The sequence below is a fragment of the Cherax quadricarinatus genome, chromosome 36, assembly GCF_038502225.1.
Source record: "Cherax quadricarinatus isolate ZL_2023a chromosome 36, ASM3850222v1, whole genome shotgun sequence".
Taxonomy (NCBI): domain Eukaryota; kingdom Metazoa; phylum Arthropoda; class Malacostraca; order Decapoda; family Parastacidae; genus Cherax; species Cherax quadricarinatus.
Window position 1 is genome coordinate 28,276,392 of NC_091327.1, and position 72,089 is coordinate 28,348,480.

Consider the following 72,089-nt stretch of genomic DNA (forward strand, 5'->3'; position numbering starts at 1 on the left):
TCATTTCGAAGCTTGGTCTTATCTGAAGTATACTACTATAGGATACTATTTAGGTATTCCCCCAAAAGTAATACATGAAATGATTGTGAGAATCATTTTCTTTCCTCCAAGGTCTCTGTGCGACAAATTAAGGACGCATTTTCTGACCGCTTTTATTCTTTCTTACTTATAAAGATGTTTACGTTGGTTTTGGTATTGGTATTCCTATACTAATGGCAATCAAACATCTTATTCTTGTGTACTTTAGTTTGAGGTAGGTTCAGATTGGTATTCTACCATATAAGTGCTAATTTGCTATTATTATAAAATCAATATTTAGGATTTTTTATCTAAGCTATAAATGAGATTGACTCTCCTGAAGGGCATCGAAATTTAAATGCTTTTTGAGGTTAAGCTACAAATGCTAGACTTCTTGAGTATTTTTGCTCGAAGCTTCTGGGACTCCTGGGGGAATAAATTAGACAAATGTGCAGTGTTTTCGAACGTTTAATACAATAGCTTCCGCTTATCAGGGGGTTACGAAAATACGAGTAAATAAAGCAGAAAAAGACTTCTATGGTTACTTCTAACACCTGTATCATGGCGGCCCCAAATCAATTCAGTTAAACCATTTGAAATGGTTCTGTACAACCATACTGCCCATACTGTTGACTGCTGCTCAAGGCAACGACGTTAATGCAGATTTTTCTTTGTAGACGAGTCTGCCCTTACTTTAACCCTGACCATTGATGTTTCATGGTTGTCTTGCTTTTAGTAAAGATGTTAGCCCACGTTTAGTAATTCTGGAGCGAAGTTCAATCTTGGATTTAATTTTCTTTTTGTATGTAATTGCAATTTTTTCGTTTTGCTAGCACTAGTAAAAGTCAACCCAGTAAGTTGTGCCTGATGCAAACACTGTTTCCTTGAGTTATAGTGAGGAGCGAAATGCGGCAATACTGACAAGATGATTGATCGTATGTGTTTCTGATAATCGTCTATGACGGAACAACAGGCGCTAGTCACGCAAACCTCACTTCGCTACACTAGTCGCAAAACTAATGTCATGCTCAAAATTTGTGATAAACTTACTATTTATGCTAAATTCTCAACGAATCTGCAATCTTGGAACTTTACGTTACTCATCAACTATGCTACATCACAACTTAATTTGCCTTTTTAACACTTGCTACACATGATTATCTTGAGATAAAATCAACTATAACAATAAATTTAAAAAAAAAATATACCCAAATACAGTAGTGTAATAAGCACTGGCCTGTGGAGGAGAGGAATGAACGTGGAAACAATGGATAAGGATGTATACTGTGTGTTTTATCCTTCCACTGAAGTAGTTCCTCCTCAGGAGACTGAAGAGGACCTCAGTGTGAGGACAAAGTACTGAGTATGCATCCTATTTTCTGCTTCATTGATAAGGTGTGTGTGTGTGTGTGTGTGTGTGTGTGTGTGTGTGTGTGTGTGTGTGTGTGTGTGTGTGTGTGTGTGTGTGTGTGTGTGTGTGTGTGTGTGTGTGTGTGTGTATGTGTGTGCGTGTGTGTGTGCGTGTGTGTGTGTGTGTGTGTGTGTGTGTGTGTGTGTATGTGTGTGTGTGTGTGTGTGCGTGTGTGTGTGTGTGTATGTGTGTGTGTGTGTGTGTGTGCGTGTGTGTGTGTGTGTGTATGTGTGTACTCACCTAGTTGTACTCACCTAGTTGAGGTTGCAGGGGTCGAGTCCAAGCTCCTGGCCCCGTCTCTTCACTGGTCGCTACTAGGTCACTCTCCCTGAACCATGAGCTTTATCGTACCTCTGCTTAAAGCTATGTATGGATCCTGCCTCCACTACATCACTTCCCAGACTCTTCCACTTCCTGACAACTCTGTGACTGAAGAAATATTTCCTCACACCCCTGTGATTCATCCGAGTCTTCAACTTCCAACTGTGATCCCTTCTTGCTGTGTCCTATCTCAAGCACATCCTGTCTCTGTTCACCATGTCAATTCCCCTCGGTATTGTGTATGTCGTTATCATATCCTCTCTATCTCTCCTGTTATTACGGAGTACTCTCCTCCAGTGTCGTCAGGTCGTGTGTGTGTGTGTGTGTGTGTGTGTGTGTGTGACAGACAGAGTGGTAGGTAGGGCGGTTAATGTAGCGATATATTCTAGCTAATAATGTATTACGAAGATCTCGTCGGCATAACATTTGTAGTTACAAAGTTAGAAATATTATATGTACTAGCTAAAATGTTACCTACAAACCTGAGATGATTTAACCATTATAACAGATTCTGTTAGTAAGTAGGTAAATCGTCAAATCTGAAGTTTTGGAACTAAATAAGAAGACATTGCGTAATAAACTGTAGGATTTTACTGGGATACGCTTCAGTTTTCAGGAAGTCTTGACTTGCTGTGGTTGCAGAGAGAGGAAGAAGATTGAGTCTTTGTTCCTATTCTCGTCTCTTCAATGTCTAAAATGAGCTTTTATTAATTCCCTGCCTCGTGTGACCTGTCGTGCCTAGTGTTAGAAGTATATACGAGACATTTTTCCTGCCTATATCTTCACTGTAACTTACAATGTGGCGGTTCTGGTGTCACCTACACTGTAACTCAGTGTGGCGGCTCTGGTGTCACCTACACTGTAACTCAGTGTGGCGGCTCTGGTGTCACCTACACTGTAACTCAGTGTGGCGGCTCTGGTGTCACCTACACTGTAACTCAGTGTGGCGGCTCTGGTGTCACCTACACTGTAACTCAGTGTGGCGGCTCTGGTGTCACATACACTGTAACTCAGTGTGGCGGCTCTGGTGTCACCTACACTGTAACTCAGTGTGGCGGCTCTGGTGTCACCTACACTGTAACTCAGTGTGGCGGCTCTGGTGTCACCTACACTGTAACTCAGTGTGGCGGCTCTGGTGTCAGCTTCTACACTGCATTACAATTTCTGACTAGCCTGCGATGAAATATTTTCTGGCATTTTTGTGATACGTGTGTTTCTACTTTCGTCTATGCTCTCAAGTACCTACATTTCCCACCTTTCAAGCACTCTTCACCTCCTGACACAGTAGTAGGTGGGATGATCACAGTTCTGACATTTAACAGGTGGGATGGTTACCATACTGACAGTAACAGGTGGGATAGTCACCGTTCTGACAACAGGCGGGATAGTTACTATGCTGACAGTTACAGGTGGGATGGTCACCGTGCTGACAATAACAGGTGGGATGGTCATCGTGCTGACAATAACAGGTGGGATTGTCACCGTGCTGACAATAACAGGTGGGATGGTCACCGTGCTGACAATAACAGGCGGGATGGTCACCGTGCTGACAATAACAGATGGGATGGTCACCGTGCTGACAATAACAGGTGTGATGGTCACCGTGCTGACAATAACAGGTGGGATGGTCACCGTGCTGACAATAACAGGCGGGATGGTCACCGTGCTGACAATAACAGGTGGAATGGTCACAGTGCTGACAATAACAGGTGGGATGGTCACCGTGCTGACAATAACAGGTGGGATGGTCACCGTGCTGACAATAACAGGTGTGATGGTCACCGTGCTGACAATAACAGTGGGATGGTCACCGTGCCGACAATAACAGGTGGGATGGTCACAGTGCTGACAATAACAGGTGGGATGGTCACCGTGCTGACAATAACAGGTGGGATGGTCACCGTGCTGACAATAACAGGTGGGATGGTCACCGTGCTGACAATAACAGTGGGATGGTCACCGTGCTGACAATAACAGTGGGATGGTCACCGTGCTGACAATAACAGGTGGGATGGTCACAGTGCTGACAATAACGGGTGGGATGGTCACCGTGCTGACAATAACAGTGGGATGGTCACCGTGCTGACAATAACAGGTGGGATGGTCACAGTGCTGACAATAACAGGTGGGATGGTCACCGTGCTGACAATAACAGGTGAGATGGTCACCGTGCTGACAATAACAGGTGGGATGGTCATCGTGCTGACAATAACAGTTTGATGGTCACCGTGCTGACAATAACAGTGGAATGGTCACCGTGCTGACAATAACAGGTGGGATGGTCACAGTGCTGACAATAACAGGTGGGATGGTCACCGTGCTGACAATAACAGGTGGGATGGTCACCGTGCTGACAATAACAGGTGGGATGGTCACCGTGCTGACAATAACAGTGGGATGGTCACCGTGCTGACAATAACAGTGGGATGGTCACCGTGCTGACAATAACAGGTGGGATGGTCACCGTGCTGACAATAACAGGCGGGATGGTCACCGTGCTGACAATAACAGGTGGAATGGTCACAGTGCTGACAATAACAGGTGGGATGGTCACCGTGCTGACAATAACAGGTGGGATGGTCACCGTGCTGACAATAACAGGTGTGATGGTCACCGTGCTGACAATAACAGTGGGATGGTCACCGTGCCGACAATAACAGGTGGGATGGTCACAGTGCTGACAATAACAGGTGGGATGGTCACCGTGCTGACAATAACAGGTGGGATGGTCACCGTGCTGACAATAACAGGTGGGATGGTCACCGTGCTGACAATAACAGTGGGATGGTCACCGTGCTGACAATAACAGGTGGGATGGTCACAGTGCTGACAATAACGGGTGGGATGGTCACCGTGCTGACAATAACAGTGGGATGGTCACCGTGCTGACAATAACAGGTGGGATGGTCACAGTGCTGACAATAACAGGTGGGATGGTCACCGTGCTGACAATAACAGGTGAGATGGTCACCGTGCTGACAATAACAGGTGGGATGGTCATCGTGCTGACAATAACAGTTTGATGGTCACCGTGCTGACAATAACAGTGGAATGGTCACCGTGCTGACAATAACAGGTGGGATGGTCACAGTGCTGACAATAACAGGTGGGATGGTCACCGTGCTGACAATAACAGGTGGGATGGTCACCGTGCTGACAATAACAGGTGGGATGGTCACCGTGCTGACAATAACAGTGGGATGGTCACCGTGCTGACAATAACAGTGGGATGGTCACCGTGCTGACAAAACAGCAGGTCTGGTGGTATCTTCCAAACTAACTATTTTAAGAATTTAAAGACAATAAGACATGATTGCGTCGTAATCATGTCTCATTATCCTTATATTCTTAAAATCGTCAGTTCAGCTCCATTAGTCGTTTCTAATAGATCATATTCATTAACTTTGGGACTGATCTCCCTGCGAACCTCTCAACATTCTCTAGATTCTGAACATATTTGATAAGGTGTGACTTCAAAATTGGTGATGCGTACTCTATGATGGGATTTTCTTCGTTTATCGAACCATGAATTGCTCTATTAAGTTAACGAAGGCGTATCTTAATTTCACCTGCCTGCAATATGTTCTGTGTTATGCTCACCCCTGATCTTTCCTGTTTGAGGTTCGTAGCCTCTTTTTCTTTAGTGTGCTCATTTTCTTAACTTTTTCCTTATGAAATTTTTGTAATATTGCAATCAATTACTGATCAATGTCTGATGTTTGCTGTGGTCTACTACGTTAGTATTCTCCTCATTAATTTCACTTCATAAATAAACAAGGGATATACAGAGCTTTCATCTGTGGGTCATATACATAGAGGAAAAGAGTTTATGTCCCACTTCTAGTCCTTGTGGTACATACATTCTCACACTGGTCAATCCTGAAAATGTCTCCCAAAATATCACTCTTTCTCCATTCCTATATGTATTACTAGATCCATTGCAATGACTTTCCTGTTATTCCTGCCTCTTGGTACAGTTTTTGGACCAGTCTCTTGCGCGAAAGTCTCGACTGCAGTTTTAAAATTCGTACTAGCCATCCTTCTCTTTCCCGCCGTTTTGTGTAACTCTGTCGTTGAACTCAAGTCTTAGGCAAGACATGATTTTCCATCTCTAATTCCATGATACATGAAATTTATGAAACCTCTTCTATCCAGCTTTTCATTATCTTACCCCAGATAGTTTGTATTTTAATGATACCAATGTATTTTTGAAAGCTTCCTGTTTATCCACTTGCTTCAATGTTGGGATATAAATGTGCGGAAATTCACCCGTGTATACTCATCTCAGTGCAGTTGGGAGTCTTCTAATCCACTACTGACAGGTTTATTTTCTTTATAGGTCATTCCTTTCAACCGCGGGACGAGTCTCTTGAAGAATATATAGGTTCTCTAATCTCTCAGTATGTTCTTTGTCAGTGGAGGTTCTATGTTGGGTCTGACATACAGTGTGTGTGTGTGTGTGTGTGTGTGTGTGTGTGTGTGTGTGTGTGTGTGTGTGTGTGTGCGTTGGCAGTTGGATGACTGTTTCATGAGTTAATGAAAATAAAGAATACTTAAGTAATAGTAAAATAACATGAAAAGTAACTTATAAATAATAAGTTGGAAGGAAGGAAAGAAGAGGATGAAACAGTGCGAAGATTACTCAAGTGATGAAAAACAAGGTTCACTGTCGCGCGAAAGTTAATTAAAATTGTCATGTTTGGTTTTGTGAGTTGTTTAATTTGTCAAGGCCTTGATCACCAGAAGCTGTGTGTGTGTGTGTGTGTGTGTGTGTGTGTGTGTGTGTGTGTGTGTGTGTGTGTGTGTGTGTGTGTGTGTGTGTGTGTGTGTGTGTGTGCGTATTCATACTCACCTATGTGTGGTTGCAGGGGTCGAATTATAGCTCCTGTGTTTGTGCGGTAGGTATGTCTACCCAAACACCTACTAGGGAACTGGTGGTGTAGTAGCAGTAGTAGTCGTACTAGATGTTGTTATTGATGTAGTTGTAGTAGGCCATTTGTTTAGTAGATCGTAAAGTTTACTTATATTTCAAAGTCAATTTGTCTTACTTAACATTGTTATCTTTAACTAAGTAAAAAATAGACTAAATTATCTGAGAAAATACTTTCTCTGCCAAAGTTATATTAAATTATTACGTCGAAGCGCTAAATACGTACAGGTCATATAGCCCTTTAAGAACGGGAGGTAATCAGGTTTGGTTCGACTAAGGAGTTTATGGCTCGTCTTGAAGATCAACAGCCTTCACCAGTATCAAGGGACGCACCTTGAAGGAAGTAATAGTTGTAGGCAGTGAAGGCTCATATATTATGTCTTCTCTGAATTTCAAGTGACATTTAAATCACTCCAGGAGTTTTATTTATTTCGTAAAAGCTGGACAATACATTTCTGAATTCTTCATAGATATTTTAATATACGGGTGGGAGGGCTCTAAGGGGCTTAGAGAGAGATAGAGAGAGAGAGAGAGAAGGTAAGGAGAGGAGGAGGGAGGAAGAGACGGGAAAGAGAGGAAGAATGAATGTTGGAGAAATGTGAGATAAAAGAAGGAAATCAAAAGAGAGAATTATTTTATATTTTAACTCACTATGAAAAGCGTGTCTTTTTCCTTTAGTAAAATAACCCTAAACGTACTGATGGATTCGTCACTCTGGCCACACGCAGAACGTGGTAGGCTGACAGGCTTCTCCATCATGGCAGACTGATAGACTCTACTACAGCATGTTGAGACAGATTTAGCTGCAACATGTTAAACAGCTAGGTGCTGGCAACATGCACTCAGTACTTCCATGTGTTCAGCACCAGGTGGGGCCTCACGCCATCCACTCTGTAATATTATTATGAAATCAACATTTTAATTAGCATACCATGAATGCTTAATTTTCCATTTGGATAATGAATTGAAATGGAGATCTTCTTTGCTTTGAGAATTTGCTTAAATATGTGTTTTGTGATATAAAAAAATATATAAAAAAGCATATATATATATATATATATATATATATATATATATATATATATATATATATATATATATATATATATATATATATATATATATATATATATAGCTTAAATATTAACTCTCTTCTTTTGCCGAATAAGGCAAGTGAAAATTTGTGTATGCAATAATTTCGCAAAAATCATTCTAAAAATAACCAAAATAAATATATTTCATTGAGTTTGTTTTTATTAAATTATTATAAACTTATCTACAATATATTTAGCTAGATTAGGCTAAATTAAATTGCGCTTGTTATAATAAGGTTAGGTAAGTTTTCTATGGTTTTTTTGGTACAAAATTATTAATTTTTACATTAATGTAAATGAAAATATATGTCTTTCAACCTGTAAGAGAAAATTTTAGACAGGACTTAATTTTAAACGAGTTCTTAATTTTAAACGAGTTTTATCTATTCGGTACGACATATAGATATATACATATATATATATTCAAAATTAACATTACAGTTATAAATTAACATTCTGATAAACTACTGAATTATATATAACTATATATAACTTCAGTTATTGTAGTGTAAATTTTCCCTGTGTTTTTCTGTATGTTAGCGGCCAGATTTTCCAAGAAATGGTTTCATGGAGAAGCCATTTATATTAATCAATGGTTACACATCTACCAGTTTTATCGGGTAAACGGATTTCAATTTATAGCTGTGAGAAAGGATTTCACTTTGCATGTTAATAAGTATTTTTTGTGATGGTAAAGAACAATTTATTTTAACTGGGTTAAATCAAGTTTCTTAACGGCACTATAGTAGCTAAGATTTGCTGCTTGTTGACCTCTTCGCATACAACATTTTGGATAGCCAAGTTTTCAGACTGTGTAGTAATAAGTATTTCTTAGAAATGTGGTATTTTCTCCGATTTGTCTTTCTGTCCTGGAATTGAAACCTGTCGTCTCTCTTCTACTGTGCGATAGATTTACGCAGAATACTAGAACGCTTAATTCCTTTCTCTTCTACAATACCTTCCCACAATATACTCAAACCCTCACCGACACACACAGCCTCATCAATATAGTCGCACCCTCACCAGTGCACTCACACCCTCACCAATACTTTTATTCTCTCACCAACACTCACATATACCCTCGTCAACATAGACACAACACACACACACACACACATACAGGAGCTATGATTCGGTCCCAGGAGCTGTGACTCAGCCCCTGCAACCACAATTAGGTGAGTACACACATACACCTATACTCTTCTCACTTCACACACACACACACACACACCCATCCTCACCAGCATACAGACACCGTCCACAACTCCCTCTCACATTCCCCACAACACTCACCCTCATCCAAACGCTCGTACCTTCCCCGACACACACTCAATATAACACACACACACACACACACACACACACACACACACACACACACACACACACACACACACACACACACACACACACACACGCACTCCAGTGTACGCAGTCACACAACGCACACGCCACTATAGCAGAGAAAACACACACCTACCACAGCATACAGTTACCACAGCATATTGTCACTGCAGCAGATACATCACCCACACACCCACCACAGCAGTCACCGCAGCATACACTCGCCACAGCACTTTCACACCCTCTACTGCCCTAATAACATGTTCGGCCTCCTTGAATTGAAACGACGCGCTACATTCTTCATATAATATTCATGGGCGGCGGCGAGGTTGGCTGAGTGCTCACTCTCCCCATCCTCTCTCTCTCTCTTTCTCTCTCTCTCATTCTCTCTCTCACTTTCTCTTTCTCTTCCATCATTTTTATATATATATATATATATATATATATATATATATATATATATATATATATATATATATATATATATATATATATATATATATATATATATATATATATATATATATATATATATATATATATATATATATATATATATATATATATATATATAACTTCAATATACTAAACAAATGGAATGAAACTACGAGGTACTATGAGCAACACTAATGTAGGTAAAGTTTTTTTAGGATCAATTACAGGTGAATGAAAAAGTCTGCTCGGTTAACAGTGCAAATTAAGAACTAGTTCGACAGGAACCTTTCATATGCTGTACAGTGACGGTTGTGGTCAACGAGATCATCAAGTTAGTTAATTAACTTCCACATGCCGTCCTTTACATAGTTGTAGTAGGATAGCTTTGGTGGTTGTGAAATTAGTAGTTGTAGTTTTAGCATAAAAAACAAAATAGCACTCAATTTCTCTCTCTCTCTCTCTCTCTCTCTCTCTCTCTCTCTCTCTCTCTCTCTCTCTCTCTCTCTCTCTCTCTCGCTCTCTCTCTCTCTCTCTCTCTCTCCCCTTCGTTCGTTCGCTCGCTCTCTAATCTTTTTCTCACCTCTCTTCTGCCCCCTTTATCACCTTCTGTGATTTATGCCCGCACTTTTAACTCAGCCCCTCTTGCCTTCCTTGTGCGTGCTTGTGTGTGTGTGTGTGTGTGTGTGTGTGTGTGTGTGTGTGTGTGTGTGTGTGTGTGTGTGTGTGTGTGTGTGTGTGTGTGTGTGTGTGTGCGTGCTTACCCACATGTAGTTACAAGGGTCTCATCTCATCTCATGGCGTGGCCTTTCACTTGCTGCTTGCCAGGTTCACCTCCTCCTAGCCTCGTGGGTTTTATTATGTCTGTTGTTAAAACTGTGTATGGAATCTGCCTCCACCACATCATCGAGGTCATTCCACTTCCCGACTACCTTGAGACTGAACAAGTACTTCCTGTGGCTCATCTGTGTCTTCAACTTCTAACTGCGTTCCAGAGTGTCTGTTTCTCTCCTCTGTGTCAGCCTGTCCCTGTCTTCCCTATCAGTTCGTCGGAGTATTTTTATGTTTTTATGCCTACTCCGATTCTTCTTCTGTCCTCCACTGTCGTTAGATTAATTTCTGTCATCCTCTCCTTGTAGCTCATACTGTTTAGTTCTGTAGCTAATTTCGTACGTCTGTGCAGTTTTCTCAGTTTCTTAACATGCTTTCTCCGGTGTGGATGCCAGGCCGTTGCAACATAATCGTAATATCCCAAGCTGTATGTGAGGAAGGAGGGGTGTATGGCTAGGTGTGTGTGTGTGTGTGTGGGTGCGTGTGGGTGTGTGTGTGTGTGTGTGTGTGTGTGTGTGTGTGTGTGTGTGTGTGTGTGTGTGTGTGTGTGTGTGTGTGTGTGTGTGCGTGCGGGTATGCCAAACCTAAAGTCTGGTCCCTGCTAACACTTTTTAAGAATTGCAGAAGCAAAGGCAGGTACATCTGGCTTTTTATGAATGGAAGTGGGCACAAAAATATTTGGTTTAATAGTGTAGCGTGCAGCACCATGAGGAAAAAAACAAAAAAGACACGAGAATAGTGGCAAAGGAGCGTCCAGAGTGCTATAAATACAAGAAGCTCATTTAATCACTGGTCTGTTGTTGCAGAAGTCGTGGGGATGGTTATGTCTGGTTTACTCTAAATGCAGGACAGGCACCCTGAAACAGTGCCGGTGGTACGGGGAATGAGAGAACAGTTTGTCAGGCACAGAACAGATGGAGCCACGACTGTGTACAGAGACCTCCGACACACGTCGCCAGGCGTATGTTTTTTTGTGCTGCGAGAGTTGTGTTTTTTCACCGTTGCCGATAGTGTGGCAGCGTTCACCCCAGGCGAGCGGGTGCACTGGCCCCCTGGGACACCGCTCACTCTCCTCTCCTCTCTACTACCGCATATTCTACCTCTATAAAACTGTTTGCTGTTTCATCTCAACACTTGTGCTTTATTCTCTCTCTCTTTCTTTCTCTATCTCTCAATAAGAGTTACTGATCTTTTACCTTCTTGTTTAGCCTCGCGTCAGAGAGCTCATCACTGAGTCAAGAATGCCTCTGAGTGGTATTTTGGATCAAATCGCTGACACATGGAGAGTCAAATGCCATTCCCATCACCTGTGTGATCAGCTTCCCACACAACTTGTTTTACCTTTGATCGATATGGCTTAATGCTGACTTCTAACCGTCCCTGGTCTCCCCACAGAGAATTGTCATTGTGCTGGATTAAGGACGGGAGTGTTTTCGTATTCAAGTTTTTCATGTAAGGGGCTGTAGCGTGTGGATCAGTATGCCAAGTGGTTGAAGTGGAAGGTCTGGAGTGGAGGCTAGATGCTACTTTCACTGCTCGTGACCCGTTCTTGGATCACTTACGCTGTTGGTGATTGCCGACACTGCATTGTAAGCCTAGCAATATATCTAAGATAGCTTGCTGTGCTCCAACGCTGGACTTGTAAAACACTATCCATCAGTTTTTTTCCTCATCCTCACCCATCCTTCCTTGTCTGACCTGTGGAAATTGCCTGGAAAGGGGACTGTGGGCCCTCGCCGAGCTGCTTTCTCATACTCTCGAAACTTTTGCAGATTTCCTGGTTCTTCTCCCCCAGACGGAAGAATGAAAGACAGAATAACGAGGACCGGCGGCGGTCATACATAGGGTAATAACATACGATGTAAAGTAGCTGGGATTCATACCATTCTGTAGCTTTTAGTCTGTAAATGTTTGTTCCAATCGTTCAGGTATGATTTAAATTTTGAAACAATTGCTTTATAGGAACGTACACACACACACACACTCACACACACACACACACACACACACACACACACACACACAAAACTATTCACAAAGGACCACAGAGTGTAACTAAATAGACAAGCCAGTTGAAGGTCGATGTATTTCGTTAGATTCAGGAAGAATGAAAGTTGAAACGAGCTGAACCAGGAGGTTATAGACGCTCCTTCCAATCACAGCTTCAGATGTATGTATACAAATAACCCGCACATAAAAGAGAGAAGCTTACGACGACGTATCGGTCCGACTTGGACCATTTACAAAGTCACATTTACAAAGTGTGACTTTGTAAATGGTCCAAGTCGACCGAAACGTCGTCGTAAGCTTCTCTCTTTTATGTGCGGGTTATTTGTGTATCGTTCCAGTCACGGTATTGTGCCTTTTTTTGTTATTCAGATGTATGTATAACAGTGACGGGACCCAAGACTCTGTATGATATCCGTCAGTACCGGTCCCAGTGCCAAAGACTGAACAATCGACTAATAATGAGTCATAGTAGCGTGACTGGAGCAATTCACAAATAATAAATGTCACAGTTTTGTGATTTGAACAGTTCTTAATAAGTAACAATAACGTGGCTTTAACAGTTCACAAATAATCACAATAACGTGGTTTGAATAATTCACCAAAATGAACATAAAACTAGACGACTTTTCGACTTGTCATGGGCATTTTGCTTTTAGATTAATAATCAAGGGCGAAACGAGACGTCTTTCTTTTCCTTCAGTTTCTATGAGATGGAGTCAGGAGCTGTCTCGACCCTCCCCTCCCCAGCAAGCATATCCAGGTGTTTATAACTTGGTAAACATATACTCAACTATTCAAACCTGAAACTAGATGCAACACCACAAAGGCTTGTTATACGAAGCACTAAATGGTACTCCCAGAGGCTCCGTTATTACTTTTCTTTTTAACCCGACACGTACGTCAGATCAGGTGTTTGCCATTTGAAAACACACACACACACACACACACACACACACACACACACACACACACACACCTGTCTGTTGGGTAGTCACTTAATGCACCCCTCATCTCTCACATCTGTTGACCTGCCTGTTTGTGTTTGCGTTACACACTGGTGGCAGGTCACACTGTAAAAATGTATTCACTACTACAGAACAAAATGTTTTTGCTGTTGCTGGCTGTTCAGGTCAGGTTATCAGCGTGATAGACGAATTTTGGATAGATTACTAGGGTGTTGCTGATACATAAATAGGTGAGGAGGGGAAAGAGGCAGACACAGATACACACACGTAGACAGTATATTGTGACCATCACTAACAAAACAAACACCCCCGACAAAAGACGCCAGTTGTAATCGGAAACAAGAGTGCTCGTTACAAGAGGACTCGACAGGTCCGCGTATCTCTGACTCAGTGATTGCTAAAAACACTATCTCCCTTTAACATTAATAGAGACGCGTTACTGAGGGAATCTGGTCTCACTCGACGATGTGCACAGGAGTGGTGAGGAGAGAATGGCCTCGGTCTCTTTACTTCTCCATTACATAAAAATATGAACACTATGTGTGTGTGTGTGTGTGTGTGTGTATGCGTGCATGCATGGGCGCTAACCAATATGTGCTCACCTACATGTGGTTGCAGAGGTCACTTTTCAGATCCTGGTTTCTCAATTCGCTGGCCGCTCGTGGACACATTCCTAGCTTAGAGAGCCTTATCATACATCTTAAAGCCATGTATTAATCCTGCCTGTACTACTCCACTATACAGGTCGTTCCACTTTCTGATTACCCTAAGATCGAAGAAATACTTTAAAATGTACCAGTAACTTACCTTTGTTTTCGACTTCCAGCTGTCCCCTCTTGTTCCTTTTTCCTGTCTCGCGAACAATCTGTCCCTGTCCAATCTATCAAATTCTCTCAGTATTTTTTACATTATCAGATCGCCCCTAAATCTTCTTTCCTCTGATGTCATCAGATTTAGTTCTCTTAACCTCTCCTCGCAACACATACCCCTTAGCTCCGAAACTAGTATTGTTGCAAGTATCTGCACTATCTCCAGTTTCTTGAAATGGCTGATCAGGTGTGGATTCCAAACTGGTATTGCATATTCATATTTGGGTCCTACAAATGCCGTATTAAGTTTCATAAATGACTCCTTGCTTAGGTTTCTCATTTGTCAGATGCACGTTTACTCCAGCAGAACTATGGTTTGTTGTAGTATACGCCAAGCGATTTACTTCTTGCAATGCTCTCCTCTGTGTCCTTGAGTGAGGTTTACAGCCTGAGAAATGGTGTGGTGATGCAGACAAGATGTGGAGAAAGATACTCCACCTTTTTTATAGGAAACGTTTCGCCACGTTTATTCAGTCCTAATATAGAGATAACTAAGAAATGTGTATATATAGTGGCAAGAGTCAGGTGGAAAGTTGCGATATAGCATAACGTCCGGACTTTTGATGGATAGTGTTACTGACAGCAATTAGGACAATCTATATAAACTTTCGCTGTCCTAATTGCTTTTAATAACACTATCCATCAAAAATCCGGAAGTTACACAATATTCAAATTGCTCATAAACAGGAGGCCGCTATAACGTGATGTTGACAGGTACTTCTCAAACGAAACTATCTCAGCACAACTGTATTACAACTACTGCACCACAACTACTGCTACTACCTCTGCTGCGTCTGCTGCTGCTGCTGCTGCTGCTGCTGCTGCTGCTGCTGCTGCTGCTGCTGCTGCTTCTGCTGCTGCTGCTGCTCCTGCTGCTCCTGCTCCTGCTCCTGCTCCTGCTCCTGCTCCTGCTCCTTCTCCTGCTCCTACTCCTGTTCCTCCTCCTCCTCCTCCTCCTCCTCTCCCGGCTTTCCACCTGGCTCCTGCCAATATATATACTCGTGCTTTAGTTATCTATATATTAGGACTTAGGAAGCCACTCGTCGCGAAACGTTTCCAAAAATAAATGTCCTGAACTGTACATAAATTTTTTTTACAGCCTTTGCCCCCTGAGCCTATCCCACATTTGCAGTCGTCTTTGCCCATTCACAATCTTCATAACTTTGCACTTGTTGTGGTTAAATTCTAGTAGCAACTTGTCAGTCAGCAGCTCTGTAGTCTTTCCTAGTTCTCACCAGTTTGTATTAGTTTAACATCATCTGCAACCAGGGATACCTCTGACTCGTTCCCTACATTTATGTCATTAACATAAACAATATGCAGGACTGGTTCCAGTACTGATCCTTCAGGAATTCCACTCGTCACACTTGTCATTTTCTTCCAGTTAAGTATTCTTTGATTCATTGTAGTGCCTTCCTGTTACTCCTACTTAATTCTCTAGCTTTAGTTCCAATCTTTTGTTGGTACTGTATCAAAAGCCTTCTTATAGTCCAAAAATATGCAATGTACACATCTTTCTCATGCTATATTTGTGTTACTGTATCATGGAATTCTAGTAAGTTTGAGAACTCTCTCCTTCATTAATGCTCCACCACTCTTTTAATAATCTCCATAACCTTACATACCATGCATATTATTGACACTGGCCTGTAATTTAACAGTACCTGACTGTCCTCTTTATGTAATACTGTGATTGCATTTGTTGTCTTCCACACTTCTGGTAACTGTCTTGTTTCTTTTGACTTGTTAAAGGTTGTGGTTAGTGGTTCAAACATTGCTTCCTGCCCCTCCTCTCTCTCTCTCTCTCTCTCTCTCTCTCTCTCTCTCTCTCTCTCTCTCTCTCTCTCTCTCTCTCTCTCTCTCTCTCTCCCTCTCTCTCTCTCTCTCTCGCTCTCTCTCTCTCTCTCTCTCTCTCTCTCTCTCTCTCTCTCTCTCTCTCTCTCTCTCTCTCTCTCTCCCTCTCTCTCGCTCTCACTCTCACACTCTCTCTCTCTCTCTCTCTCCTCTCTTCTCTCTACACAGGGTTTGTCAAGGTTAAGGATCCCTAGCTTTATTAACAAGCTATTTTCAGGTTAAGGATGCCTAACTTTATTGGCAAGCTAAGAGCTGTTACCTACATCAGCTCATTTGAAAGCATCTCTCTCTCTCTCTCTCTCTTTCTCTCAGGGCCCACCAAGAGTAATTACCTAGTCCCATTACCTTCGAAGTATCTAGATTGCACAATAGTTTAAGCAGCTCTTCTCCTGTCGTATGTAGTGTATCCTGCAGTCGCTGGTGCATCCTTCTTCTATGACCCTACGATATCGTCCTTATTTTCTCGATAATACCTCCTTTAATTAAATTTCTTGCTGAGCTCCTCACACACTTCCTGGTCTTTCTGTATAATCTCTCATCCTTCCATTGTCTTCCTGACTACAAAGTCCTTTGCTGTTGTCTTCCTTATGATGTGGCTGTGTAACAACTTTGGATCGGATTTGATTTACTCAAATTACAGCCCCATATTCGTTCCAGACCTTTCTGCTCACTTCCATGTTTTCCTCTGTGTAGTCACCTAGATGCACACTACTAATATGGTTGCAGGGGTCGATTCATTGCTCCTGGCCCCGCCTCTTCGCTGGTCGTCACTACGTCCACTCTCTGCCTGCTCCTTGAGCTTTATCATACCTCTTCTTAAAGCTATGTATGGATCCCGTCTTCAGTACATCAGTTTCCAGACTATCCCATTTCCTGACCACTCTGTGACTGAAAAAGTACTTCCTAACATTGCTGTGACTCATCTGAGTCTTAAACTTTCAATTGTAACCCCTTCTTGTTGTGTTCCATCCCTAACATTCTGTCTCTGTCCACTTTGTCCATTCTTCTTAGTGTTTTATACGTCGTTATCATATCCCCCTATCTCTCCTGTCCTTCACTGTGTGTGTGTGTGTGTGTGTGTGTGTGTGTGTGTGTGTGTGTGTGTGTGTGTGTGTGTGTGTGTGTGTGTGTGTGTGTGTGTGTGTGTGTGTGTGTGTGTGTGTGTGGTCAGAAGTTGGGCAGAGCATGGAAAACTTTGGGTATTTGCCTCTAATTTTTTTGGTGGTATGTACGAGGGAGACGGAAGTGGATCAGGCATGGAAGGAATAGCAGGGAGCAGAAGGGAAAACAGAAGAGCGCAAAAAAGGAAGAACACGAGCAAGTAAAGAGAGAGGAAAGAAGGCGAGTAGGCAAAGAGGAAGGAGAGAGAGAGAGGGAGAGAGAAGAAGAAGAAGAAAGAGAGAAGAAAGAAAATAAAAGAAAGAGCGCAGGAAGAACACGAGCAAGTAAAGAGAGAGGAAAGAAGGCGAGTAGGCAAAGAGGAAGGAGAGAGAGAGAGGGAGAGAGAGAGAGAGAGAGAGAGAGAGAGAGAGAGAGAGAGAGAGAGTAAAGAGAAGATAATGCCTATAATGATGATGATCCCAGACACTCTGACATAACTTCTGGGGTTGAAGTGAGTGGGAGAACCTTAGTACTCAGTGATGACAGTGATAACCTGGAGGTGGAACTTGATGCTGTAATAACTATAGAAACGTCTCTCTGAGCCTTGTAGGCAAGGCAGCCCAGAAAGTTACAATGTTATTAGGGTATATCTTGAAGTTAGGCAACAGCAATGTCAGTGTGACTTTGTCAATGGTCCAAGTCGGACCGAAACGTCGTCGTAAGCTTCTGTCTTTTATGTGCGGGTTATTTGTGTATCGTTCCAGTCACGGTATTGTGCCTTTTTGTTATTTATGTCAGTGTTACACTGTATAAGACAGTCTCGCTTCCACTTTGAGTATGCGACGGTCTTTCACATGACCTGTACCATATATCTTGGACAGCCTGTTCTTTCCTATGTAGAAAAGCCTGTCCATGTCTTGGATTGCCTTTCCTTCCCTTGTTTTGGATACCCTGTTCCCAAATTTTAATCCGCCCAAGTATTTCGGCGTGAATTATAACCACTTGATATTCCTTAATATTTCGGTGAGCCCACCAGAATACTTAAGAAGAGCAGAGATGGAAAAACGTATAAATTCACACAATTTTAATTTCTTACCACACACAGATATGAAGTAATTCCTAACTAAATCAAAACAGTGGAAAATTTTAAACATAAATTATTTTAAGTACAGAAGAGCAGTGTTAGGTATGACTCCACTCGTAACACTGCAGAGAGTCTTTGATCCATACTATTCAAGGGTTACGGGAATATCTCTTTTGAAGATGGTAGCATATGGCTACCACCAGACACTATAAACAGACATCAACGGTATATAAGACAAGAGCCCTTAAATAAAAATGTACGACAATTAATTAACACAGTAGTTGAATACGCATGCTGTAGTGAACAGTCCACACAGGTTCACATATACAGGTCGACTCATCGAGTTGCTCAGGTCCACACATATGTAGTAGCCTTTCCACAAAAGATGAAGATGAAAGTGAAGGGTTTCTGCCCAAGTCTGCAGCTCATGTGGTCCCGCATAGTCCCGACGGTTACCAGTGGTTCATTCACTCGATATCCAAAAATCCTTAAAAGAAAAAATTGGGTATCTAAGTGACTTCCTGACGATATCCAGTACCACACCTCTACCCCTCCCCCCCCCCTCCGAGAATAAAGTGGCGCTGGCGTCTGCATTCCTCTGTAGGTGCCGCTGTCGTCTCAATTACTCTCTAACGATATTTTCAAGCATACAAACTAACCACACCACATTCATACGTATACTCTCACAGAAAATCTACACGCTCGTTCACGCTCGGATAGACTATTCCTTGTAACCTGTCTCTATAATACCTTAGATAGCCTATCACTATATTTTGGATACTTTACCCCCATACTCTAGGTAAACTGTTTCCCTACACTGGATAGTCTTCCCCCATATTTTGAAGAGATATCTCACCCCTTCATCTCAGACTTCTTTACAAGGTAGACAATTCTGCATAGTGGTTTAAGCTTCCACCAGACTTAGTTATAATTTTCCTATCACCAGCATCTTCAACACCGTAAGGGAGTGCCTTGATGCACAAATAACCCGCACATAAAAGAGAGAAGCTTACGACGACGTTTCGGTCCGACTTGGACCATTGACAAAGTCACACTAACCAGAAATGGAGCAGGACGGCTATATATAGGCAGGAAGAGGTGGTGGTAGTAGTAGTAGTAGTAGTAGTAGTAGTAGTAGTAGTAGTACAAGAATGGTATATAATACCGGCAAGATGAAATTAAGACACATACGCAACACCCGGGCATCCCTATCGTAGACGTGTATCGTTCCAGTCACGGTATTGTGCCTTTTTTTGTTATTTAGTGCCTTAATGTTGTCGAAGTGTGAGCACTTCGACAACATCTTTCTTAGATCAAGTCCAACTGTCTTCCAATTTCCAGGGACTGTATGATCCCTACTTTCTTTAGCACTTTCCCATGAATATAATGATCAACCCAGACGATAGATATTATATCACAAGCTTTACTCTCATTCTTCGATTGATTTTCATTTTGTTTGTATTATAATCTCAAAATTAAGGAAAGTCTTACTTCCCATGAAGTATACTTTTACAAAAGAGAGCAACCAACACATACACACACACACACACACACACACACACACACACACACACACACACACACACACACACACACACACACACACACACACACACACACACACACACACACATCGTGTATTCAACCACAAATGAAATTATTCATGTTTTCAGGCGCTTTCAGAGTTTAAGATAAATCTTCCAGAGTAAGAAAATGTTGGTTTTAGTCTGGTCTTTAGTAAGATATTTCTGGGCAAATCTCAGACTTACTTGTTATATTCCATTAATAACTCCTCCCCTTTCTCTTCCCCAACTCTACTCTCTCTCACATGCTCCTTCCCTCTTCCCAATTCTCCTTTCACTTCTCCACCCCCTCCTTCTCCTCCTTAACTCTACCCCCTCACATGCTCCTCCTTCCCAATTCTCCTATGACTCCTCTTCCCCGATGCTCCTTCAATCCTCCAAACTCTTTATAACCACGCAAGAATGAAGACAATCTCAGGTACTCTCTGACTTTAAACGTGAAAAAAAATTCCAATCGTGTTCTGTGTTGGAGAAATTACTCAGTTATTCAGTCGGGGGCAGCGAGGTCTCAAATGTTTAATTAATTGGTCCCTAATTATAATACTATTTTTAACAGTGAATTTGAGGGGAATATAAATAATTTCTTTATTTATTGTAGTTATTGTGTATGCTCCCTAGGTTAATACTAATTTTAGTTTATTTACGAATTTGTGTTTGAGAGCAAAAGGACACAATACCGTGACTGGAATGATGCACAAATAACCCGCACATAGGATCTTACGACGTTTCGGTCCGAGTTGGAACTGTGTGACTTTGGAAATGGTCAAAGTCGGAACAAAACGTCTTCGTAAGCTTCTCTGTCCTATGTGTAGGTTATTTGTGTATATGTTTGAGAGATTCATTAGTCCTGAGGATGGGATGGAAGGTCAGGGAACTCTACGAAATTATTCTAATGATGGATAAGACCTAAATCCGTAGGGGTCGTACAGCGCCTGGGTAACGGAAAGAAGTTAGGGAGGATCCAGGGAAGGGTAGGTTACCATCAGTTCCTTGGATCAAGAGCCGTTTAGCGGCAACAAGACACCCTCCTGTACTCCAAAATTATATAAAATTTCTTTTGCACTTCTAAGGTTTAATGAAAGACCACTTATAAGACGACCTCCGGTCTAGGAAGGTGCACTGATTCTAGTGATGGGCTCTTGATCCAGGAAACTGCAGCTGTTCCTCCTCTTCCTTGGATCGAATCTTTATGAGTTGTACGGGACTTAAAAGTTGTTCATGATTGCAATAATCTTAGACTATTGTTTTGAGGTTAAGGAGAAAACTTCAGTTTGAGTAATTTCTCTCTCTCTCTCTCTCTCTCTCTCTCTCTCTCTCTCTCTCTCTCTCTCTCTCTCTCTCTCTCTCTCTCTCTCTCTCTCTCTCTCTCTCTCTCTCTCTCTCTCTCTCTCTCTCTCTCTCTCTCTCTCTCTCTCTCTCTCTCTCTCTCTCTCTCTCTCTCTCTCTCTCTCTGTCTCTCTCTCTCTCTCTCTCTCTCTCTCTCTGTGAGCGAGCGAGTTCCTATTGACGTTCTGGCTCCATCACTGAATAAGTTGTTCTTGATAGTGATTTATTCCATTAAAAAATGTACACCATTCCTTGACCGCTTGTCACTCCTTGACCACTTGTCACTCCTTGACCGCTTGTCACTCCTTGACCAATTGTCACTCCATGACCACTTTTCACTACTTGACCACTTGTCACTCCTTGACCACTTTTCACTCCTTGACCACTTGTCACTCCTTGACCGCTTGTCACTCCTTGACCAATTGTCACTCCATGACCACTTTTCACTACTTGACCACTTGTCACTCCTTGACCACTTGTCACTCCTTGACCACTTGTCACTCCTTGACCACTTTTCACTCCTTGACCACTTGTCACTCCTTGACCACTTGTCACTCCTTGATCACTTGTCACTCCTTGACCGCTTGTCACTCCTTGACCGCTTGTCACTCCTTAACCACTTGTCACTCCTTGACCGCTTGTCACACCTTGACCACTTGCCACTCCTTGACCGCTTGTCACTCCTTGACCGCTTGTCACTCCTTGATCACTTGTCACTCCTTGACCGCTTGTCACTCCTTGACCGCTTGTCACTCCTTAACCACTTGTCACTCCTTGACCGCTTGTCACACCTTGACCACTTGCCACTCCTTGACCGCTTGTCACTCCTTGACCGCTTGTCACTCCTTGATCACTTGTCACTCCTTGACCACTTGTCACTCCTTGATCACTTGTCACTCCTTGACCGCTTGTCACTCCTTGACCACTTGTCACTCCTTGATCACTTGTCACTCCTTGGCCGCTTGTCACTCCTTGCCCACTTGTCACTCCTTGACCGCTTGTCACTCCTTGACCACTTGTCATTCCTTGACCGCTTGTCACTCCTTGACCACTTGTCACTCCTTGACCACTTGTCACTCCTTGACCGCTTGTCACTCCTTGACCACTTGTCACTCCTTGACCGCTAGTTTCCCAGAAGTTTGAGGAAGCATGTGAAATAAACTACCCAGAATGCATTTATCTTGTAATAATGTTGGCAGAATTACCGACAAAGCTTCTGGAGAGCGAAACGTTGCCACAATAAAATGTCAGATTAGTTGCACTTGTGTCCTTTTGTATTTATCTTGGCAGCTTGTATGCTTCTCTGACACACACCGCTTGTAAGCATCGCTTGTAAGCACCGCTTGTAAGCACCGCTTGTAAGCATCGCTTGTAAGCACCGCTTGTAAGCATCGCTTGTAAGCACCGCTTGTAAACATCTCTTGTAAGCATCGCTTGTAAGCACCGCTTGTAAGCATCGCTTGTAAGCACCGCTTGTAAGCACCGCTTGTAAGCACCGCTTGTAAGCATCTCTTGTAAGCATCGCTTGTAAGCACCGCTTGTAAGCATCGCTTGTAAGCATCGCTTGTAAGCACCGCTTGTAAGCATCGCTTGTAAGCACCGCTTGTAAGCACCGCTTGTAAGCATCGCGCCTGCCTCTGCTAATTAGCGAAGGGAGAATCAAGCCTCCGCCCACTCACGAATTCACAAAATTACAATAAAATCTTCTCAGTATAGAAACCAGTGTTTACCGGCACTGCAGAGCCAGGCGTAGCGTGTGACAGCGACACTAACAGGGCACATGTGTCTGAAATAACCAGCTTGTCTTAGCGTTTATGCCAAATGTATTTCATCTTGTGTACACAGGATATTTTTTCCTGTCTTATAATCTGTGTCCCTGGTGATTATGATGTCAGACTGGGAGCAAAGTGTGCGTGTCTCGACGTCTGATATACAGGATGTGACATAAATTGTATTATCGAATATCATCTTCTGTTTCTCCTGTAACAGAGAAAATAGGTAAACAATACACAGAATGAGGTTTTACTTAAGCACAAGCTAGTCAGCTTACTGCTACACTCAGTACATTAAGCCACAAGCTAGTCAGCTTACTGCTACACTCAGTACATTAAGCCACAAGCTAGTCAGCTTATTGCTACACTCAGTACATTAAGCCACAAGCTAGTCAGCTTACTGCTACACTCAGTACATTAAGCCACAAGCTAGTCAGCTTACTGCTACACTCAGTACATTAAGCCACAAGCTAGTCAGGTCACTGCTACACTCAGTACATTAAGCCACCAGCTAGTCAGGTCACTGCTACACTCAGTACATTAAGCCACCAGCTAGTCAGGTCACTGCTACACTCAGTACATTAAGCCACCAGCTAGTCAGGTCACTGCTACACTCAGTACATTAAGCCACAAGCTAGTCAGCTTACTGCTACACTCAGTACATTAAGCCACAAGCTAGTCAGCTTACTGCTACACTCAGTACATTAAGCCACAAGCTAGTCAGCTTATTGCTACACTCAGTACATTAAGCCACAAGCTAGTCAGCTTACTGCTACACTCAGTACATTAAGCCACAAGCTAGTCAGGTCACTGCTACACTCAGTACATTAAGCCACCAGCTAGTCAGCTTACTGCTACACTCAGTACATTAAGCCACAAGCTAGTCAGCTTACTGCTACACTCAGTACATTAAGCCACAAGCTAGTCAGCTTACTGCTACACTCAGTACATTAAGCCACAAGCTAGTCAGCTTATTGCTACACTCAGTACATTAAGCCACAAGCTAGTCAGCTTACTGCTACACTCAGTACATTAAGCCACAAGCTAGTCAGGTCACTGCTACACTCAGTACATTAAGCCACCAGCTAGTCAGCTTACTGCTACACTCAGTACATTAAGCCACAAGCTAGTCAGCTTACTGCTACACTCAGTACATTAAGCCACAAGCTAGTCAGCTTACTGCTACACTCAGTACATTAAGCCACCAGCTAGTCAACTCACTACTGCGCATTAAAATAATTGATGCATAATCATTGTCGCCATATATATAAAATAATTATCATTGGTAAATTGACTTACATTACAGTGAGTCAATGATCAAGATATGTGTGATGTTCGAGGTGTTTATGTGTGGTGTATGTGATGTGCATGATCAAGGTGTGTGTGTGTGGTGTATGTGATGTGCATGATCGAGGTGTGTGTGTGTGAGGTGTATGTGATGTGCATGATCGAGGTGTGTGTGTGTGGTGTATGTGATGTGCATGATCAAGGTGTGTGTGTGTGGTGTATGTGATGTGCATGATCGAGGTGTGTGTGTGAGGTGTATGTGATGTGCATGATCGAGGTGTATGTGTCGTGTATGTGATGTGCATGATCAAGGTGTGTGTGTGTGGTGTATGTGATGTGCATGATCGAGGTGTGTGTGTGAGGTGTATGTGATGTGCATGATCGAGGTGTGTGTGTGTGGTGTATGTGATGTGCATGATCGAGGTGTGTGTGTGTGGTGTATGTGATGTGCATGATCAAGGTGTGTGTGTGTGGTGTATGTGATGTGCATGATCAAGGTGTGTGTGTGTGGTGTATGTGATGTGCATGATCGAGGTGTGTGTGTGAGGTGTATGTGATGTGCATGATCGAGGTGTGTGTGTGTGGTGTATGTGATGTGCATGATCGAGGTGTGTGTGTGTGGTGTATGTGATGTGCATGATCGAGGTGTATGTGTCGTGTATGTGATGTGCATGATCGAGGTGTGTGTGTGTGGTGTATGTGATGTGCATGATCGAGGGGTATGTGTCGTGTATGTGATGTGCATGATCGAGGTGTATGTGTCGTGTATGTGATGTGCATGGTCAAGGTGTTTGTGTGTGTGTGTGTGTGGTGTATGTGATGTGCATGATCGAGGTGTGTGTGTGTGATGTGCATGATCGAGGTGTGTGTTGTGTATGTGATGTGCATGATCGAGGTGTGTGTGTGTGTGTGGTGTATGTGATGTGCATGATCGAGGTGTGTGTGTGTGTGGTGTATGTGATGTGTATGTGTCGTGTATGTGATGTGCATGATCGAGGTGTGTGTGTGTGTGTGGTGTATGTGATGTGCATGATCGAGGTGTGTGTGTGTGTGGTGTATGTGATATGCATGATCGAGGTGTATGTGTGGTGTATGTGATGTGCATGATCGAGGTGTGCGTGTGTGTGATGTATGTGATGTGCATGATCGAGGTGTGTGTGTGTGTGGTTTATGTGATGTGCATGATCGAGGTGTGTGTGTGTGTGTGGTGTATGTGATGTGCATGATCGAGGCGTGTGTGTGTGTGGTGTATGTGATGTGCATGATCGAGGTGTGTGTGTGTGGTGTATGTGATGTGCATGATAGAGGTGTGTGTGTGTGTGTTGTGTATGTGATGTGCATGATCGAGGTGTGTGTGTGTGGTGTATGTGATGTGCATGATCGAGGTGTGTGTGTGTGTGGTGTATGTGATGTGCATGATCGAGGTGTGTGTGTGTGTGGTGTATGTGATGTGCGTGATCGAGGTGTGTGTGTGTGTGTGTTGTGTATGTGATGTGCATGATCGAGGTGTGTGTGTGTGGTGTATGTGATGTGCATGATCGAGGTGTGTGTGTGTGTGGTGTATGTGATGTGCATGATCGAGGTGTATGTGTCGTGTATGTGATGTGCATGATCGAGGTGTGTGTGTGTCGTGTATGTGATGTGCATGATCGAGGTGTGTGTGTGTGAGGTGTATGTGATGTGCATGATCGAGGTGTGTGTGTGTGGTGTATGTGATGTGTATGATCGAGGTGTGTGTGTGTGGTGTATGTGATGTGCATGATCGAGGTGTGTGTGTGTGTGGTGTATGTGATGTGCATGATCGAGGTGTGTGTGTGTGTGGTGTATGTGATGTGCATGATCGAGGTGTGTGTGTGTGTGGTGTATGTGATGTGCGTGATCGAGGTGTGTGTGTGTGTGTGTTGTGTATGTGATGTGCATGATCGAGGTGTGTGTGTGTGGTGTATGTGATGTGCATGATCGAGGTGTGTGTGTGTGTGGTGTATGTGATGTGTATGTGTCGTGTATGTGATGTGCATGATCGAGGTGTGTGTGTGTGTGTGGTGTATGTGATGTGCATGATCGAGGTGTGTGTGTGTGTGGTGTATGTGATATGCATGATCGAGGTGTATGTGTGGTGTATGTGATGTGCATGATCGAGGTGTGCGTGTGTGTGATGTATGTGATGTGCATGATCGAGGTGTGTGTGTGTGTGGTTTATGTGATGTGCATGATCGAGGTGTGTGTGTGTGTGTGGTGTATGTGATGTGCATGATCGAGGCGTGTGTGTGTGTGGTGTATGTGATGTGCATGATCGAGGTGTGTGTGTGTGGTGTATGTGATGTGCATGATAGAGGTGTGTGTGTGTGTGTTGTGTATGTGATGTGCATGATCGAGGTGTGTGTGTGTGTGGTGTATGTGATGTGCATGATCGAGGTGTGTGTGTGTGTGGTGTATGTGATGTGCATGATCGAGGTGTGTGTGTGTGTGGTGTATGTGATGTGCGTGATCGAGGTGTGTGTGTGTGTGTGTTGTGTATGTGATGTGCATGATCGAGGTGTGTGTGTGTGGTGTATGTGATGTGCATGATCGAGGTGTGTGTGTGTGTGGTGTATGTGATGTGCATGATCGAGGTGTATGTGTCGTGTATGTGATGTGCATGATCGAGGTGTGTGTGTGTCGTGTATGTGATGTGCATGATCGAGGTGTGTGTGTGTGAGGTGTATGTGATGTGCATGATCGAGGTGTGTGTGTGTGGTGTATGTGATGTGTATGATCGAGGTGTGTGTGTGTGGTGTATGTGATGTGCATGATCGAGGTGTGTGTGTGTGTGGTGTATGTGATGTGCATGATCGAGGTGTGTGTGTGTGTGGTGTATGTGATGTGCATGATCGAGGTGTGTGTGTGTGTGGTGTATGTGATGTGCGTGATCGAGGTGTGTGTGTGTGTGTGTTGTGTATGTGATGTGCATGATCGAGGTGTGTGTGTGTGGTGTATGTGATGTGCATGATCGAGGTGTGTGTGTGTGTGGTGTATGTGATGTGCATGATCGAGGTGTATGTGTCGTGTATGTGATGTGCATGATCGAGGTGTGTGTGTCGTGTATGTGATGTGCATGATCGAGGTGTGTGTGTGTGTGTGTGTGGTGTATGTGATGTGCATGATCGAGGTGTGTGTGTCGTGTATGTGATGTGCATGATCGAGGTGTGTGTGTGTGTGTGTGTGGTGTATGTGATGTGCATGATCGAGGTGTGTGTGTATGTGGTATATGTGATGTGCATGATGTTTGAACAGTCAGCTATTATAGTCTAGGCTAAATCGAAGATTATAAAAGGCCGGAGAGAAAAATAATGTGACATGGAAATTTGTAGCCTTCATTCTGCATCCAATAAGCAATGTTAGATGCACCGCTGGTGAAAACGAATCAAATCATATTATCTGCCTGTATAAAGTAGCGTATAATCAGTTAGCCAATCAGCCAGCCAGCTAGTCAGCCAGACAGTCAGTCCACTAGCCAGCCAGTCAGACAGCGGAATTATTGAAACACCCACTAATCAAGCTACATAATGAATGTGAACATTTTCTAATGTATTCAATACCAGCTCGCTGTCCAATATTACCTGAATAGAGAAAGATTTTGCCCATGAGGATTGAAATGCGAATTTGAAGTACAGTTTCTCATTGACCTGCTCTCCCAATCACACGTGTCTCACTCCTACCGGAAATGTTACTCATAATGTTACATTGCCGAGTTTGATTTTTTTAGGTTACGTTTGAAGGTTATAGAGGTGCACCTTTCCCACTCTCATCATCTGAGTCTCCCTCTCTCTCTCTCTCTCTCTCTCTCTCTCTCTCTCTCTCTCTCTCTCTCTCTCTCTCTCTCTCTCTCTCTCTCTCTCAATCCCTGAGTTATCAATTATTTAATAAAAAATAGCTTATAAAAGTAAGAGAAATAAACAGTAAGCTATATAATAATTCAAAGCATCCTTTCCCTCACATCTTTTCCATTTTTTACTTTCTCACAGGAGCCTCCACCACACTCACCACCGAGCAAGACAGTTCGTCTACCAGCCGGAGTCCCTTGTGGGTGGAGAATTTCTCAGTACCACCCCTGCCATTCCTCAGCACCGCTGAAGAGCGAAGAATGGCAAAGCTGAGACTGCTGAAGCTGGAATAAATAATTGTGTGCATTTTTGTTAAGTGTAATGTGCTGAAGTCAGTGATCATCTTTGGACTTAGGAAAACCCTCGCTTAAGTACGCAGGTTAGAGATGCTAGTACGCTTGAAAACGTCGACATATTGAGAGACAAGCCTGATAATAAAGGCTTCAGGAAGGTAATAAAAAGAGTGTGTGTGTGTGTGTGAAGAAGAGGAAACACTATCATACTAGCATTTCTTTCTACTTCTCCGGGATGACTGGCACCCCTCGAATACCTTGTGGCAGTCTACTGGCACTGTGCCTCGCACTTTGTCTCCACACAGGTGAGTACAGCCTTCCATGGTTTAGTAATTTTGTAGACTTAATATTACACGCTTGAAGATTTTGGATTGTATTTCATAAAATCCTAAAACCATGTGGGTCATTGAGCACAAGGAGGTGTAGAGGCTCGAACCACCGTGTGTTAATTACGACCCGGCTTATGTGCAGCAAGCTGTTGGTCTTGTCCAGCCATTCTGTTGGTATTGTCTAGTCTGGCTGGAAATAAATGGTATAAAATACCGACACAATGGAAATATAAACACAAATGCAGTATAATGTGATCCTTTATTGACAACGTTTCACCCACACAGTGGACTTTTTCAAGTCACACACGGATCTACCTGGGGTTGGAAGGTACGAGAGTATTTATAGTCATGTTGAGGTCAGGTGGAGAATGCTGCAGCTGATGATCTACCGGGTGGGGTTATAGAGTCTTGGGTAGCTTGGCAGGGGTATTGGACAAGTTTTGAGTAGACCTTCTGCAGTGTTCTATGTTCTTATGTGGGATAGCCAAAAAAAAAAAAAAAAAAAAAAAAAAAAAAAACTTCTTCATCGCTATCCCACATAAGAACATAGAACACTGCAGAAGGTCTACTCAAAACTTGTCCAATACCCCTGCCAAGCTACCCAAGACTCTATAACCCCACCCGGTAGATCATCAGCTGCAGCATTCTCCACCTGACCTCAACATGACTATAAATACTCTCGTACCTTCCAACCCCAGGTAGATCCGTGTGTGACTTGAAAAAGCCCACTGTGTGGGTGAAACGTTGTCAATAAAGGATCACATTATACTGCATTTGTGTTTATATTTCCATTCTAGTCTGGCTGTTGGTCTTATTCATCCAGGCTGTTGGTCTTATTCATCCAGGCTGTTAGTCTTGTCCAGCACAGTACTGCAGGGGCTGTCTTGTCTCCTTATATAAAAGATAATTTGAGGTAACGACATAATACCTAAGTAACGTTACGTTCTTGTTATTGATAACATGTTACCTGGGGAACTTTACGTTCTTTTTGCTTCTAACATACATGAATACCTTTAAGTTTTTATTAATAGTAAAATGATACCCAAGTAACTTTACGTTCTTGTTACTGATAACATGATACAGAAGTAACTTTACGTTCTTGATGTTGCTAAATGACACCTGAGTAACTTTACATAGCTGTTATTGCAAACATTATACTTGAGTACCTTTCGGTTCCTGATGCTAACATGATCCCCGAAGACTTTTGCATTCCTGTTGTTCTTAACGTGATAACTGAGTAACTACACTCATTTACTATCAGCTATTTGTTAATTTTTTTTTTAATTCTTACATGTCACATATATATACAGTGGACCCCCGCATAACGATTACCTCCGAATGCGATCAATTATGTAAGTGTATTTATGTAAGTGCGTTTGTACGTGTATGTTTGGGGGTCTGAAATGGACTAATCTACTTCACAATATTTCTTATGGGAACAAATTCGGTCAGTACTGGCACCTGAACATACTTCTGGGGTGAAAAAATATCGTTAACCGGGGGTCCACTGTATATATATATAAATATACATATATATATATACATATATATATACATACATATATACATACATATATATATATACATATATATATACATTATATATATATATATATATATATATATATTATATATATATATATATATATATATATATATATATATATATATATATATATATATATATATATATATATATATATATATATATATTTATATATATATATATATGTCGTGCCGAATAGGCAGAACTTGCGATCTTGGCTTAAATAGCAACGCTCATCTTGCCATGTAGGACAAGTGAAAATTTGTGTATGCAATAATTTCGCCAAAATCATCCTGAACCTAACGAAAAAATATATTTCACTGTGTTTGTTTAGTATTAAATTACTGTAAACAAATTTAAAATATATTTAGTTGGGTTAGGCTAAAATAAATTATTCTTGTTATAATAAGGTTAGATAAGTTTTCTAAGATTCTTTTGGTGCAAAATTATATTTTTTTACATCAACATTAATGAAAAAGATATATCTTTAAACGTATAAGAGAAAATTTCAGAAAGGACTTAATTCTAAATGAGTTCTTGCTAATTGACCAGTTTTACATATTCCGCACGACATATATATATATATATATATATATATATATATATATATATATATATATATATATATATATATATATATATATATATATATATATATATATATATATATATACATGTATATATATATATATATATATATATATATATATATATATATATATATATATATATATATATGTGTGTGTGTGTGTGTGTGTGTGTGTACTCGCATAATTGTAATCACCTAATTGTGATTACAGGATTCGAATCATAGTTCCTGGCCTCGCCTCTTCACTGGTCGCTACTAGGTCACTCTTCCTGCTCCATGGGCTTTATCATACCTCTTCTTAAAGCTATGTATGGATCCAGTCTCCATTACATCACTTATCAGACTGTTGCATTTTCTGACCACTCTGTGACTGAAGAAATACTTCCTAACATCCCTGTGATTCATCTAAGTCTTCAACTTCCAACTGTGACCCCTTGTTGCTGTGTCCCATCTCTGGAACATCCTGTCTCTGTCCACCTTGTCGATTCCTCTCAGTATTTTATATCTCGTTATCATATCCTCTCTATCTCTCCTGTCCTCCAGTGTCGTCAGGTCGATTTCCCTTAACCTCTCCTCGTAGGACAAACCCTATAGCTCCGGGACTAGTTTTGTTGCAAACCTTTACACTCTGTCTAGTTTCCTTACATGCTTGCTGCATACTCCAATATAGACCTAACGTACACGGTGTACAAGGTCGTGAACAATTCCTTATTAAGAGATCGGAATGCTGTTCTTAGGTTTGCTAGGCGACCGCATGCTGCAGCAGTTATTTGGTAGACGTGCGCCTCGTCTGCAAACAGGGACACCTTTGAGTCTGTTCCTTCCGTCATGTCGTTCACAAATACCAGAGACAGCACCAGTCCTAGGACTGACCCCTGTGGAACCCCGCTCGTCACAGGCGCCCACTCTGACACCTCGCCACGCACCATGACTCGCTGTTGCCTTCCTGACAGGTATTCCCTGATCCATTGCAGTGCCATCCCTGTTATCCCTGCCTGGTCCTCCAACTTTTGCATTAATCTCTTGTGTGGGACTGTGTCAAATGCCTTCTTACAGTCCAAGAAAATGCAGTCTACCACCCACCCCTCTTTCTCTTGTCTTACTGCTGTCACCCTGTCATTGAACTCCAATAGGTTTGTGACACAGGATTTCCCGTCCCTGAACCCGTGCTGACTGTCATTGATAAAGTGCTCCACCACTCTTCTGATAATCTTCTCCATGACTTTGCATACTATACATGTCAGTGACACTGGTCTTTAGTTTAATGTTTCATGTCTGTTTCCTTTTTTAAAAATTGGGGCTACATTTGCTGTCTTCCATACCTCAAGTAGTCGCCCTATTTCGATAGATGTGTTGAAGATTGCTGTTAGTAGGAGACATAGCGCCTCTGTTCCCTCTCTCAGGACCCATGGAGAGACGTTATCCGGCCCCATCGCCTTTGATATATCTAGCTCGCATAGCAGCCACTTCACTTCTTCCTCGGTTGTATGTAATGTGTCCAACACTTGATGGTGAACCCCGTCTCTCCATCTTTCTGGAGTCCCTTCTGTCTCCACTGTGAACACTTTGAATCTCGTGTTGAGCTCCTCACATACCCCGCGATCTTTTCATGTGATCCCTCCTTCCTGATTACCTGGTCCTTGACTGTTGTTTTCTCCTGATGTGGCTGTACAACAGCTTCAGGTCAGATTTGGCTTTCACTGCTATGTCATTTTCATATTGCCATTGGGCCTCCCTTCTTACCTGTTCATACTCATTTCTGGCTCTACGACTGCTCTCCTTATTCTCTTGTGTCCTTTGCCTTCTATACTTCTTCCATTCTCTACCACATTGGTTTTGGCCACTCTACACCTTTGGGTGAACCAAGGACTCATCCTGGCTTTCTCGTTATTTCTATTACCTTCGGTACAAACCTCTCCTCAGCTTCCTTGCACATTGTTGTCACATATTCCTTCATCTCGTTTACCGACTTCCTTGTAAGTTCTCTGTCCTACTGAACCCCATGAAGGAAATTCTTCATGCCTGCATAGTCCCCTTTCTTGTAATCTGACTTCATTCATCCTGCCCTTCTAGCTTCCCTCTCCACTTGTAGCTCTACTATGCATTCGAAGCTCAGAACCACTGGCCCCGGGGATCTTTCATATGTGATATTCTCAATATCTGCACTACTCAGGGTGAATACTATGTCCAGTCTCGCTGGTTCATCCTCTCCCCTCTCTCTGGTAGTTTCCCGTAAGTGTTGGTACATGAGGTTTTCCAGTACCACCTCCATCATCTTAGCCCACCACGTTTCCGGGACCCCATGTGGCTCCAGGTTTTCCCAGTCAATTTCCTTATGGTTGAAGTTACCCATAATCAGCAGTTTTGCCTGCTCGCATGAGTCCTGGCCACTTCCACCAGTGTGTCCACCATAGCTCTGTTGCTCTTACCATACTATTGCCTTGACCTCCTGCTGTTCTGTGGTGGGTTATACATCACTGCAGTTACAACCTTGGGACCTCCAGACTGAGGTGCTCGTATTATGTATTCTCTTGCTTCTCCTCTGTCTTCCATCTCCAGCTCATCAAAATCCCATTGGTTTTTGATGAGCAGTGCCACTCCTCCATCTCTGTTCCCTCTGTCTTTCCTCAGGATCTGATATCCCATTGGAAAGATGGTATCTGTTATCATTCCTGTGGGCTTGGTTTCTGTGAGAGCTATGATGTCCCATGATGTTTCTTTGACTTTTTCGTGCCACTCCTTCCACTTATTCGTTATTCCATCAGCATTGGTGTACCATACCTTTAGTTTCCTTTTCAACACTATGTTCTGGGGGTCTGTGAGGGTGGGGGATGTGGCAGTGTGCTGTGGGATTCTACAGTGTAGTGTGGGGTGGGAAATGTAAGTGTGGACTGTGGTTTGTGTTGGGATAGCATGTTTGGTTGTGGGGCTCTGGGGGTGGTTCTGTGTGTGCCTGCACTTGTTCTGCCCTGTCTGGTTGTTCTCTACTGATTCTGTCCTTGTCTCTCTTCCTAGTCCCTTTCGCCTCTGTGTCCTCTTCTTCAGCTGCTGTCGTTCTGTTTTTGTTCTGTCTCGGTCTAGGAACACCGTCTTGTATGTTGATGATTCCTTCAGCCTTGGTTTCTAGTGCAGGATTCTGTTTCACACTGTTTCTGTCCTGAAAATCAGCTTGACCGGCCGATATCTCCTCTTTAAGCAATCCCCTATTCTCTAAAAATTTACTCTCTCAGTCATGTCCTCCTTGCCTATTTCCTTGATGTTTTCAATCTCCTGTTTCTCTTCCTGCTGTCTTTCACTGTGTGTCCTCCCCTCACTCTCCTGAAGCTCATGAATAATCACTGACTTTCCCCCCTTCTCTCCCCATTGCCTTGCCTTTCCGTCTGTGTCTTAGGGTCTCATTTGTACACGGCCGTTGTCTCCCTTATTTTTTTCCCTGTAGCTCTTGTTGGCATGGTCGTGCCTCTGCCTGTGACCTATCCTCCTCTCCACCTTCTCTTCCCCTGCTGCTATTCCTGCTCCCAACTGCTCTCCCCCTTCATTCCTCGGCCCTACTTAGTGGGCTGATGGGACCTTAGCATAAGTTTTGTCTCCTTCCTTTCCGTTTGACTCCTTCTTCAGTATGGGTTTACTAGCTTCAAATGATATGTCTCCTCTGGGCAATAGCCCTGTAACTCGCTTCAGCCTATTTACCTCATATTCTAGAGCCCTTATCCTGGCTTCTGTGGCTTCTACTTGACTCCCTTCTTCTTCTCCTCCACCCTCTTTCCCAGTTTTGTAGAAAGCTCTGCCTCCATCCTTTTTTCCATTTTTGCAGAAGGCTCACCTAGTTTCCTCTCCCACTCTTGTTGCATCCTGTTACATTGTTCTTTCATCCACACTTCCTTGCCAGAACCATTTTCCTCTGATCCTTTGACTTCCTTTCTGAGCCACTATTTTTTTTTTTTTGGGGGGGGAGGTCGGTGTTGTAGTTTGTGGGAGTAGGAATGGGGGGTTTTAAGGGGGGAGAGAGATGGGGGGGTTGGTGTTGACATTGTGTGCATGTGTAGGAGTGGGGGCTTTAAGGAGGAGAGAGATGGGGAGAGGAGAGGACAATTAATGATGGGGGTGGAGAAAAGTGAGAAGGGGGCTAGAGGGAGAGGGGGTAGAAGGGCGGGAGGGAGAGAGGAAGGGAAAGAGAGGGGATTGTGGGGAGGGAGGGAGAGGGGAAAGAGAGAAGGATGGAGTGAATGAGAGAGGGAGGGGGGACAGTGGCAGAGGGAGAGAGAGATGGGCTGAAAGATAGGGGGTCCAGGGGTACAGGGAGAGAGGGGGAAGGGGAGTGAAGGAAAGGCAATGGGGGAGAGTTGGGAGGGAGATAAAGGGGGAGGAGGAGGATGGAAGGAAGATGCAGAGGAAGAGAGAGAGGGTGTGTGAGAGAGTGAGAGTGAGGTAGGGAGGTAGAGAGTGGGAAAGGAGGTAGGGAGAGGGGAAAGGGAGAGAGGGGGATGAAGAGACAATGGTGAAAAGATACACGGATGTGGATGGGGAAAGAGGAGGAAATAAGGGAGAGAGAGTGGGGGAGGGACAGTCACAGGGGGGGAGAGAGAAGGGATGAGAGGGAGAGGGGGAGAGGGAGAAATAGAGGGAGGGAAAGAGGGGGTGTGTAATAGGAGTTTGTGGGTGGGTGGTGTTTGTGAGGAGTTGGTGGTTCCTGTTTATTTACATTGGCTAACGGTTGGCAGGTTGTGTGCTGTGTATGAGTCTCTCATGTTTACACTGTTATTTAAGTTACTGTCCATTTCAAAAACCTTTTTGTCCCGCTCCTACACCTATTTTCAGCTTAGCTAGTGTATGTTTGTCTGACCTTAGCGCCTACCTAGCAATCACTGATGTTGTGTCGACCTAGCATGTGGTATCAACACTTCCATTCTCAGCTTTTCTTCCCTAGTAAAAGTTAAGTGCTGTATGTATGATAATCTGCTCTCCAGAACAGCTACCAGTGATGCAGGAACAGTTTGTGCAGTCTCACGTGCAACCACAAACAGGTGATTTGTACATTACGTCTGGCAGGTGTCCTCCAGGATCCCTGCTCAGTTGTGGATGTGCGATGATTCACTTGTGATAGCACTCCTGGTCCCTTGCTGCCCTTTTCGTTTCTTCAATGTGTTTATCACATGAACCGTGTTTCAAATACCGCTCTAGGATATCACATTCGTTTCAGGGAAAAAGAAAACTGGATATTTTCCCTTTGATTTTTTTCTCTTTCCCTTCGCTCTATGGTAGTTTAATTATTCACTAACTCATCTAGCCTTATCTGTTCTCTCTCTGGCTTGAGTTACACTTACTTTGGTTGAATTTGCTAATATTTGCTTGTGGCAACACCACCCAGACCTTGGCCTGTGGTAACACCACCCAGGCCTTGGCTTGTGGCAACACCACCCAGACCTTGGCTTGTGGCAACACCACCCAGGCCTTGGCTTGTGCAACACCACCCAGGCCTTGGCTTGTGGCAACACCACCCAGGCCTTGGCTTGTGGCAACACCACCCAGGCCTTGGCTTGTGGCAACACCACCCAGGCCTTGGCTTGTGGCAACACCACCCAGACCTTGGCTTGTGGCAACACCACCCAGACCTTGGCTTGTGGCAACACCACCCAGGCCTTGGCTTGTGGCAACACCACCCAGACCTTGGCTTGTGGCAACACCACCCAGGCCTTGGCCTGTGGCAACACCACCCAGGCCTTGGCTTGTGGCAACACCACCCAGGCCTTGGCTTGTGGCAACACCACCCAGGCCTTGGCTTGTGGCAACGCCACCACGCTAGGCCTCCGGCCTCTCTCTGTTTCTCCTGGCACTGAATCAACTTTCAAATTGTTTTATATAAACTGTATCCATCACCTCCCTTTTCTGGTTTGTGGCACTCGTATATCACTTCTCGGGTTGTTCACTGACAACTATCAGTGATCCTTGTAATGACCTTGTTGGACCAAAAATCCACTATCACTCCATGTGTGTGTGTGTGTGTGTGTGTGTGTGTGTGTGTGTGTGTGTGTGTGTGTGTGTGTGTGTGTGTGTGTGTGTGTGTGTGTGTGTGTGTGTGTGCGTGTGTGTGTGTGTGTTAAATAATTATTTGCTATGGTTTTGTAATGCTCAATCTAGTTTCCGTTTTTAGACTTTCTTTTCTCTGATATATGGCATAAAAATAATATAACTTATCGGTTAGATCTGCTTTTAACTCCTGGAGTGTTATATGAACCCGTTGTGCACAACAGGAGAACAACAGGTGCAATATAATGGAAGTGTTAGTCATAGTCACTGAAAGCAACAGGAGCATGGGCCAGCAGTCATGCTGCAGTGCTCCTTCTTTATTATGCTCTTATTATTCACCCTCATTGAGAACAGTTACTCATTTGGCTTGATAATAATGGGAAGGCTATTTGTAACCAATAAGAACAATCGTAGTTATTAATAACAGGTAAAAAATATATATACTTCGTTCGATTAAAAGCAAATCGGATATAATTCTGGCCGGTTGAGAACAACGGGAGTATAATTCGTACTCGTTGAGAACAGCAGGATTATCTCCTGTGTTGTAGTATATTAGACAATTTTTACAGTAGTAATAAAATATTTTCTATGAAATTCTTAAATAGTTTAACGTTTAAATATTTTGTTGATGTCCTATTGATCATTAAAGTTCACTACCCCAGTGACTGAAAAAATATCCTGCAGACGGATCTACAAAGACGGTTTTCCTTTATATATATATATATATATATATATATATATATATATATATATATATATATATATATATATATATATATATATATATATATATATATATATATATATATATATATATATATATATATATATATGCAGAACAACCACTGTGAAAGAACAGAGAAGTTCCAATTGTTCCTTGATAATGTGAGTAGTCACGAAAGCGCTTGAAACTTCTCTATTCTTTCACAGTGGTTGTTTTGCATATTCTGAAATCACCTGTTTACTGTGATCTTATTGCATATATATATATATATATATATATATATATATATATATATATATATGTATATATATATAAATATATATATATATATATATATATATATATATATATATATATATATATGTATATATATATATATATATATATATATATATATATATATATATATATATATATATATATATATATATACCAATCCTGGATAGATCTGTCATTTCAGCAGAGCCTCCACCACAGGAGGGATGTGGGTGGCCTTACTGTTATGTACATGGAAATATATTGTTAAATTACCACACTTGGATCCACTTCGAGGACAGCGTGAACCAAGCTTCTGTACCACAAGACGGGCAGAAAGCAGCAACTTCACTCTGTCTGTACCCTTCTCCAGAACATCACATCATCTAAGATCATTTATCCCCATGATGACTCGAGTATGGAACACATTCGTACAACATTATGATGTCAACGAGATAAAGTCAGTTGATCAAAGGACGATGCTGGCCCACAGATGGCTCCAACTTCATCCTGTTCCCAACTTGTATTTTTCATAACAATAAAAATGCTTTCAAATGAGCTGACGTAGGTAACAGCTCTTAGCTTGCCAATAAAGTTAGGAATCCTTAACCTGTAAATAGCTTGTCAATAAAGTTAGGGATTCTTAACCTTGTCAAACCCTAACCATCACTGAAGTAGAAAGTTCAATGGTACAGATAATTAAGGGTGAGTAATATTATCATTAAAATATTATAACAGTAACAATAAAAAGTAATAATAACGAAAAAGTCTCGCATAAATATTAACTCATAATAATTACAATGGATAACTCCAACAACATTCACTATCAACTGGACCGGAATCTAACCTGAGGCTGTGCGTACACAGAGCTAGAACATACATAGCAGGAGCGGCCGGCGAAACCATCTGAAACTTAAATTGCAATTTTTGTATAAAGCCAACTCTCCAGGTTATTGTGAATTTAGTTACAATCGCCCACTGTCATATTTTTACGAGTTGCAGTGACAATGGACTAGAAAGGACAATAGCTACAGTAGATGTATCACCAGTATTGTAGCTGACGTCGCCAGTGATGGCGACGTCAGCTACAATTATATATATATATATATATATATATATATATATATATATATATATATATATATATATATATATATATATATATATATATATATATATATATATATTCTTTCTTTCAACGAATCGGCTGTGTCCCACCGAGGCAGGGTGGCCCAAAAAGAAAAACAAACCTTTGTCTTTTTAACTTTATATGGGTGTGAAGTATGGATGGTGAATGTCGCAACAAGGAGAAGGCTGGAGGCAGTGGAGGTGCTGGATTACCAAAACTATTATCCAGAAGGCTGAGGAGGGGATGTTGAGGTGTTTCGGACAGGTAGAGAGTATGGAACAAAACAGAATGACTTCGAGAGTGTATAAGTCTGTAGTGGAAGGAAGGTAGGGTAGAGGTCGGCCTAGAAAAGGTTGGACGGAGGGGCTAAAGGAGGTTTTTTTGTGCGAGGGGCTTGGACTTCCAGCAAGCATGCGTGAGAGTTTGATAGGAGCGAATGGAAACAAATGTTTTTTAGGACTTGACATGCTGTTGGAGTGTGAACAGAGCAGTGGCCTGCAGAGGGGGATGGGGACGATGGGGCGGTGGCCCCGGCCATCCATTTGGGGGGGAGGGGGGCATCCAATTAAAGAGGGAATTAAGATAGTGATTTTGAAATTTCAGCGGTGATAAATCAATTCTTGGAGGCTCACCGCACTACAGAGGCAGTGGTTAGCCCTTTCTATAACAGATTTCTATAACAGATGGGGAAATAAAAAGTCTGGGCCAGATGGCGCTATCGCCCCTGGTACAAATGCTGTCCTGGTAGACAGTAACTGTAAGAATGGAGAAATGAATGTTCGTGGCCTGGAGGGAGACAGGAGCTCTAGTGAGGGAACAGGTGTAAACAAGGACATGGAAAAACCAATGCCAACAGAAACCAGGTCAATGCAGATTCTATGCACTTGGTATCTGCAGGCATGGAATATCTGGAAAAACAAATGGGACGTGCAACTTTGACCTCCCCAGAAAATGCCGTGCCCATATGACAACAGGAAAATGCAGCCTCCCTTCCTGTAAGCTTTTCCACCCTGAAATGTGTCACTGTTTAGTTCAGGAAAGATAGGGCTATGACTTATATTGTCAGGCGCACCAACTGAAGGGTACAAGAAGATAAAAAACATCCAGACCATGGGAAAACCTGGGTAGCCACAGCCACTCCAGGAAGGAGAAAAAGCTGGCAGGAAATAACAGAAATCGTACACCAACTCCGATCATTTCTGGAGTGGAATCACAGTCGATGGCCTCCACTCCAAAGCAACAGATATTAGTGTCAGGAAAAATAAGTCTCCCCCATACCACCAATACCACCAATCCGACGACATTCATCTTTGCAAATATACAGGGTCCAAAGCCAGCAACGAACAACAAAATACCTTTCATCCGTGGACTGCTTACAGAGTCAAACGCAACGTTCGCGGTTTTCACAGAGACGCATATAAAGGACCACTTTGACAATGAAATATGGATTCCGGGTTACAACCTATACCGATTCGACAGAATGAACAGGCAAAAAGGGGATGGGGGGAGGGTTGGCCTGTTCATCACAGAGTCACTTATATGCTTGGAACTTCTAAATACCTCATATGATGTAGTTGAAGTTTTGGCAATAAAAATCGAGGACCAAAACTTGGTCATTGTGGTTGTATACAAGCCTCCGGATGCAACTTCCCAACAATTCCAGGAACAGATTTTGAAAACTAATCATTGGAAAATCATACAGCTCCTGCCCCCAACATCTTGCTCCTGGGTGATTTCAACCTAGGGCACTTAAAATGGAGGAATGTAGCAAATAATGTTGTAGCAGAGATAACACCAGGAGGCAGCTCAAATGAAAACTCGCGCACACATGAGCTTTTAAATCTCTGCACCAATTTTACCATAAACCTCATCTTCACTAACAATGATGATCTGATAAGAAATATTACCGTATCAAAAATATATACTTAGATCACAACATAATAGAGGTACAGACATGTCTGTGCGGGGCCCCAGACTGACAAAATGTGATCAGACACGAGGAAGCCTTCACCAAATTCAACTTCAATAACAAAAACATAAGGTGAGACCAAGTAAACCAAGTCCTAAGTTACATAAACTGGGAAGATAACCTAAGCATCACGGAACCAAACCTATATCTAGAACAAATTAACTCTGTGGTACTTGAGGTATGCTCAAGGCATATTTCCTTAAGGAAAAGGAGATGTAAACTAGAGAGAGAGAGGGGCGCTCTATACAGGTGAAGGCAAAGAATAACAGAACGGCTATAAAAAAAAAAATCTGTAATACGTAGGGAGACACTGGTCAGAGAAATAGCAAACATTGAACTAAAGTTAAAAGAATCTTACAGGAGCCAAGATACGCGGGAAGAACTAAAAGCCATAAATGAAACTGAAAGAAACCCAAAATCCCAAAATATATCTTTTAATGCCAAATCAAAGTCGAGAACGACATCCAGTACTGGGCCTTTGCTGTCCTACACAGATGACAGCAAGGAAATGAGTGAGCTACTCAAGTCCCAGTATGACTCGGTTTTAAGCGAGCCGCTAACCAGACTGAGAGTCGATGACCTAAACGAATTTTTTATGAGAGACAGACAGAATTTGGTAGACTCGAACCTATCTGATATGAACCTGACGCCAAATGACTTCGAAAAGGCGATAAATAACATGCCAATGCACTCTGCACCAGGCCCATACTCATGGAACTCCGTGTTTATCAAGAACTGCAAGAAGCCCCTATCGTGTGCTTTGAACATCCTATGGAGAGGGAGCATGGACACAGGGGTCATCCCACAACTGCTAAAAACAACAGACATAGCCCCACTCCACAAAGGGGGCAGTAAAGCAATAACAAAGAACTACAGACTGATAGCGCTAATGTCCCATATAAAATCTTTGAAAGGGTTCTATGAAGCAAGATCGCCACCCATCTAGATACTCATCAGTTACACAACCCAGGGCGACATGGATTTTGAGCAGGTTCCTCCCATCTGTCCCAACTACTGAACCACTATGACAAGGCCCTGGATGCTCTAGACCACAGACTCTGCAAAAGGTTTTGATAAGTGTGACCATGGAGTAATACAACACAAAATGCGTGATAAATTAATAACAGGAAAAGTTGGTAGATGAATCTATAAATTCCTAACAAATAGAACACAAAGACTAGTATACAGAGCAAAGTTTGAGGCGGCTACGGTGAAAAGCTCTGTTCCACAAGGCACAGTACTCGCTCCCATCCTGTTCCTCATCCTCATATCTGACATAGACAGGGATGTAAGCCAGAGCACCGTGTCTTCCTTTGCAGATGACACCCGAATTTCTATGACAGTGTCCTCCCTTGAAGACACTGCAAGACTCCAGGCGGACATCAACCAAATCTTGAAATGGGCTGCAGAAAACAATATGATTAGGAAAACGCGAGGAAATTAAAACTATATTGGATTATAAAACAAATTTCAACCAAACAATAGAGCGAAAAACTAATGTAAAAGACCTGGGAGTGATCATGTCAGAGGGTCTCACCCTCAGAGACCATAACAGTGCATCAATTGCATGTGTTAGAAAAATGAAACGATGGATAATGAAAACCTTCAAAACTAGGGATGCCAAGCCTATGATGACACTCTTCAGGTAGCTTGTTCTATCTAGGCTGGAATATTGCTGCACACTAACAGAACCTTTCAAGGCAGGTGAAATTGCTTACCTAGAAAATATACAGAGAACCTTCGCGGCACACATAACTGCGATAAAATACATAAATTACAGAAATGCTTGAAGTTCCTCAATCTGTACTCCACAGAACGCAGGCGGGAGAGATATATGATTATATACACTTGCAAAATCCTAGAGGCATTAGTACCAAACTTTCACACCAAAATCACTCCCTATGAAAGCAAAAGACTCGGCAGACTATGCAACATCCCAGCAATGAAAAGAAGGTGCGCCACTAGCACGATAAGAGGCAACACAATAAGTGTCAGGGGCCCAAGACTGTTCAAGTGCCTTCAAGCATACATAAGGGGGATTACCACTAGACCTTTGGCTGTCTTCAAGAAGGCACTGGACAGGCACCTAAAGTCAGTACCTGACCAGCCGGACTGTGGTTCGTACGTCGCGTTGGTGCAACCAACAGCAACAGCCTGGTTGATGAGGCCCTGATCCACCATGAAACCTGGTCACAGACCAGGCCGCGGTGACCCCCGAAACTCTCTTCAGGTACACTCCAGGTATACCCTTTCTGTTCAGACTAAATGGTGTCCCCCAATTAAATATTAACAAGAAAGAGAGAAATTACAAATGGAATGTTCAGACTTTGGCTGCCACATCATAATAATATACATTCAGTTATATGACGAAATTATTGATATTAAGATGGTCCTTCGAGCTGGAGGAAATAGAATTCCACCTGATCCTAAAGATGCTGTAGAGTCTTTACTGCAGTATGTGAGGGATGTCTTTCTCACGCTGTATTTCATACACATCACTGCTAACAATCACATTTTCAGTCGCAAATTGTGAAAGGTCATTTTCAAAATTGAAATTAATACAAATCTATCTAAGGTCTTGAATGTCAAGTGTTTTCTGACAGGAGGAATCATTTAGGGAAAAGAACTTAATAAATTTGGTTGATTTATATTTAAATCGAATAAAGTGTTTATTTCATGTTTCGTCTATTTTTACATATTCAAAATATCTTCCTTTCTCATAATATTTCTCAGTACTAGGCCTTATACTTGAGTCTTCGGGGCATACAATCAAAGAGTTGGCCCCGGGTGTCACCAAACCTCTGCACGCCATTGGAGCAGGGTAATATTTATGAAGGGATTCAGGGAAACCGGCAGGCCGGACTTGAGTCCTGGAGATGGGCAGTACAGTGTCTGCACTCTGATGGATGGGTGTTAATGTTGCAGTTTTATAACTGTAGTGTAAGTGTGCCTCTGGCAAGGCAGTGATGGAGTAAATGATGGTGAAAGTTTTTTCTTTATCGGGCCACCCTACCTTGGTGGGAGACGGCCGATGTGTTAAAAAATAATAAAATAAGCAATATATACATATATATATATATATATATATATATATATATATATATATATATATATATATATATATATATATATATATTATATATATATATATATATATATATATATATATATATATATATATATACATATATATATATGTATATATATATATATATATATATATATATATATATATATATATATATATATACATATATATATATATATATATATATATATATATATATATATATATATACATACATATATATATATATATATATATATATATATATATATATATATATATATATATATATATATATTATATATTATTTATTCAACACCTAGGCCGTCTCCCACCGAGGCAGCGTGACCAAAAAAGTAAAGAAAAACTTTCACCATCATTCTCACATAATCGCTGTCTTTCCAGAGGCGCCCAGTTAAAGACAGTCCAGACGTCACTACAAACAGCCAATATCCCAAACTCATCCTTTAAAGTGCAGGCATTGTACTTCTCACCTCCAAGACGGACTCAAGTCCTGCTAACCGGTTTCCCTGAATCCCTTCTCACACTCCCATAGCGCGTCAATACCAAAAAACAATCGTCTCCTCTGACTCGTATCTAACACGCTCACACATGTCTGCGCAGAAAACTTTCACCCCGTCCCTCCTTCCTTTTCTAGGATGACCCATACCGATCATCGCCTCCACTAAACATTTATACAACCTCCAAGTCGTCCTATTTTGCTCCAACATCTGTAAATGGCCAAACCATCTCGACAAACCATCCTCAGCCCTCTGGATAATACTTTCATTAACTCGACACCACCTCCTAATTTCTACACTACGAATTCTGTGCAAAATATTTACACTACACACACACACACACACACACACACACACACACACACACACACACACAGAGGTATGATAAAGCTCAGGAAGCAGAGAGAGAGAGGACCTAGTAGCAATCAGTGAAGAGGCGGGGCCAGGAGCTGAGTCTCGACCCCTTCAACCACAATTAGGTGAGTGCAATTAGGTGAGTACACACACACACACACACACACACACACACATATATATATAAAGGTATATATATATATATATATATATATATATATATATATATATATATATATATATATATATATGCAGACATATACATATATATATGTGTATATATATATATATATATATATATATATATATATATATATATATATATATATATATATATATATATATATATATATATATATATATATGTATATATATATATATATATATATATATATATATATATATATATATATATATATATATATATATAGATAGATAGATAGATAGATAGATAGGGAAGTACCACCTCAATAGCTGGAATGGGGACCCTCATCCTCAGAGAAGACAATAAACGTACCTCAGGGAAAACTCAAGGTTCTCCCCGGAGCTGTTTGAATATTTTCTTCTCCTACCACCCCCTATATATTTTATGTTCTATGTGAACATTTATTAATAAACAAAATACATTTACAGAAAAAAACATAAACATGAATACAATGGCACAATGTAACAAAAATCATGAATTTCCTCCAGCTCCTCTGAGGCTGGACGCGACCCAAGTATGCAGCAAGCATTTCCCCTCTGGATGGCGACGCTGAGGCGCTGGAACATGAAAGTGGCTGCCCTTGGGTCCCTGGTGGTGTCGATGATTCTGGAACCCAATTCTTTAAGGAAACGTGTGGCATTTTTTCCCCATGATCCCAAGGTCTCTGATCCCACTGGGACAAATTGATACTGTTGGCTAATGTCCCTGTACTTGCTGATCTTGTACTCCTCCCTGTGGTCAGCAGCTCCTCCCTGTCGCCCCACACTGTGATGGATATAGGTGTCAGCCAGTGTGGACACACAGGTATAGTCCCATGCTAAGAGCTTGCCATTCTTCCAAGGATAGATGGTGATCCCGTAGGGGCGGTTTGCTGGGTTGTGGGTATTGTTGGCTGCTAGTGATTGGGGCTCCCTCTTGGCAGGGCATCCAGCTGTAGCAAGGGTTCTCTTAATGATGTCGTTGACCTCATTGTGTCTTGCATGCCAGCCCTTGGTTTTGGAACAGTTAAGACCATGCAGACCGTATTGGTCAGCTTGCACTTCGCCGCAAATACACATATATTCTGTGTGAATTGGGGCAGCAAGGTGCAGAGCCAATGCAATACGGAGGGTCTTAGGGTCGAGTCGCGTTCCCATTGCCGATATGGGAACTGTCTGGAGGAAGTCCCCGGAGTGAGGTACACTCACAGCCTGGAGACGGGCAATCTCCCTATCTGATGTTGCAGCCCTGAGCATGTTGGCAAGCACCTTTTCAGCAATCGGGCCATCCCAGCTTGACTGTTTGTGAGCCAGTAATGCACTAGGGTTTGGTGCTGGAGCAGCAAGAGTCTCCCATTCGGTGATGGCACTGGCATAGCTAGAGTCTTCTATTCCTGCTGAGTCACTGAGGGTGTCAGGAAGAATTTGTCTTATCAACTCTTTTGATGCTATGGAAGAGGATAGGAAAGCTGGTAGAGCAATCTGGGAGGATCTGCATACTCCTAGCCCTCCAAGCCTGACCGGAAGTGAGGCTTGCAACCACTTTCCATCGTCAAGGGAAAGATTCAATACACTCTCTAGCATGGCCTTCAGGAGAGAGTCATATTCCTTGAGTTTTGGACTGCTGAAGGCTGGGGAGCATCTCAGAAAATAGGTAAGTTTTGGGATTGACAGGCACCTGGTGAGTAAGTAGAAGGCATCGTGTGTGTCAATGTCTTTCATCCTGCTTTCCATCGTCCGGAGGTCTGAGACTTTTTTTCCTAGGATCAGATCGATGACATTGGACCCAAGAGGAGCACCGAGGAGAGTGCTATTGGCTGGATCAATGGCTCGTGCTCCTGGTAAAATGGCACTAATATTCTGGATCATCTGTTGATTGGTAAACTATTTCACATTTGGTGGGGTTTAAAGAAAGGCCCAGGCTTTCTCCCATGTCTTTAATTTTACTGATGTCCTCTAGGAGAGATTCTGTTGTGCCAGCTAGGGTACCGTCGTCCAGGAACCAGATATTGAGCTCGCTGGAGAGTGCCTCCGTGACTTCCTTGATGACCAAACAAAATAGAAAGGGGGCGAGAGGGTCCCCCTGTTGCACGCCCTCACACGAGTCAATTTCATGGTCCCCAAACAATAGTTTGGAAGTCGCACTGAAACACGATTCTATGAAGGGATAAAGGGAAGGGAAGTTTCTATAAACTGCTTGGAGAGCAGCATAACTTCTGACTCAGTTGAAAGCATTGGCAAAGTCCAATTTGACCAAGGCTTTTTCATCGGACATGTTTTTGATATATACTCGTGCTGCGTGGGCAACTGCTTCACAGCCCTGTTGAACGCCGAAACCGAGCTGAGTTGGTTTCAGCATTGCAGCAGCCTCTTGACTCACCCTTCCTACTGCAGCCTTGGCGACTAGGCGCTGAAGGGTGTTACCCACTGCAATAGGCCTGATTCCGCCATCCTTTTTCCGGAGGGCACACAATGAGGCACCAATGAAAAGGGGTCTGATGGCCTCTGGGACACTGCCAGCCAGGCACAGGTTGGAAAATTTGGTGAGTTCAGACAGAAGCCTCTCTGAAACCTCACCAAGTGCTGGATTGAGTATTTGTTTTAAGTGTTGAGGCCTTAAACTGGTGAAACCTCCTGCTGAGCCCTGTGGAAATGACATAACAGCTTTATACACATCAGCATCCTGTAAGGTTAGATGTTCTTCGCCTGCTGTAATGTCAGGGAGGTCAATGTTTGTACTGGGAGCCCTGGGTGGATGTTTGTCCTTCAGAGCTTGCGCCGTGCTGACGTCATTGGGAGCGATGGTATCCTCACTGGTTATAAGTCTCAGAGCTCCAATAGTATTACCCTCTTCTATTTTTTTGCTAATTTGGGCTCTGATTTTTGAGGTGTCGGGTGTCCTGTTGTTGGCATTTGCCCGGCGGGTGTTTGTCGCCCTAGGGGGGAGACGGACGAGGTTGTCATCCCTTGGGAATGCATTTATTGCCCTAATAACATGTGTTGCTAGTGACTTGTCCCTCCTTGGTGGGACAGCCAAACAGGCATTGTCAAAAAGCAGCAAGTTGTGCCAGGATTTGTTGTTTGAAGGAGCATCGTTGACTTTCTTCAGGTCAGTGAATTTGTTAGCAGCTTGAGGGCAAGCTGCTTTGGGGATGTGTGTCAGAGTCCTGGTGGATGTTAATTTGATTGCAGATTTGAGGTCCTCTGTAGAGGTGAAGTCACGGTAGCTGTCAGCCCTGTCTGCTGGGGGAGGCTGTTGGTTGTTCTCATTTGGAGCTCTCCTGGAGCCTAGACATCCATTGTGTGCACGGATATTGCCAGATGTGGGATTGAGTGCACATTCCCTGTGGCACACCCGGCAGATGCCTCGTGAACGACAGCTTTGGCTCTGTCGTGAAGATTCCTGGGAACCCGGTGAACGACAGCTTTGGCTCTGTCGTGAAGATTCCTGGGAACCCGCGACTACTTGTGACATTGCTGATATCGTGGGGTGGGAGGGCGCCAGCTGTGGGGTGACGGGTGAAGGACAGCATGGATGCATGGGGGATGAGGGTGGGGTAGTAGCAAGCGGCGGAACTTGTAATTGGTGGGGCACTAAACGGCAACACCCTTGGTCAGGAATTCAGTGGGCCTAGGCTGGGATGAGGGGAGGGCATCTGGGATGGGGGAGGGGGGAGGGAGTGACCCTGTGTGTTCGCTCAAGACGCACATCACTGACTAACTTTTGCTAATTGTTATACACTTATTGTTCCATTTAGAAAAAACCCTCGCCATTTGGCACACTAATCACCATGCTCACACTATTAACCGAGGTGTTCTTCTGTTCACCATCCAATGACCGTGTCGTGGGCGGCCACTTCCTCCCCCAACCCACGACCCCGGCCGGTCACAGATGTAAACAAAACCTCCTCCACACCTCCACTGCCAGGATCCCCTCACCACCGCTACTTCCCAAATCCCAACATGCACACTGCACTTTCACTGATACAGAAGCAATGGTCCGATGCACAGGTTTGTCACAACTCTGTGATCTCCGGTGGATACTCACGATGATGTCTGCCGAAACTGGCCCGCGTAAACCATGTTGGTTCCTGGTTTACACACACAATGTATGGAGCACCACACACTGGCTCCCTCCACGCCGGCAAGCACGTATATATATATATATATATATATATATATATATATATATATATATATATATATATATATATATATATATATATATATATATATATATATATATATATATATATATATATATATATATATATTTATATATATATTATATATATATATATATATTATATATATATATATATATTTATATATATATATATTATATATATATATATATATATATATATATATATATATATATATATATATATATATATATATATATATATATATATATATTAGGTAAAACTTGCGATTTTGGCAAGCGAAAATTTGTATATGCAATAATCATTCTGAGCCTAACCCCCCCAAAAATATATTTAATTGTATTAGCTTATTATTAAATTATTGTAAATGTATCTAAAATACATTTAGTTGGATTAAGCTAAATTAAATTGCGCTTGTTATAATGATGTTAGGACAGTTTTCTAAGGTTCTTTGGTACAAAATTATTAATTTTCACATTAACATAAATGAAGAAAATATATCTTTAAACATATAAGAGAAAATTTTAGAAAGAACTTAATTTTAAACGAGTCCTTGCTAATTGATCAGTTTTACCTATACGACACGACATATATATATATATATATATATATATATATATATATATATATATATATATATATATATATATATATATATATATATATATATATATATATATATATATATATATATATATATATATATATATATATATATATATATATATATATATGTCGTGTCGAATAGATAAAACTGGTCAATTAGCAAGAAATCACTTAAATTAAGTCCTTTCTAAAATTTTCTCTTATACGTTAAAAGATATTTTTTTAACGTTTATATAAAAATTAGTAATTTTGTACCAAAAGTACCTTTGAAAACTTACCTAATTCTATTATAATAAGAGCAATTTAATTTAGCGTAATCCAACTAAATATTGTGGCTCCCAGCTTACGCTAGACGTGAGTTGGGCGCTAAGGTTTTGGTCCAGTGTGGTGAGAATGGTAAAGCACTGTGTACCTTGTTCCAAGGTTCATAGGTTCGAGTCTCCTTCGGCCAGAGATCAGTGTTTGATATATATATATATATATATGCAAAACAACCACTCTGAAAGAATAGAGAAATTCCAAGCGCTTTCGTGACTACTCACATGTGAGTAGTCACGAAAGCGCTTGGAATTTCTCTATTCTTTCAGAGTGGTTGTTTTGCATATTCTGAAATCACCTGTTTACTGTGATCTTATTGCATATATATATATATATATATATATATATATATATATATATATATATATATATATATATATATATGTGTGTGTGTGTGTGTGTGTGTGTGTGTGTGTGTGTGTATTGCATTCACAGAACGAAATGTTTTAAGCAAATAACAGTACTACGACCTACAGGGAATCGATCCCAAGACATTTCCTCAGACTCCTGGGACTTAGCTAACTTCACTGCTGCACCACCATGCTACAAACGTTAGGTGCCCAGCTAGTACACTGGACATGCCATTTCCTAACACGAGCACATTCGTGGCCGTGAAATCGTATCACTAACTTTGCTGTCATCAATAAGGACATTACGTGTCTTCACATCCACTCGTATAAATCACGAAGCAGGAGGAGAGTTGCTGAAGCAACGCCTCGTGAAGTATATATAACACAGACCTTGGCAGCTTAAGGTAGTCGTTAGCGCGCAGAGCAACATGAGTATGACACCTTTTTTAAGAGCACATATATATACGGGGAAGAATATTGAGAAAATATGCGGCCTTTGGCGAATTCTTTGTTAGTCTGAAATTTTTTTAGATATTCTTTTTTAATATGGAGCTCAGATATCTTTATTTTGTGTGTATGTGTACTCACCTAGTTGAGGTTGCGGGGGTCGAGTCCGAGCTCCTGGCCCCGCCTCTTCACTGATCGCTACTAGGTCACTATCCCTGAGCCGTGAGCTTTATCATACCTCTGCTTAAAGCTATGTATGGATCCTGCCTCCACTACATCGCTTCCCAAACTATTCCACTTACTGACTACTCTGTGGCTGAAGAAATACTTCCTAACATCCCTGTGATTCATCTGTGTCTTCAGCTTCCAACTGTGTCCCCTTGTTACTGTGTCCAATCTCTGGAACATCCTGTCTTTGTCCACCTTGTCAATTCCTCTCAGTATTTTGTATGTCGTTATCATGTCCCCCCTATCTCTCCTGTCCTCCAGTGTCGTCAGGTTGATTTCCCTTAACCTCTCCTCGTAGGACATACCTCTTAGCTCTGGGACTAGTCTTGTTGCAAACCTTTGCACTTTCTCTAGTTTCTTTACGTGCTTGGCTAGGTGTGGGTTCCAAACTGGTGCCGCATACTCCAATATGGGCCTAACGTATACGGTGTACAGGGTCCTGAACGATTCCTTATTAAGATGTCGGAATGCTGTTCTGAGGTTTGCTAGGCGCCCATATGCTGCAGCAGTTATTTGGTTGATGTGCGCTTCAGGAGATGTGCCTGGTGTTATACTCACCCCAAGATCTTTTTCCTTGAGTGAGGTTTGTAGTCTCTGACCCCCTAGACTGTACTCCGTCTGCAGCCTTCTTTGCCCTTCCCCAATCTTCATGACTTTGCACTTGGTGGGATTGAACTCCAGGAGCCAATTGCTGGACCAGGTCTGCAGCCTGTCCAGATCCCTTTGTAGTTCTGCCTGGTCTTCGATCGAGTGTATTCTTCTCATCAACTTCACGTCATCTGCAAACAGGGACACCTCAGAGTCTATTCCTTCCGTCATGTCGTTCACAAATACCAGAAACAGCACTGGTCGTGTGTGTGTGTGTGTGTGTGTGTGTGTGTGTGTGTGTGTGTGTGTGTGCGCACATGATCGCTCCCTGAAAATTCTTAACAAATAAAAATAAGTTGAATGAAATGTAGGGATTCAACCCCGTAATCTGGGGTCCTAAGATTGCCACTCCATCGCCTTACCAATCGTGCTACAGAGAATTATAAGTATTAGACAAATTATGAAAACTTTCACTAGGGAGATTTGTGTTAGATATATCTTTTGTCCCCCAGCACATTGTGTGTGGGGGGGGGATGATTAGCAGGAGAAGACTAGTACTCATGTGGACTCCAAGAAAAGATATTTTTACTGAAAGAATTGAGGGTAAGATTGGAGAGCAGGATCCCAGATGAAAAATATGTTAGGAAGGGAGGGGATGTTTAGACCAAGTTTTTACGTTGAAGCATATTAGCGAAAAATATTTAGATAAGGGTAAAGAAGTTTTCTTTTCGTTTATGGACGTGGAAGAGGCATATGATAGAGTGGATAGGGGAGCAATGTGACAGATGATGCAAGTGTATAGTGGCAGGCTACTGAAAGCAGTTAAGAATTTTTACGAGGATAGTGAGGCTTAGGCTAGGGTATGCATGAGAGAGAGTGATTATTTTCCAACGACAGGGAAACATGATATCACTATGGTTGTTTAATGCATTTATAGATGGGGTTGTAAGAGAAGTGAATGCAGGGGTGTTAGGAAAAGGTGTAGGATCAGAAGATCAAGAATCTAACATAAAGTAGGTGTTATCACTTTTTTTCTGCTGATGGCAGTGTGCTTTAAGGAGATTCTGAAGAGAAGTTGCATAAGTTGGTGGGCCAGTTTGGGAGGGTGGGTAAAAATAAGGATATTGAAATTGAGTACTGGAAAGAGCAAGGTACTGAAGGAAACAAAAAATTTAGGTAATGAAAGAATGGATATCAGATTGGAAGGAGGGAATATGGAAGAAGTGAATGTGTTCAGATATTTGAGAGTGGACTTGTCAGCAGACGTGTCTGTGAAAGACGAGGTAAACCATAGAATTGTCGAGGGGTAAAAAAGGTGAGTGATGCATTGAGGCATCTCTGGAGACAAAGAACATTATTCATAGAAGCAAAAACGGAAATGTATGAGAGTATAGTGGTACCAACGCTCTTATATGGGCGTGAAGCAAAGTTTGTGAATGTTGCAGTAAGAAGGAGGCTGGAGGCAGTGGAGATGTCGAGTCTGGCAAGACAGTGATGGAGTGAATGATGGTGAAAGTTTTTCTTTTTCGGGTCACCCTATCTTGGTGGGAAACAGTTGATATATAGTAAAACGCGATTTTGGCTTAAATAGCAACGCACTTTTTGCCGAATAGGGCAAGCGAAAATTTGTGTATTCAATAATTTCGCAAAAATCATTTTGAGAGAGAGAGCACAAAAATTCTTCACTCTCTTGGAAATTAAATTTCAACTCATATTCCAGACCTAGGAAAAATTGTTATCAAAGATTTTCAAAATCGCTAGAGATCCTTTATCACGAAAGAATATCGGAAAGCACTAAAAAAAAAAAAATGCAAGTATTAGCTATAACCAGAAAATCCAATCATTTTTGAAAAAAAATGTAAACGGTAAATGGTATTGTCTAAATATTTTGGCCACACCATTGGAAATCTTAATTATAAATTCAGATTACTTTCATATTACATTGTTCTAATATTTGTATATTTACAAACCAATACAATTAGTTACTCCACCTCCCAGTTAGTGCAGTCATCGGGAGGAGAAGGAACCACTAAGGAATCTACATGTATTCTGATGTTGGTACCATCAGTACTGATTTAAGATTGTTCCCTTGCCCTCTTAGTATATTATATATGTAATCGAAGAGCAGAATATGATGGACTACCTCAAAAATTCTGGATTCCAAAGAATAACCTAAACCATAAGGAAGCCTCGTCCTTTAAATACAGGAGAGCGAGAAACAGTTGAAGACCGTAGAGTCACTAGACTCACCAGCATCTTCTAACCATAACATCACTCGCGCTTGTTTACGTAGTCATGATAGGTAGCAGAAGTGAACAACTGGTTCAAGAGAACCTAGCCTATCATCATTGGATTTCACATAATAATCTAACACGAATGTTTTATAATTTATGAATTTAGTTTTGTATTCTTGCAGTTCTGCATTTTATTATCCTATAACACGTGAGGGAGGATTTATCGAGTGTAACATTTTTAACCACCTAAATTAAATACTAGAGGGTATATATTTTATTTAGGGTTCTTACTGCATTTTTTAAACCATAAACTGTAATACTGATCAAATAACCAACCGGCTTATATAATTCCGGGCTGACATTTAAGCAATTTTATTTATCATTCCGATTATGAGAATATTCAAGAATATTTAGCTTAATATATTAACTAGAAGGAGTTAATACCCTGGCAAGGTGCCAGTCAACTTCATGACATAAGTATCTTATATGTAAAATATCATTACACTCTTGTCCAAATTTAATAGAATTTTTAAGTTGCAAATGCAAATCCATAGATTTTCCTGTTTGACTTAGGTACCTATAATCATATTACTTAAAAGTTACCTGGTAAAGACTTCCACAAAAGTGTTGAGTTTTTAATCAGTTAATTCTTGAGAGTGCTTACAGTTTTTACAATTATATTCAACATTAAGTTACTTCACCTCGAGCTGAAACAAGTCTTCATTATATATTAGAATAATCACAGTCACATGTTCATACAGAGGTCTAGGAGATGGTGTATATATAAGTCACATAAGATACATTCAAAGTTTTCTCGACCCATTAAGTGGATATTATGCAATTTCAAAAATTATATTAACTACAGTTTCATTAAACTCTAGATATAAGCAGCTCACCTTAGAACACTGAGATGAAAAACTTCCCATGAAATAGGATAGCCTAAGAGGAAATTGATCATCTACTTTAGTTCCTTCCGTAAATTTTAGGGCAGCAACTATTGTCGACTGGTGTGGGTCGCATCCTGGGGGACAAGATTAAGGACCCCAATGGAAATAAGTTAGACAGTCCTCGATGACGCACTGACTTTCTTGGGTTATCCTGGGTGGCTAACCCTCCGGGGTTAAAAATCCGAACGAAATCTTATCTTATCTCTTATCTAGTTCATGAAAATCATGAAGATATACACTAAATGGCCGTAGAATTAATACATCATTACCATATCTCGCATTTAGCTTGTAAAGACATATTGTCTTTCAATATTTTTTGTTTCAAAGAACTTAAATACCTTTATGTTACTTAGTCTCCATGGAGAAGTGGAACAGAATTCTTCCTCCGAAAGCCATGCATGTTGTAAGAGGAGACTAAAAGGCAGGGAGCAAGGGGGTAGTAACCCCTTGTCCTGTATACGTTACTAAATTTAAAAAGAGAAACTTTCGTTTTTTCTTTTTAAGTCACTCTGCTTTGGTGGGATACAGCCGGCGTGTTGAAAAACATTTTTCGTACAGAGGACATCAAATTTCCTTTAGCTATACAAAATTTGTAAAGGTTAAACCTATTGCCAGATTCAGTTACAGTCAACAATGGAAATTCTAATTAAATCAGTGATTGAAATAGTATTTAAAGGATGATGGAATTGTATTAGTATTTAGAGATAGATGGAATTGTATTAGTATTTAGAGACAGATGGAATTATATTAGTATTTGGGTGATAGAATTATATTACTCTTTAGAGAAAATGGTATTGTTTTATTATTTTGGGTACACCTTATTGCTTTAGTATTTAGAAGGACAGAACTGTACTAGCATTTAGAGGAAGATGGAATTGTATTAGTGTTCAGAGCAAGGCTGAATTTCGGTAGTCCATGTATTACGTATAGCAGTAGGTCCTCCACAGGGACTAGCAAATAATTCAGCAACATCAAAACTAACTAGTTTACAATCAGTTGTCATATTTGTATCATGTAACCTTACAGTCAGACTAATCAGATCGAAAACACTTTTTACGGTTTCACTGCGGGGAAATTTTAATGATAGTGATTCGTGAAATTTCAATATAACTGGAGTATATGGAGTAATGCTGCATGTAAGTCAGATATATATTTTTTTTTAAATTGAAAATTTTGGGTTATTCTTTAAATAATTCACAGATGAGGTATACTTAGACATTGTTATGTAATATTTCTATACTAGGAGGTAGCGCCAGTAAATAGGAGCTGCAGACCTGGAAGGCATGTAGTTCCACTGAAGTGGAAGTGCATTTCATCCCGATTATCTTGTTTACAGTCTTTAAGAAATAAGTCTCTTAACAGCATATATTACTACTGGCATCCACCATAGTGTGTGAAAGTGCATAGAAGTGGGTGGGCATCGCCTATAATGTAAAGTGCTGTCAGCTCAAAAAAATTCCTTATAATCTTCTGGCTTGCATATGGGGAGGATTTCTTCTTTCCACAGCATATCGACGTCTATAACTTCGAATGGTTAATCATTCCCAGGACTTCTTGAAAATTGTTGAATGGTTCCATGTCAGGTCCTGTGGTAGTTCTATAATTTACAGAAGGACTGACAACAATTTCGTTGATACAAGGAGTTGTCCTTTCAGCTTGTCTTCAATAACTGTAATAGCTCCTTGTTCGCTGTCAGTATTACTGATAATGTAATATGAACATCGTACACGCGAACATACAAGTTTCAATCATCTAAGCATTCTATTTCAGCCATTGCAAATTCTTCATTCATTCCTCAACAAGCTAGGTCATTGCTAGTAGCTTCGATTTTTTTTCCTTCCCCAAAAATAAGAATTGCTAATCTTTTTGTAGTCTCAGTACATGTAACATCTGAAACTAACTGACCATCCCAGTGATCAGTAGCAGGAATATTAGCGTGACAAGTTTGTTTAATGTTTTTATTTTTTTTGTTGACGTTATTACTCTTTCTCCGCATTAAGTTCAGGTGCAAGAGAGGTAGAAGATGACAGAACAGAGGTAGTAGAAGCTGACAGAACAGAGGTAGTAGAAACTGACAGAACAGAGGTAGTAGAAACTGACAGAACAGAGGTAGTAGAAGATGACAGAACAGAGGTAGTAGAAGCTGACAGAACAGAGGTAGTAGAAGCTGACAGAACAGAGGTAGTAGAAACTGACAGAACAGAGGTAGTAGAAGATGACAGAACAGAGGTAGTAGAAGCTGACAGAACAGAGGTAGTAGAAGCTGACAGAACAGAGGTAGTAGAAGCTGACAGAACAGAGGTAGTAGAAGATGACAGAACAGAGGTAGTAGAAACTGACAGAACAGAGGTAGTAGAAGATGACAGAACAGAGGTAGTAGAAGCTGACAGAACAGAGGTAGTAGAAGCTGACAGAACAGAGGTAGTAGAAGATGACAGAACAGAGGTAGTAGAAGTTGACAGAACAGAGGCAGTAGAAGCTGACAGAACAGAGGTAGTAGAAACTGACAGAACAGAGGCAGTAGAAGCTGACAGCATAGAGGTAGCAGCTGACAGCACAGAGGTAGTAGAAGCTGACAGCACAGAGGTAGTAGAAGCTGACGGCACAGAGGTAGTAGCAGCTGACGGCACAGAGGTAGTAGCGGATGACAGTACAGAGATAGTAGCAGCTGACAGCACAGAGGTAGTAGCTGACGGCACACAGGTAGTAGCGGCTGACAGCACAGAGGTAGCAGCTGACGGCACAGAGGTAATAGCAGCTGACAGCACAGATGTAATAGCAACTGACAGCACAGATGTAATAGCAACTGACAGCACAGAGGTAGTAGCAGCTGACAGCACAGAGGTAGTAACAGCTGACTGCTCAGAGGTGGTAGCAGCTGACAGCACAGAGGTAGTAGCAGCTGACAGCACAGAGGTAGTAGCAGCTGACTGCACAGAGGTAGTAGCAGCTGACTGCACAGAGGTAGTAACAGCTGACTGCACAGAGGTGGTAACAGCTGACAGCACAGTGGTAGTAGCAGATGACAGCACAGAGGTAGTAGCAGCTGACAGCACAGATATAATAGCAGCTGACTGCACAGAGGTAGTAACAGCTGACAGCACAGAGGTAGTAGCAGCTGACAGCACAGAGGTAGTAGCAGCTGACAGCACAGAGGTAGTAGCAGCTGACAGCACAGATATAATAGCAGCTGACTGCACAGAGGTAGTAGCAGCTGACAGCACAGAGGTAGTAGCAGATGACAGCACAGTAACACCACTCAGATCAGTCATTTTCTTCCAGTATTAGGTGATACGGTGTAGTCCTACTGGACAGTCTTAATTAAGGTGATGTTTGAGGTTATCCTCGTGCAACGTTTCTGACAATATGCTTTTGGCTTGTCTCCGCTTCTTTCAACCTTTAATTTACTTTATTTCGTTATTGCAGTTCTTGACCACTTAGTCTTTGGTCAACAATGGTCATTTGATTATGCTTTCCCTTTTCTTCTGGGGCAATTAGGATTATTTTTTAATTATATACATTCTGTCCAATGCATATGCAAAAGTAATGGTTAAAATGATCTAATCCAGTCTGAAAAATAGTTTCTTTGTATATTCGAGTTATTCAATACTTTTATTTTGAATTTGTAATGTCCTGCAACTTTTAAATATTTTCCGACTCTCAGACACACTATGTTGTCCACCTGTTTTAGGTATTCTGGTGATTCTCCCCCCCCCAAAAAAAAAAAAAAAAAAACTCATAATAAACTGTTCTGGATTCCATTTTCAATATTTTCCTGAATTTTATAAGACACAAAAGAAGCCCTAGAACATTGCTATTATTTGAAGAATTTAGTACCAGTAGATTCTATTGGTTGACCAATGATTCAGTTTTCTTATTTGTAGCTTGTCATTACTGATCTTATCATTATGAGAAGATCAGTTGTCATCAGTGGAGAACTAAGACGCACAACTTATTACAGTATCGGATCAAATTGGGCCCTAACGAGACACCAACAATGGGCCATTCACTTTCCCCGCTCTCCTTCCTCTGCCACAAATAAACACACACGTCACTATGGTATTATACCTAACTGAACACACACGATTTCAACTGTCCTGTATCGTGTTGCAATGAAATCAAACTGAAGGCAACACAAACACGTATATAATGAATATCGCTTGGAAATGTTTCTCCAAATGGCAACAATTGATCACTGTGTGTGTGTGTGTGTATATATATATATATATATATATATATATATATATATATATATATATATATATATATATATATATATATATATATATATATATATATATATATATATATATATATATATATATATATATATATATATATATATATATATATATATATATATATATATATCGTGCCGAATAGGTAAAACTGGTCAATTAGCAAGAACTCATTTAAAATTAAGTCCTGTCTATAATTTTCTCTTATACATTTCAAGATATATTTTTCATTTACGTTAATATAAAAATTGACGATTTTGTACCAAAAGCACCTTAGGAAACTTACCTAACCTTATTATAACACGCGAAATTTAGTTTAGCCTAATCCAACTAAATATATTTTATGTAATTTAATAATAAACACAATGAAATATATATTTTTCGTTAGATTCAGAATGATTTTTGCGAAATTATTGCATACACAAATTTTCGCTTGCCTTATTCGGCATGAAGAGCGTTGCTATTTAAGCCATAATCGCAATTTTTACCTATTCAGCACGACATATATATATATTGTGTGTGTGTGTGTATGTGTGTGTGTGTGTGTGTGTGTGTGTGTGTGTGTGTGTGTGTGTGTGTGTGTGTGTGTGTGTGTGTGTGTGTGTATGTGTGTGTGTTTGTAGATGAATGGTTCAGAGAACCGACATGTTGATAAATTAGACACATGTGCAACTCTTGGGTATCTTTATTGATGGACTGACAACATCGACTCAAGGTTGAGGGACTGATTACCTCATTCTCCTCCTGTTCTTCAAGATTCTCCTTTGTATGGACTGATGAAGCCACTGTGTGGCGAAACGTTTCCTCAATAAAGATACCCAAGAGTTGCACATGTGTCTAATTTATCAATGTGTGTGTGTGTGTGTGTGTGTGTGTGTGTGTGTGTGTGTGTGTGTGTGTGTGTGTGTGTGTGTGTGTGTGTGTGTGTGTGTGTGTGTGTGAAAGTATAAGGTAGAGTGCAAATAAATGGTAAGATAATATAGTAATTTCTCTATAAAGATGACTGTCTCTCAGCTTCTTGAGTCTCGCACTCATCTCTTCCTTCACTTTACCTATTCCCTTTTACCCTCTCCCATCTCTTCATATCCCCTCTTTCAGTTTCTCTCTCTTCCTCTCATTTTTCATTCTCTTTAACCCACATTGTTTTCTCTTTCTTACTCTTTACTTTTCTCCGAGCTTCTCCAACTTATTCCCACCCTTCTCTTGTTTTTTTTTTTTCGCCTGCCTGATCCTCACTTCTTTCATCTTACTCTCACTACTTTCCTCCTGTAAAGCCACTCCTTTTCCTCACCTTCCCTAACCCCCTCATCCCTTCCACCTCTTACAATAATAACTTCCATCTCCTGCTCTCAATTTTCATCTCTTACACTCACCCCATCCAATTCTTTACTCACCCTTTCCATCTCTTTCACTCACCTCTTCCATCTCTTTCAGTCACCTCTTCCATCTTTCACTCACCTCACCCTATTCTTTGTTCTTTCCTCTCCTGCTTCTTCCCTCTTCTATCACTTGTAGTTGGTAGTGTTGTTTTACGAAGAGGCTACGAATGATGAGAGAGAGATAGATAGATAGATAGATAGATAGAGAGAGAGAGAGAGAGAGAAAGAGAGAGAGAGAGAGAGAGAGAGAGAGAGAGAGAGAGAGAGAGAGAGAGAGAGAGAGAGAGAGAGAGAGAGAGAGAGAGAGAGAGAGAGAGAGAGAGAGAGAGAGAGAGAGAGCAAAGATACGTTAATTATTCAATTTGTGGTTATTGGGACTTAATTATCTCTCGTGGCTGGACCACAGGAGCTGGCTTGATCTGGCTTGAACTTTGCCTGACTAATACAAATCATATAGGCCAGCCATGAGCCAGGCAGGAACCCAGCTCGTTTACATGGCACCTACGCACGCGTGTTTGTATACTTTCTTAAGTATTCACCTGGTTGAGCTCACCTGGTTGAGCTCACCTGGTTGAGCTCACCTGGTTGAGCTCAACTGGTTGAGTTTACCTTCATGGATGGCTTTTTGCTTTGAAAAAGGCATTTAGTAGGAAGAATTGGACCTCTTGTCCCCTCAGATTAAATCTTAATATCTCTCCCGCCTTCTCACCTTTTTGGCCTAATCAGAGAGAAAATTTATACTTTTTAAAATCAGTTCCTAGGCAGAAGGAAGAACTATCGTTATCATTTCTGTTCTAAGACAACTGGCCGAGGTCGGGAGTAGTAGAACTGGCTTCCTTTTCTTCGTTCTTCTGTGTGACTAGTTAATGATCCAAATCTGACCGAAACATCGTTATAAGTGTCATTCTCCCGACTGCATTTTATTTGTGTTTTGTTACATTCACGGTATTGTATCTTTATATTCTTTAGCATGACCTGGACTACGTACCAGGCTTCTCACTCGAAACATCAACGATTCGCAGACTATCCACGCTCCAAAGGGTAGAGTGACTCTCAGCTATCTGTCAAGCGACAACGAAAGACAATGAAGCGATGTTGGATGGTCGACCTTATGATGCACTAAGGAAAAAAAAACACATCCTGAAAGCCTATTTACTAACGGAAATCTTCAAAACACAAGAATGAACAAGATTCGTTTCATTATAGCCAACAAAGCCCGAGACACACCTGAATGACCATATACTAGCACAAGAAATCATAAACCACATTGGCTAAGCAGTATACCTCCATCTTTGCAAAAGTATGTACATAGAGCCAGTGATGATAGAACGCACAGGCGCCGCATAATGCGATCCTCTAAATCATCTTGCTTTTAAGCTTACGTTACTGTCAACGCTATTATCTCAATGCATGCTGTCTGAAAAAAGTACAAACATTAGCTGGAAAATATACATCTGACACGCTATAGTTCTTACTGACAATGTTGACATATCAATTAGGTAACACTTTGTGTTACCCAAGACTTTCGCTCACCTCTCTCTTTTCTCCAATCAAAACTTGAGAAAGAGACCGTCCCAGTGAGTTTCATCTCTCAAACAAACGAGCCATACAACGATCCCTTTACACTTAACGAATTTACATCAGCTTTCTGGATACTATTTATATTCACAACCTACAACACTTAAATCTCACAGCATTTGTTTTTCTCTTATAACTTTTTTAGCCATATGTGTCCCGAAGGTATTTACCCAATTAGGTTGAAAACTGGTAGTTCTCCCAGTTCATGAAGCAGGTACCTCAGGACTTGATCCATCTAATTATACTGCTTTAGCTCTTGCTAGCACTAATGAATTATTATAACTATTAGTCAATAAATGCTTCATATGGTACTTGGAGACTTGAAATTGCCTCTTATATTATAACTCGAAACACATTCATAGCCAAACACTTAGTTTTTAGCCTTTTTATTAGTTGTAGAAAAAGCCTATGACACCACCTGTACTTACAATATTTTATCTCAGAGGAAAATTTCAACTTTTCCTCAAAGGTTTTATATTAAGATTATACTTTAGTATTGCAGTACTGCTTCAGAAGCTCTGAGGACCTGCTGGAAACAGCGCTGAACAATAAGTGGGTTCTTGGCTGATCTCTTCCCATTGTTGTCGGATGTGAGAGAGTGTTATCACACGTTGGAAAACTGGCCGCATGTGACTAATACACGGATACCATATTCGTCGCGAGAATTAGCAAGTGGTTTTTAACAGTTCACGAGGTACTATCTAATAGAGAGCACAGAGGATTAACGTTTTGACATCTACAGCACTTGGAGCATTGATTTTCTCTGGCCTCCGCGCCGAAAGCCCCACTTTTGATGCAGACTATATTTTAACAGACACTAACACTTTGCACCAATTATCATGTTGATTTTCCACCTTCACTAACTCCCAATTTCACTACGCCTACAGTAGCTTTATAACTAAAGCAACTTCTCAGCATCGTGATTCATATAAGTTCAGCTCTCCTAGTTTTTTAATAACAATCAAAACAAAAATAATAAAATTTATCATAATTTTCAGTCGGACGCACACTATTTCTGTCATTATGAACCCTGTCATACTTGCTCCTACAGCAATGTATGGAATATGTTTTCACCACTACCGTATCCTGATCAAGCTTATTAAAATTCCAAAATGAAGCACTTTTTAACATTGTTAATTTTCTAGTCATGATTTCTTCGCCGCATTGTCTTCCATCCATGGTCGCTTGACTACGATCAATCCTCTCAGAATAGTCTCTCTTTTTTCTGTTTGTTGAGACTCTTTCCTGCTTTTTCTCTTTTCCAGTTCTGTAAGAGTCGTGTAGTTTAATCTTTCTTCTTGTCATTCCTTTGAGCTTCTTGACTACTCACATAGCGAAGCTGTGTGTGTGTGTGTGTGTATGTGTGTGTGTGTGTGTGTGTGTGTGTGTGTGTGCTTGTCAGCAATTATCTATAACTACTGAAGCAGGGCCAAACTCGGTGTTTCATCGCATAATTACTTTAAAGTTTCCAGAGGCTGTAGCACTTACCACATTCCATTCCAGGAAGCACTAAGCCCGTGTGGAACATTCGGCATACGGAGTGGTGAGGCTGCATCTTCCGTCCTCTAACCATTGTCCGTTCCCGAACTGTTCATGCTGTTGACGATGTTACTGCCTCTTCGAAAAAGAGTTTCTAATCAAATATTTCTAATCAAATGTTATGTTGAAATGAAAGGAAAACAAAAAGTACACATAGTTCCATATATACACGATATTGTTTTGATAGCTACTTTGAAGGAATAAATGCAGGAGGTTCCCAAGTAACGAACCCCTCAAATCATACACAACAACACTTACAAAGAGGAGCCGCCGTACTAACAAGTGTGAAACATAATAATTCGTTATACTACAGTCTATACAAGGAACTCATTTGTAAGTTGAAACAAGAGTAACACAACTAGTTTGTATGTTGGAGACAAGTGTTGCATATTTGTTGCTCATGAAGTACAACTATTGGCACATGACTCTTACAATGTACAAATATTACCATGCGAGTTACATACTGGACACAAATATTTGTATAATTGTTGCTTATGGTATACAGATGGTACTATATTGGAACTTAAGGGATAAAATTGTACTGTATGCTTACGGAGAATAAATATTACTTCACTGAAGGCTTACAGAGTACAAACAAATAAAATCCTCTTTCTCAGCATAGCGTTCTGCTGCAAAACATGCCAATGAATAAACAAGGAGTGACCTTATTGTAATCAGCCGTAACTTCTGCAAATGTAATCAGTGAGGCTCCGCCGTCTGCTCCCACTACATGCTGGTTTCTAAACCAGTCTTCCAGAGCGATTTTTCAATACAGACGCTTTATTTCTTTAATAACAATAATAATAATAATCAGATATACACAATAAAACAAAACTAACACGCCGCCAGACATAGCAATGAGACGAGGGGAATTTTATTGATCCTGACGAATGGCTTTAGTTTCTAGGAACTGGAGCGATCTTCATCGCTGTATCAAGCCTGATTGCCTCCCATTACCGAGGCGCTGTAAGTCCCCTTAAGGGTTTAGTGCTTCATTATGAATAAAATAATGATAGATCAAAATTTGCAATTGCAGATTTATGATTACTTATTCCTTCAAAGCTAAGGTAATCATTGTTAAATGAGAAGTAGTTGTAGAACTTACTGCCCGTTCTTGAGAGTCTCGTCCACTTGTTGTACCACTTTGTAAAGAACTTTGTAGTATGTGCTACTGGTACACAGTACCGACAAGTTGATAATTAAGACACATGGGCAGTACAAGTCTCCATTCTGTTTCTTAAACTTCATATTGTTCCAGATTATGAAGCAAAACTCTTCTCCAGGCTGAGGGACTGACCACCTCAAAACTACGTCATCTAGGGGTGATGGACTGATTACATCATCTTTACCTCTCTACTGCTTCTGCTGCTGCCTCTAATATTCGACTGAAAAACCAGAAGGCGGAACGTTTCGTAATAAAGATACCTCACTGTTGAGCAAGTGTCTTAATTATCGACTTTGTAGTAATTTTTGGATAGACAGAAAATCTTTCCCCTGCACTTGTTTATCATTCCTACTGTGTTTCATAGTTTCCAGGTCAGCCTCGCAAGAGCTCTCTCGAAAGATTTCTTAGTATTAATTAATAGGTGCAATCAGCCCATTTCATTTCCTGCTTGAATAATTTTTGACTTTATAGTTACATAATAAATGTGATATACTGTAATTTGCTGATAGCGAACAGACTGATCATTAGCAACCTTTCTCTTTCTTTTTTTCTTTTGTAAACATTATCACAACTCTTCTCAGTGAGGAAGGTGTATGTGTCCGATCGTTGTTAAGGTCATGAGACGTGGGTTGTAAACATTTACACGTTAGGTGGGAGGTCAAGAGGTATGGTAGGTTAGGTTAGGTTAGGATGGATTAAAGGTTTGGTGAGATCATGAGTTATGGGAGGTGAGGTTGTGGAGGGGTCAGGTGTGGTATCACGGACACACAGGGCAGCGAGCGACGTGCTGGTGATTACGGTGTATGGAGTATTGGTGAAGCGTTGTAGTAGCGAGAGGTGGCGGCGAGGGCGCCACAATGGCATGGTGATGAACCATTTGTAGAGGAGCAGACTGGAACCTGCCTGAGGGAGAAGCTCAACCTGGTGTCCACCACTGATAATTTCCCTCGTTGTCCTACTGCTGGTGGTGCTATGTTCTTGCTGTTGTTCTTGTTGTACCTGTTGGTACTGTTATGTTGCTGCTGCTGTTGCTGTTCTTCGTTTGTTGTTGCTGCTGTTGCTGTTATGTTGTTGCCGTTGTTTTGTTTGCTGCTGTTGCTATTGTTATTGCTACTGTTACTGTTATTTTGTTGCTGCAGCTGATGTTGCTCTCACTCTTGATATTTCTGTTGTTGTTGCTGCTACTTCTGTTGATGTTGCTGCTACTGCTCTTGATGTTGCTGCTACTGCTCTTGATGTTGCTGCTACTGCTCTTGATGTTGCTGCTACTGCTCTTGATGTTGCTGCTACTGCTCTTGATGTTGCTGCTACTGCTCTTGATGTTGCTGCTACTGCTCTTGATGTTGCTGCTACTGCTCTTGATGTTGCTGCTACTGCTCTTGATGTTGCTGCTACTGCTCTTGATGTTGCTGCTACTGCTCTTGATGTTGCTGCTACTGCTCTTGATGTTGCTGCTACTGCTCTTGATGTTGCTGCTACTGCTCTTGATGTTGCTGCTACTGCTCTTGATGTTGCTGCTACTGCTCTTGATGTTGCTGCTACTGCTCTTGATGTTGCTGCTACTGCTCTTGATGTTGCTGCTACTGCTCTTGATGTTGCTGCTACTGCTCTTGATGTTGCTGCTACTGCTCTTGATGTTGCTGCTACTGCTCTTGATGTTGCTGCTACTGCTCTTGATGTTGCTGCTACTGCTCTTGATGTTGCTGCTACTGCTCTTGATGTTGCTGCTACTGCTCTTGATGTTGCTGCTACTGCTCTTGATGTTGCTGCTACTGCTCTTGATGTTGCTGCTACTGCTCTTGATGTTGCTGCTACTGCTCTTGATGTTACTGCTACTGCTCTTGATGTTGCTGCTACTGCTCTTGATGTTACTGCTACTGCTCTTGATGTTGCTGCTACTGCTCTGGGTCTAATTTTGCTGTTTTTTTCAAGTGTAGCGTCACCAAAATATTGTTCTCAGTTTAAGTATTTTGGCAGTGCAGGCTCCAGTTCTAGGGCTGTGTGCTTGACTATTGTGTCTGCCTTCAGGAACAGTCACCTGGACTCTGTTCTTGACCGTTGTGTCTGCCTTCAGGAAGTTACCTGGACTCTGTTCTTGACTGTTGTCTGCCTTCAGGAACAGTCACATGGACTCCGTGCATGACTGTTGTGTCAGGAAAACTCTTCGCCAGTCTTATGGTTCATTACAGGAACAGTCAGTAGCGTTCTCTGCTTGAGTGCTGCTGGTACTTCTGCCTTGAATCTCTCATGTTGCTGGTGCAGCTGCTGCTTTATCAGTTGCACTGCTGATTCAGCTGTTATGATGTTATTGAGAACATTGTTCCTGGCACTATGATGTTTTCATTGTCTGAGAATTTCTCAACGCACGAGCGTTGTTGTTTGGCCTCTAGTGCGGCACTCTTGTACTCCTGTTGTTCTTCCCAAGCGTCTGTTGTTCTTGCTCTTTCTACTGTTGATCTTCATGATGCTTCTGTTGTTCTTTGTAAAGGTGCTGTTCTTGTTTATGTTCCAATTGCTCATCTTGATGCTCCTGTTTTTACTTATTCTTCAGCTGTTCTTACCGATGTTCTGGTTCATGCTCTTGTTTTTGTTCATGCTCTCAATGTTCTTGTTCATGCTTCTGGTGTTCCTGTTCATGCTACTGTAGTTCTTTCCCTTCGTCTTGTTGCCTTACTCATTATCCTGTTCGTGTTTCATTCTTCTGTGTCCTGGTTATTTGTGTATTGTTCCAGTTACGATATTGTACCTTTGTGTTCTTTATGATTCTGTTATTTTTATCCATGATCCCGTTCTTGATTATGCACCTGTTGTTCTTGTTCATGCTTCTGTTCTTGCTAATGCTCCTATTGCTCCTGTTTATACTTCTATAGTTTTTGTTCATGCTCCTATTGTTCTTGCTCCTGCTCCTGTTCTTGTTCATGCTCCTGTTCTTGTTCATGCTCCAATTGTTCGTGGTCATGCTCATGTTGTTCTTGCCCATGCACTGCTGTTCTTGCTCGTGCACTGCTGTTCTTGCCCATTCACTGCTGTTCTTACCCATGCACTGCTTTTCTCGCCATTTCACTGTTCTTCCTGCCCATACATAGTTCTTACACATGCTCCTGTTTTATCTTCCCTGGCACTGTTGCTCTTGCCCATGTTTCTGTTGCCTTTGCCCCTGCACTGTTGTTATTGCCCCCTCCTGTTGTTAGTGCTGAGGGTCGCAACTCTTCCCCGCCTCACACACAACGCCACAGGGAGTCACCACAGAGACTAGCCTGAGTGTTGTACATGCTGCTTCTGCTTCTGCTGCTGCTCCTGCTGCTTTTGCTCCTGCTGCTGCTTCTGTTGCTGCTCCAGCTGATGTTACTGCCGATAATGTTGTTGTAAGAGCTGTTAGTGATGTTACTGTAGCTGCTGTTGCTGCCGTTAACGGAGAAAATCTTTCCTGCTCTTTCCATCAGAATTAGAGAGAGAGACAGTGTGTGTTTGTGTGTGTGTGTGTGTGTGTGTGTGTGTGTGTGTGTGTGTGTGTGTGTGTGTGTGTGTGTGTGTGTGTGTGTGTGTGTGTGTGTGCGTCTGTCTGTCCCTCTGTCTGCAACTGCCTCCACCAGCAGCAGTGAGTGTCTGCTGCCACAGACGCCAAGGTGAGGGTTATTTTTCTGACTCAGTCACTGATGATGAAGATCATTCTGGTAATAATGGACCTGCCAATACTCTTCCATTGTCGCTATTCCATGTACCTTCTTTAATATTTCCTCTGCCACTTACTCTTATGACCTCTCTCCCCACACTATCCCTTTGTCATTCACTGTTACATTTCTACCACTCCACTCAGCCCACAACACTTACCTGTGTTGGGGGATGTTGCTATGAGAGAGTTGTGATGCTTAGATACTGTTCATGTAGAAAAAGTTATTGATAGATATATTGTTATTGCCAAAGATAATGTTAAAGATTTTGCTTTGGAGATAATGTTCATAGGCAAAATGTTAATGTTTAATTAATGTAAATAAAGTTGATTACGTAATGTAGATAACGTCGTTTATACAAAGTAGATAATGTTGATGCATAATGTAATTAATATTGATGTTTTCATAAAGTAGATAATGTTGATATTTACATAATGTAGACAATACTGATATTTAAATGTAGATAATGTTGATGTTTGATACTGATGTACATAATGTTTAATGGCGTAGATAATGTTTAATGTTAAAGATAAAGCTGATAAAATTTAAAAGAAAAATAGAGTTAATATTGCAGATAATGTTTAAGATAATGATGCTAATGCTTCAGAATATGTTGATGTAAATCATTATAATGCTAAATATAATGTTATACCTACCTCTGATTCAGATGACCGTGTATACTACAGTGTTGACGAATGCGTAAAGGTAATATTTGATGTTATACTGCTGTTAATATCGTATTAGTGCTATGAGTATTATTCATATTTATAGTCAAGACAAAGCGCCATGCCCGTACGGGGGACGCAGCGCCTATTATTAAAACGAGTTAACTTGAATTATGTTCAGTGGAAGTCCACGTCTGTTGTTGACACAGTCTTGAGCTGTTGTTGTTTATTTACTATACTTTTGTCAGTCTGAGTAAGTCATGTAGAACTGTCTGGTGGTGCCCAGTAATACCCGGGTGACACTGGGTACCCAGTAATACCCAAGTGACAGTGGGTGCCCAGTAATACCCGGGTGACACTGGGTGCCCAGTAATACCCGGGTGACACTGGGTGCCTAGTAATACTTCAGTGACACTGGGTGTCCAGTAATACCCTAGTGACACTGGGTGCCCAGTAATACCCAGGTGACACTGGGTGCCTAGTAATACTTCAGTGACACTGGGTGCCCAGTAATACCCTAGTGACATTGGGTGCCCAGTAATACCGTAGTGACACTGGTTGCCCAGTAATATCCCAGTGACACTGGGTACCCAGTAATACCCAAGTGACAGTTGGTGCCCAGTAATACCCGGGTGACACTGGGTGCCCAGTAATACCCGGGTGACACTGGGTGCCCAGTAATACCCGGGTGACACTAGGTGCCCAGTAATACCCGGGTGACACTGGGTGCCCAATAATACCCCAGTGACACTGGGTACCCAGTAATACCCAAGTGACAGTGGGTGCCCAGTAATACCCGGGTGACACTGGGTGCCCAGTAATACCCCAGTGACACTGGGTACCCAGTAATACCCAAGTGAGAGTGGGTGCCCAGCAATACCCGGGTGACACCGGATGCTCAGGGGTGCTATTTAATTTAATTATAATTTCTAATGTTGATTTTAAATTTAACTATTATATTTTCCTTCAGAAGTTTGGCATGGCTATAGGAAACCCACTGTCGTCCATATTGAGCAGTCCCTACATCATCTTAAGACATTCACCATCTCAAGCCAAATCTATGAGATATGTTAATGACCTATTATGTCTCTGCTTAAACTTAATTACTTCCGTTTAAATTTATTAGTGAAAATGTAAAGGTGATTTAGTTTTTTTTAACACACACACACACACACACACACACACACACACACACACACACACACACACACACACACATATATATATATATATATATATATATATATATATATATATATATATATATATATATATATATATATATATGTCGTGCCGAATATGTAAAACTGGTCAATTAGCAAGAATTCATTTAAAATTAAGTCATTTCTAAAATTTTCTCTAATACGTTTAAAGACATATTTTTTTCATTAATGTTAATGTAAAAAAATTTAATTTTGTTACAAAAGAATCTTAGAAAACTTACCTAACCTTATTATAACAAGAACAATTTATTTTAGCATAACCCTACTAAATAGATTTTAGATTTGTTTACACTAATTTAATACTAAACAAACACAGTGAAATATATTTTTTTCGTTAGGTTCAGAATGATTTTGGCGAAATTATTGCATACACAAATTTTCACTTGTCCTATATGGCAAAATGAGCGTTGCTTTTTAAGCCAAGATCGCAAGTTCTGCCTATTCGGCACGACATATATATATGTATGTCGTGCCGAATAGGCAGAACTTGCGATCTTGGCTTAAATAGCAACGCTCATCTTGCCATATAGGACAAGCGAAAATTTGTGTATGCAATAATTTCGCCAAAATCATTCTGAACCTAACGAAAAAAATATATTTCACTGTGTTTGTTTAGTATTAAATTATTGTAAACAAATCTAAAATATATTTAGTTGAGTTAGGCTAAAATAAATTGTTCTTTTTATAATAAGGTTAGGTAAGTTTTCTAAGATTCGTTTGGAGCAAAATTAAACATTTTTACATTAACATTAATGAAAAAAATATGTCTTTAAACGTATAAGAGAAAATTTTAGAAAGGACTTAATTTTAAATGAGTTCTTGCTAATTGACCAGTTTTACATATTCGGCACGACATATATATATATATATATATATATATATATATATATATATATATATATATATATATATATATATATATATATATATATATATATATATATATATAAAGTCCTTAAATTCAGTGTGTTTTGGAAACCTATCAACGAGTGCTTATAAATTCATTATTATTCTAGTCATCCAAATAATGTAAAATATTGACAGCGATGTGTTCTGTGTTCTGAATGTAAGCAGTCCAGAGTTTAATGATATTAAGGCTAACATATATTTTTAAATTACAATAAGTCTTCAATATCCAGATAACTGGATGAAGAAGTCTTTAACTACTCCTCAGATAACTTACAGAACATGACTTAGAGCCGAGTGTAAACATGACACTATGCTTATTCTACCAAATAATGAAAACTTATCTCACCTCGCTCCAAGTTTGAAATAACTTAATATAAAACTTGCATTTTTAAAATGCAAATTCTCTCTTAACATGTCTGTACTTTGTAAAAAAAAATGCTATTATGGATGTACAAGTTAAACTGGAAATTCCTTGGATCTGCTTTTGAAATATATATAGCCTTTTAAATTGGGGCAGGAGTCTGACACCTTTTATATACGAGAGAGACAGGTCGTCTTATCTGACATGTTGTTCAACATTGTTTAAATGCATGCCCTGGATTATTTTGACTAGACAGTTATTATAATCATAATCAGTCGCTAAACCCGTAAGGACCATACCGGTTAGACAATTATTAAATCCATAATTTAATACTTGGTTTAAAAAAGATCAACAATTTACCATAAAAAGTGGGTGGCCTTACTGTTATGTACAAGG